Genomic DNA, 72,089 nt, shown 5'->3' with positions numbered 1-72,089 from the left:
ACAGGTTTTTCTCTTCTTCTTTCTTCCTCATTCTATTCTCAGACTTATTCTAAATTGGGTAGGTTGATTTTTTTTTATTTTTTTTTTTTTTGTAACAGGGTAAAGGATTTGTGGTTTATGAAAGGTTAAAGAGAGGCTCAGAGGGGCGACTAGCGGAAAATAATTCATAGGTTTGAATTTCTAGCTATATCGATCCAAAGAGGGCCTAAATTCTCGCTTAGGATATGGTTTAGTGATCAAGCAAGTGGACGTGTGATTTCTCTATCCGGATTTTACTTTTCCCTTGTGTCATTTCTCAAATGTTTCACTCTTATAAGGCTTTAGGCTATATTCTCACGGGATTTGTAGAATAAGTACTCTAGCCTAGATTTCAGAAACTTACTGCTAACAATCATAGATACTCATATAATATATTTATAGATAGATGCAAAGATTATTACCTACATATTAATTTAAGTTTCTAAAAATTATTCTAATGCAAAAGCTACGTGAGACTTCTAGATTGTTAAGAGCATAGAGAAAGAAAACAATACCAATATTCCTAAGTGTATAGCATAACTTATTTATTTATATTTTTGAATTTTTGAAATTTTAACTAGAAAACAAGTGCATATTATACATATCTATATCCTAATAGATGCCTTAATTACACGTGTTTCTATGCCCACCCCCAAACAAGAAGCATGCTTTGTCCTCAAAACATTTAAATAAATAGGGTAGAAAAATACCATGGAAACGCGTGAAATTCTGGAACATCTGCAAAACAAGGTTAAAACATACTAATATAAAAACTGACGCAACTCTATAAGAGTTCCACCCATTATGGGGTTAACAGAATTAAATTGCTTGGGACATAAGCAGACACTAAATGGAATTAAAAACTTACCTTATCTCCCGGACATACATATTATCTACCCAATAGCACCATGGGTCTTGTATTTCAACGGGCATGGCAAGTCCAAGAACAAATGCTAGCAAGAACCATAAGCGGTTCCCAACCTACGTGTGTGATCACCTCGCAAGACCAAGTACCATAAGTAATGCTTTGGAACAAATCTTCGAAAGACTATTCCGGTGTTATTGTAGGAGATGTCATCTCGAAACTACGCTCTGGAACAGCTGCAAATGACCCGGGAACAACCCGCAGAAAACTGGAAATTTCCTGGTCTACGGAAGTCGGTAGCGCCGCTTCCCACTTAAGCGCAGTCGCTCTACTTGGGTGCCCGGTCGCGCTCCCTAGAGTGCTTGATGGTTGAAAATTGAGACGAACAACGGGAAACGTGGGAGTGAAAGGTGAGTGATGGAAGTTAGGTGTAGTGTGGGTTGTGAGTGTAGAATGAATGAAGTTTATATAGGTTTTAAGTTGCTAAAACGAATCGGGAAGTTGCCAAAAAGCTTTTCCGGCCATTTCCGGAAATACTAAAATTTCCGAACCCGAAAACGGAAACAACTCATATTCTTGATTCTAAAACAACCCTAATATCTTTTAGGTTGAATTTAGGATCGAACCTACCTATTTTATCGAGATTTCATCCTACCATGATATTTATTCATAGATATGCTTATTCGGCAATATTCTCACCCTGACTCCGAAATAACTTCTAAAAAAAGGAGGTCATATAAAAATCATGCTGGACTACATAATACTACCCCCAAACAATTTGGGAAAGTGGGATCAACATTAAACAACCACGCACAATGAAAATAACCACATTATATTAATATTGTCATTCAAATAACATTTCACTACAAAAGTCAAAATTAACTACGGAATTTAACAACGTAACATCCTATCTACTAAATATAATAAAAAACAACATCAAAACAACAAACAAGAAGAAATCTAACTACTTTTCAAGAGAGCGAGGTGGGGGTAAGAATAGGAATTCGAGTGATCAAGAATGGAAAAACTAACACCCCACCCCCAAACAAATTTTTAACAGGTTTGTAAAAATTCGTTTTAAAACGTGAGTCTTTTAAAGTCAAATTCCCGAGACTTGCTAGATTACTATTTTTATAGCTTTAAACTTTTTTACTTTTTATGAATTAGGTTTAATATAAAGGAAAACAATAAGCAGTAAAGACATAATTCACACCATAGAGAAACATGACTCAAAAACCAAGAAAACATGCAAGAGTGGAAAACGTGAATTATGTGAAACGTGGACTTAGGATCCGGTACTTACAACCACACACTCCATAGGGAGGGCCCGGTTACCTAAATGGTGCATTCACCAATATATGGAAATAAAAGGAAATGCACCAAACACAAAAATTGAGTCGTTTATAGTCAGATACTTTCGAGACTTTATCTAAACATATGTATGAATATGCAGGTTTTATCATATATCAACAACCTAAATAGTTGTGGATCGTTCCATAAATAAATATCACAGAAAACATATCCAAACACAATCAAGCACCAAGATTTCCTAGGACGCAGCCTAGTGGAATGAAAGCGAAGTCGGATAGACCTATAACATAACCGAGCATGCACCTTATGTTTCATCTTTGAACGAGAGGGTGTCATAGTGAATAAGTGTGGAAAAGTGAATGGTTGTGGAAGATATGGTGGATTGAGATAAGTTTTAGAGGGAAAACATGGAAAAAATGAGGATGTGGGTTTAGCACAAAACTCATTCATGGTGTAGTTAGGGGACCTGCCTCAAGTCCGAAAATGAAGGTGTCAAGTGGTTTATCCTTGGGAAGTATTTGTTTACTAGGTGGATTTAAAAATCATAAAGCACAGGAGAAACTAAAGGATCAAGTGCAAACTCGAGGTTCCTTTGAAAATGTGGAGGGTGGGGAATATTGGTGATGGAAGGTGAATGATTCTCAGCTAGAGCTCTCAAGTCCATATCATCGAAATCTTGATATATGCAAGACATTCCTCAATAGGTGGGTCAAAAGGATCACCGGGATAGAGATTGAAAAATTCATCTTCCGTCATAGCATCAAGGGATGAATGGTTGTTGGCAAGGGGGACTCGCTTGAAGTGGTAAAGAAGCGGTGCAAAAGAGTTGCGAGGAATTCTTCTTCGATTTCGCCTACTACCGGGGAGTCCTTGTTAAAGTCGAATTTCGAAGAAAGGAATTTGTTAATCTGTTTCTCCGAAACATGTTTTGGAGTAATCTTGAGCTAAGCTCTCGATCATGCTAACCTCTCCATTTGTAGATGAATCGGGATCTTCGTGTGTCCTAGTTTTGAAAACATTTACCTCAACGTAAAAGATGGCCAAAGGACAAGGACATCGAACCATCACGGCAGTTTATGAGCCGCGTTGGCGTGTTAGCCAAGAAGGGACACCCTAAAATGATAGGTACAAAGTCGTTAGTGACTTCGTTATTAGGATAACGGTCGGCCGGGTAGTAAAAATTTTGGACTTTAACCAAAGACGTTTTCAACCACACCCTTAGGATACTTAATAGACCGATCGCCTAATTGCAATGTCATTTTAGTAGGTTTGCATCTCCTCTAGACCTATTTGTTTATACAAATAAAACAGGGAGTAAGTTAACACTAGCCCCCGTGTCTAGTAAGCCGTCGTCGTGTGAGAATCTCCTAAGGTGCATTGTATGCAAGAGGGGCGACCGTGGTCCTTGTACTTAACAATTCCATTATTTTCGGATAAAGTTGGGAACTGTTCAGTTAGAAAGGCGTCTTTAGGTATGTTGGTATTATGCCTAATAGTGCACAACTCCTTAAGAAACTTAGCGTGGTTAGGTAGCTTTTTTATAGCTTCGAGAAAAGGAAGGTTTATCGTTAGATTTTTGAAAACGTTCCTAATCTCCTCAAAGTTAGTATCCCTGGTTAGCATGGCTAATTTCTGAGGGAGCAGTGGTTTCGCTCTATATTTAGCGTATGGCTCGACTTGATGTGTAACCTTGGCTTTCTGTTTCTTAGGTTGTAGTTTAACTGGTACCTCTACAGTGGTAGGTTCTTCAGTTTCTATTTCGGTATCTAGTTCGATATCCGGTGTAGGGAGTACTAATGGGGTAACTATAGGCATAGTTACTTTGTTATCAACCACTCTTCCAGAACGGAGAGTGGTGATGGCATTTAGCTCACCTATGGTTGTAGTTTCCGTACTAGTATTACCGTTTACCTCAAAGGCTGTGTTTGCTGTTCTAGGGTTGGGTATCGCTTGGCCTGGAAACACTCCTTTTGGTTGGGCTTTCTCTTGGGCTAACTGTTGGTTTAAATTATTAACGGATTGTAGAATGTGTTGGTTAGATTGAGCCATGGTTTGCAAAAGTTGTTGGCTCACTTGTATGAAGGTGTCAAGACGATCTGGTTGTGTGGGTGTAGTAGTCACGGGTGGTGTGACTGGAACTATCTCGCGTTGATTATTTATGGGCGGATTGTGATAGTTATTATTTACCAGACCGATACCTCTATTAGCATTATAATTATTATAACTACATTGACCTTGTGCTTGACCTTGTCAAGGTTACGCTTGGTTGTTATAATTATTATAATTACCCTGATCCTGTCCTTGTTGTGGTGGAGCTTGGTTATAACTGTGCGTTGGCCTAACATATTGATTATTGTACCCTGTAGGTGTGACTTGTTGGTTATTTCTCCAACCGAAGTTGGGATTTTGTTTCCAAGGGGCGTTAGGTTCACTATTAATGGAACAAGAATGTTCATAGGCTATAGGACAGTGGGAGTCGGGATGCTCAGGACTCCAACAGAAACTACATGGATTTGAATTTACATTCATGACGGGGATAGGCTTTTGTTGTACAGAAATGGCCTCTACCTTTTTGTGAGGGATTCAATTAGAGTTTTAAGCTCGGGATCTGATTTAACCTCAAACATACCGGTAGCCTTAACTATTGAAGAAGAACTAGCGAGCGGAGTAATCGCCACTACCCCCCAATTATTATTACGCTTTAGTCCGATCTTCCAAAAATTTATATGCCTCACGAGACTCCTTTACTTAGGAAACTACCCCCATTCATTATGTCTAGGACTTCTTTATAGTGGTGTAGAAGTCCTTTGAAAAGGCACGAACTAACGTGTCTTTTGCTAGGTGATGGTGTGGACACTCTATAAGGAGATCGGTGAAGCGATTCCAAGCCTCAAAAATGATTCATGAGGATTCTCACGAAAAGAAGTGAATCTTGGAAAGGATTTCATCCGTCTTTAGGGGGGGTAAAATGTTCCATAAACAAATTGAACAAGTTTGGCCCACGAGTCCACGTAATTAGGCGCTTTGCGCGCTTAACCAAGACGTCCGCCTTTATCGCCTAAGGTGAAAGGGAATACCCCGGTTTAATTTGTTCCGCACCAACCGTAGGATGATGGAATGTTGTAAGGACTTGTTCAATCCTACGATGTGTTGATAAGGTTTTCATGGTCTAAACCATGGAAAACGGGTAACAAATTAAATATGTTTGGGGAATTCAAAATCCCCACCTGGTATGCTAGAACGATGCAAGATTTAGGGCTATCTCTCAAGGCTTTGTAAAAGTCGAGAGAGGAGTCTCTTTTCTTCAGCCATTATGTCGGTGTGGTGGGTTGGATAATAGCTAGAGGTGTAGTGATTGGTATACTCGATAGGCTTGTTTGTTTGTTGCGTTGACATTAATTACGTTCGGTGTTTTTCTCCCACCGGACCTTAATCTCATGCAAGTCTAAGTCTAAACACGACAACCCTCCAAACAATCTTGATATATTTGTATAAACCTCTAACCGAGATCACGAGGTATAGAAGAAAGGAATACCTGATTGCGTCCTTGCTTCGCTTATGAATAGCATCTTGTTTACGCGTGTTCAGTGTATATAACAAGTTAGAACACTGAAAAACTTAAAAAACCGAAGTTCGAAACAAACCTGTAGAAATCCGGAAAAATTTAGCTTAGAGGCTGGGCCTTTGAAGCCTTGAAGCCAAGCTCAGTGTAACTTCAAGTTACAGTGTTTTAGGGCGGGTCGCGCTCGATATGGGGGTGGGTCGTGATATATGCTTCTATAACACTACTTAGAGGTTTGAACTCTCTAAATTGATGCAAAAGCACTCAAGGTTCCTTACTCACGATCTTCGTTTCGTAGAGTTTGAATAAGGATTCGAACTAACCTAAAGTTTAGAACAACTACAAATTGGATGTTACAATTAAGGGAACTAAGGAGTAAGGTTATAATATTAAAGCTAGGATTTCCTTCCTACACAAACATTAAGAAAGACATTAAAGTTTGAAAACATGCACTTAATACCAAAATAGAGATTTGAAAGAAAAGGTGGAGAGTTAATCCTCCTTATGTGAAACTATCATTAGATGTTGATTTGAAAAAGGTTATTTGATCCTTCCTAGACTCATAGACAAGCCCCTAATGGAAGAAATGATTTGATCCCTAGCATGTATGGCTCACTTTAGAGCTCACACATGCTAGCAAGTGGAACTAAGCAATGACTTATCTCTAAGCTCATTGCTTTGATTCCTAACTAGATACTACACCAACTATCATTTTGGGATACGGTGTAGAGCTAGTTGTTCTTCCTAACAACCTACCAAACCAACAAAAATTGATTTACCCTCACATGAGTTGGATTAACTCCCCAAAAGGGAAGTTAGCTCATGATCCTTGGGACAAGGATTTATAAACTAAAAAAAACTCAAAAGAGAGAGAGAGAAAGGAAGAAGATAAACAATCAAACTCACTGATATATTTATTTTCTAGAAGAAAACAAGTGTTTCCTCCATTAAAACTATTACAAGCTTCTTACAAAAACTAAAAACTAACTCCTTTTTTTTTTTTTTTCACTAAGGAACTAAAATAATGCCATGTGAGGAAAATAAGTCAAGGGAGTAAATGGAGTGTCCCCCACCCTTGTCTAATTTTTTCTCCATTTGAGAGAAATCTCATTTCCTCCCACGTGAATCATCAAACCACATTAATTCATTTTTATCCACTACATTAAAACAAAGTGACACCTTGCCTTTTTTTCACTATTAACACCTAATCTAATTTATTACATGCAAGGTGTCAACTTTGCACCAATAATTTGTTATTTTTGTCTTGACATGCTCCATGATTGATGACTCATCCAATCTTGTGGCCCCACATAGTGGGTCCATATGCAGTCCAATGGCGGTCCGGTATTTTGGGCAGTTTTACAACTTCCCGCCTATGCGTAGAATTCATCGCCCTGATTGTCTGAGCAGCTCTCTTGTCGCATTCGGAGTCCTGGTTCGAGAGGTAGGAGCTTTGGAAGTTTGATGCTTCTTTGCGGATTTGGAAGAATTCATATATCGCCGTTCCTCGTGCTTTTATCGCAGGTTTAACCAATATTTCCATGTTTACCGCAAATACCGCAATGAGATGAAAACATATTTATTTCATGATTATTAAACACATATTTAACCAAATTTATATGTCTCAATGGGGTTTCATAATACACTTTTGGGTGCTTATCACACTACCCCAAACAGCGACTTTGCTTGTCCTCAAGCAAAGAAGAGACACTAAAATAGATAAGTGGCCAAAATGTGTAGTCCTAAACTAATTCTCGTTTAGCAGAGTGCGGTTGCATTGACCATATGCAACAAGGCCTTAAACCACTAGGAATTCCCTAGTGGGCGAAGTTATAGCCTCGTGAGAGTTTTCCGAAAAAGATACTCACAAACTTCATTTATACTACAATGACTCGGTGATGTAAACTTCGTTTCCTAAATTAATCTCAGATATCCATACATCTCCTTAGCAGGGAACGAGGATTGATTTCTTTGAAACTCAAGTTAATATGTATTCAATAATTAAAACATCTACATATGATTATTCATGCAGTGAACTTTTCATTGAAATATACTAGCAGGGTTGTTTATGGATCCCTTGGAGAGCGTACCTAAATGGGTTCTCGCAGGTATGTGTTGAAACACAAATTCACTCAAAAATTTTCCACTCAGGTTTTGTTAACTCCAGTGTGCAGTGGGCACACGTTTCCTCACATCTCAATGACAGTCAAAGGAGCCGATGTCGATCAATCACGTCTACTACTTATTATCACGCCACCCTACTCCCAATTGAGCTAGAGGTCTTTATTAGGTATTGTGGGGCTTAGGTGGATAGTGTACAAGAAAATGGAAATGGATAATCAAAATTTACGAGTATGAGAGAATAGGGACTTCATATATTTACACTAGAGAAATCCTTGTTTTCTTTCCTTCTTCTAACTGAGCTTTATAACCTTGTTCTTAAGCCTCTAATGGATTTATTATTATATCTTTTTTTTTTTTTTTTTTTAGATGGCTTAAAAATATGATTCTATTTTTCTTTCTTGAAGCAAGTAACTGACTTTTATTTGGGACAAGTCTTTCTCTTTATTCTTTCCACATTTCATCATATTTCTCATACTCATCACTTAGGTAGGTTCTTTTATTTGGTTTAATAAATGGGTAAGGAATTTTTGGTGAAAGTGAAAGGTTTGATGAACTGTTCAGTGGAGTGACTAGATGTAAAATTTGTAACAGGTAAGAATTTTTAGCTATGTCGATCCAAAGAAGGCCTAAATTCTCGCCTAGGGTTCGGGTGGTGATCAAGTAAGTAGACGCGTAATTTCTCTAATCGGAAAAACTACTCCTCTGTGTCATCACACACAAATCACTCATGTCAAGGTTTTTTGTTAGATTCTCACAGGATTTATACTTTAAGTAACTAACCGTTGGTTCCAGAAACTTACTGCCATGTACAATCGATGATACTCAGTACATGAATATTCATGAAAAGATGTATAAACTATTGCATGCGTATTATTTAAAGTTTCTTAAAACAAATCCTAATTCGGATACTAATGTGAGATTTCTAGACAATTTTCATCATTGAAAAGGAAACAAGACTTTGTCACTAAGTACAATTATTAATACGAAAATAAAAACTATATATAGGCTACAAGATGCCTAATTTTTGCTACAGGTTTAAAGCACCCCCAAACAGAATGATGCTTAGTCCTCGAAGGATCAATAATTAAAGAGAGAAAGTACCTGAGAACCGTGAGCAAAATTAGGGCTAGATTGCTGGAGCAGAGAGGTTGGAGATCATAATATATTATTCAAAAAGAACAAGAAAATATTCAATAGCACACTAAACATAGCACCACGATACATAGCACACACGAAATAATGAACCATAGCATACTAAACATGAAAAACAATAGCACACCAAACATAAGGTTTAGCTAGATATATGTACAATGGCAAACTCAAGTTTACCATCCAGCAGGACGTGAAGGTCTGGCGTCCTCTTTAAGGAAATGCATTTCCTTAGCATCGCCAATAGATAATAGTCTGCCAAATTTCTGCCCATTCTTTGTCTCCGATTCCCTCAAATTGGTCTTCATCTTTTCGTCCTTTGGGTAACATCGAACATGCCTCAGGTATCGAGCGGGACGCTTCCATTGACGAAACCTCAATGAGCGAATGATTCTGTTTGCTGGGCACATGGAATCTACCTTGACCCAGTCATGAAAAGTGGCTGCAAACTGTGGGAAATGTGTCTTCATGATTCGGCAAGCGGTGACTGGTAAAAGTATATACTGATCCCGAAAAGTGCGAGCTCGTTTCAGGCTAGAGATAACACAACCTAAAATGTTAAATAATGCATGACCCCGAAGCTAGTGCACTGAATACAACGCAAGCAGCCTCATTGGCGAGAGAAAAATGCCAATCTCCCATAATGTTTAGGAGTACAAATAACATTGCAGTCCCCATGTTCATGGTCATGCTTGCTAATGGAATGGTGATGTTAGCCATGGCACATGGCCATCTCCTTCTCGTTTGATCTCAAGACCATCACCATAAGAGTCGCTAAACGCTTGCCACCGAAAGGAACGGTAAGAATTATGATAGATGTAATCGCCAAGATGCAAAGCAGGTTAAGTGGTATGGAAGGTCCAAAGATAGGGCAAGTTGCTATTCAGAAAATATATGACTGTGTCACCAACTTCGGATTGTGAACCCGTCTAAGTAGAAACCATGCGCATGGTTGAATGCTGGTGTGTCTTCCATATTAGCATAAAAGTATGCAGCCAAACTCGGAGAATAAGTTTGGTCAGGTTGAAGAATTAGGGAAGACCACCCAATGTTTGTGATGTAATCATGGAAGAGATGGCCATAGGTATTGGAATCCATCATAGACTGAAAAGGATTGCTTTCGGGGAATGAGTTTGGGAGGTACCATGGATGATGAAGATGCAATGTTTGATGAAGATGCCATGGTGGATGAAGTAAAGAAATGGGTAACGATACCGGCAACTGGATGGAAAAATAAATATGTAAGAAAATAGACCCTCTTGTAGCACATGTTAAAATTATATTAGTCACAATGGAAATGATGACAATCCTATTAAGCATTGCATACAAAAGAAGACAAAAAGATAAGACAAAATACATAGTAAGACGGAAAAACGTAATAACATAGATGATTATATACTTATTGACTTAGTAATATCATGGATTCTTATATTGATCTTGGAGATGCATATTTTGCACCAAACTGTTTAGGTCTACTATTTGTTGGCCGAGCTGCATCTGAATGTCCCTCCCCTACGGGCGTGAGAGAGTACGCTTTTGATTTTCCATTAGGAGAGCGTGATTTTGCAAGGATTGAGAATGATTTTCCAAGATCTTCTCCTGTTCAACATCATGCGTTGCTTGACGATCTTGGAAATCATGAAGAGTTGTGATGTTGATATTCTGACGAGCGTGTAGTTCCCTCAAACCCTGATGAAGAAGTTTAATGCCTTCCATGGGATTAATAATATTCAGCATGGCATTTTCATCAAATAAATGGTCAGAATTTGAGCTTGGGGTGTTCTGCTCATCTATCAGAGTATCAGGGGTCCAAAAACCAACGGAGTAGTCTGTTTGAAGTACCTTTATATATGCTCTTTGAAGGGGTGTCTCTGGAGAAATTATTGGATAACCCCAACGCATCATAATCTGCGTTACCAAAGTGGGTAGAGGTGCTAACCTTCTTGTTTTCTTCGTGATTACGTTCCAGAGGTGTTGGATCAGACAAAAGTCATCTCTTTGAGTTTGCAAAATCCAAAGTAGGTGAAGTTTAGGCTTTGTAACTTCTGATTGGTGTGATGTACCTACCACATTATGTCCCAACCAGTGGAGCACAACGCGTTGATTCTATTTCAAAGAGCGTTGAAGAACCATGTGATGTGTATTTTCGACGTCGCCATGAGATACGGTAGCTCTCAGTAAAGTTTTTCCGGAATCGAATGATAACTCTTGAACAAGGGACTCCTGTGTTTTTATTGGGATTTTAAGTATGTCGGAGATCATTTCCTTATTCAATTCCAATCATTGTCCATAGGCATTGAAGTAGAATTTTCCATTTTCATATCCGCTAAATTGGTAGAACATCAAAACCAATTCTTGGGAATAACCAGCTGCTGAATGATGATATAGAGGGCCCATCCATGACGACGATGATTTCGTGTCAAAATAAGGAGAAAACCGCCCTCTTCGAAAGTTTTCAGGTAGTCTTTCTCTGCCGTTATTTTTCTTGGTTAAGCCATTACTGAGGGAAGGATAGTGAAAATTGTATGAATAAGAATGGCTAAAAAAGAAGAGATTTATAGCCAATCTATGAGGCTAGACCAATCTGGAGTCCAAGTATAGTTAATGACCCATGTGATTATGAACAAAGATCATAGGGGATCCACATTAAGTCTTTGTCATGTCAGATATCCAAATACAATTAATGAGATGGTTTAATGTTAGAAAATACGGAGGAAAGTTTCACAGGGTAGTTAGACTTACACGTAATTTCAGAAATGATGATCATAACTCAGTAATAGAATATGGATAGAATAATCGAGTTGCATGTGTGACAAGTGTTATGTGTACCTTGTAGCGTCTTGCGATTTTCTCCTCGACACCATGTGTATCCATTAATTATTTTGATGAGTTTTGGATGGCCTATCTTTGTTATGGTTTGTTTATTTATTTACTTATTATTATTTTTATTATTATTTTTATTATTTTATTATTATTATTATTATGTATTATTATTATGTATTTTTTTTATTATTTTTTTATTTTATTTTATTTTTTTTTTTTTTAGAGGAAAAGACAACTAATATACACAAATATTTAATACGGAACTTCTCCATTTAATAATGTAACCCGCATAAAATGTGTGAGAATTATTTAACACACCATACTAATATACAAAATGAAAATCAGAAAAAAGAAAAACGGTTACATAGATCTAGATGTTCTGGATCATGTTATGCATGAGTGACAAGAGAATAATGATAAACACTGTTATCACGATTAATGTGATAGCTCATTCGCGTTGCTCCTTTTCCCATCGGTCTATTTGATTCATTATGTTCAAGGAATTGAAAATTTGTGAAGAAGAATTTGTGAAGAGTGAGAGAACGGAATGAGTGAAAGTGGAAAGGAGAGTTGCATTTATAAGTAGATTTCTGACCGTTGGGCATCTGACCGTTGGCATCTGACCATTTGGATCAGGTCGTTGGGCTTTGTACCCGGATTTTTGATTTTTGGGTCGGGTCAAAATTTTGGCCCAGGCATAAATGAATTACAGAAATTCCCCTTATGTTCCGAAATGTTCTGAAATTTCAAACGTGGAAATTTGATTCGTTTCAACTCCAAATTGAACGGATGAGATATCAAAACGATCAGCATTAAAAATGCCATCCACTAGAATATGAAAAAATCACATTCAAACATTTTTTTTTTGTTTTTATTTATTTACACTTTTATATACAAATGTACAAGTCGAGAAGAATGTGTCAACAACACCGGAAATCCAAATAAAACAACACATCACAACAGCTTAACTCAGGCAACTTTCATGTAGGCTCTGGGCGAACCCAATCCAGCCAGACTGTGGCTTATCCTTTATGTTTTGGGGGCCTAGGGTTCAGGACAATACCATCCTTGACCAATGTGCAATGGTCTAATAATAATATTACCCTTAGTACATATGGTATAGCCTCAAACCGCCCCAAAACAATCACATAGAAAACTGATCGGGGTTGGCCTGGTGGAATACATTGCCCGTACGAACTAGGAAATTCCGATGGTGCATATCACGACTCTCTTTGGGCACCATTCTGGGTGCTAAAAAAAATGAGTATATACATGTTGAGTCTTTTACGCCGATCCTCAAGACGCGAATGTGAGTCTTTTAACGCCGATCCTCAAGACGATTGTGAGTCTTTTAACGCCGATCAAGAGGCAAGACGATTCTTTTAACGTCGTGGGATTCCCAACGGACGAATAACGGGGACGACGACGGTTTATCCCGGCCGAGCTGGTGTCGGACAATAATATACCTTATACCGCTCATCTCGGATAGAAGATCAAGACACGACGAAAAAGAGTTTGACAGTTCATACACCACCCCATCCCTTTCGCCCGTCGCTTTCGAGCAAAAGTACTACGACCATTTCCAATTCGAGATGGGTGAGATTTACACCAAATGATGAGTTGGAGTTCGCGAGGAAAAGAATAGAAAAGGGAAGAAAAAGAAGGATTTGAAATTTTTGGTACCCATTGTTTTCCAGAAGGCACGTTTGCTCGATTATCAGAAGACATTTATACTCAGTTCTGAAGTAGAGTTTTTGTATACTAAGGTTCCGGCGCTTGCAACCACACACTCTAGGGATTTTTAGAAAAGAAAATAGAAGAGGGCCCGGCTACCCTAATGGCATACTTTTCCTGTTTAAATACATGGAAAGAAGTACACCAGCGAATCTATTAGTCTGTGTAGATCGGATCATTAAGTAGAGTCTCTTCGACATCTGGAGAGCGCAACTCATGATAATGTTTAAGGCGCTGGCCATTTACTTGAAATTCACTACCACCATTTACGTTTTTCACAGAGATAGCCCCATAAGGGATGACAGCAGAGACAGTGAAAGGATCAGACCATCGAGTTTTTAATTTTCCTGGAAAAATGTGTAATCTTGAGTTGTACATCAAAACTTTTTGACCGACTTTGAACTCTTTTCTCAATATGTGCTTGTCATGCACTCTTTTCATATTGGCTTTATAGGATTTCGAGATCATAGGCATCAATCGAATTCCCTCAAGCTCATTTAATTGCAATTTTCTCTTTTCGCCGCCATTATTGTTTATAATTGGTGGCTTTTGATGGCCCATGAGCAGCACGGTGCTCAAGTTCAACCGCAAATGACAAGGTTTTCCAAAACGAGGCGATACTGAGACATCCCTATAGGTGTCTTAAAAGTCGCTCTCAGATGCCCACAAGGTATCGATAATCGTAGAGACCGATCTTTCCTAGATGGATTGACAGTTTTTTCCAAAATGGATTTGATTTCTCGATTAGAGACTTCTACTTGACCACTGGTTTGAGGATGATACGGAGTTGCCACCTTGTGCGTGACTCCATATTTCTTTACTAATGATTCAAAAATTTTATTGCAGAAATGTTTTCCCCCATCACTAATTATAGCTTTTGGAACACCAAATCGAGAGAAAATATTTTCTTTTACGAACAAAACGACCGTTTTATGATCGTTAGCACGACATGCCAATGCCTCAATCCATTTTGACACATAGTCAACTGCTACAAGTATGTATAGGAAGCCATGAGAATTTGGAAATGGACCCATGAAGTCGATGCCCCATACATCAAAGATTTCCACAATTAGAATGGGATTTAAGGGCATCATATTGCGTTGAGTAATGCGACCTAACTACTGGCAGCGATTGCATGCTTTGCAATGCTCATGTGCATCTCTAAACAGTGTTGGCCAATAAAAACCACATTGTAGAACCTTGGCCGCAGTTTTCTTACCACTAAAATGACCACCACAAGATTGTTCATAGCAAAAGGATAACATATCGTTGTGTTCCCAGTCGGGAATGCAACGGCGGATTAGTTGGTCTGAACAATACTTGAAGAGGTAGGGATCATCCCAGAAATAGAATTTCACAGTGGATAAGAACTTTTTCCGGTCATTACGAGACCAAGATAAAGGGACTTCCTCGGTAACTAAGTAGTTTACTATGTCGGCGTACGAAAGGGACGAAAAAATAGAGTACAAGTGTTCATCCGGAAAGGAATCACAGATAGGTTCAGTATCAGTATCAACATCACTGACAAGTCTTGATAAATGGTCTGCAACCACATTTTCGCTACCTTTTTTATCTCTAATTTCGAGAGTAAACTCTTGCAAAAGGAGAATCCATCGGATCAACCTTTGTTTTGCATCTTTTTTCGCTAATAGATAACGGCGAAGTGCGATGGTCGAAGTAGACAATAGTTGGAGAACCCACTAGGTAAGGACGAAACTTATCTAACCCATATACATTGGCGAGAAACTCTTTCTCAGTGGTGGTATAGTTACGTTGAGCTTCATTAAGGGTTTTACTCGCATAGTAAATGACAACTGGCTTATCTTCTCGGCGTTGCCCTAGTACAGCTCCTATAGCATAGTCGCCACGCTCCGCCACACATTAATTCAAAAGGTTTAGACCAATCAGGTGGTTGAATTATGGGAGCGGTAGTTAATGCGGTTTTTAATATCTCAAAGGCTTGTTTGCAACTGAAACTGAAATCAAAAACGGCATCTTTAAGCAAGAGATTGGTTAAAGGTCTAGCAACCTTCGAGAAATCTTGAATAAATCTCCTATAGAAACCTGCGTGTCCTAAGAATGCGCAAATGTCTCGAACTGTTTTTGGTATAGGAAGTGAAGCAATTTTTTCTATCTTAGCTTTGTCGACTTCGATTCCGTCCTTTGAAACAATGTGTCCTAAAACTATTCCTTTAGTAACCATGAAATGGCATTTTTCCCAATTAAGAACAAGGTTTTTCTCTTCACAACGTGTAAAGACCTTTTCAAGATTTGATAGACAGCTATCGAAAGAATCTCCATAAATTGAGAAGTCATCCATGAATACTTCCGTAAACCGCTCAACCATATCACTGAAAATATGAAGCATGCAACGGAAAGTACCGGTGCATTTGCAAAGTCCAAAAGGCATTCGCCTATATGCAAATGTACCAAATGGACAGTGAACGCGTTGTCTTTTTCTTGATCGCCAGGTCTATGACTATCTGAAAATAACCTGAATAACCATCAAGAAAGCGAATAATAGGCATGACCGGCTAAACGCGTTCGAGCATCCGATTGATGAATGGAAGTGGAAAGTGATCCTTACGGTGACGGCATTAAGTTTGCGATAGTCAATGCATATTCGCCATTTTACATGATACGGCGAAATGCATTCATCTTTATCGATTCGCACAACCGTAATGCCGATTTCTTTGGAACCACGTGTACAGGGACTCACTCAAACACTATCGAGATAGGGTAAATAATACCCGCATCTAGTAATTTTAACACTTCCTCTGGACCACATCTTTCATTGTAGGGTTTAGGCGACGCTGGTTCACGCGACGTCTTAGCATTTTCTTCCGTGTATCGATGGGTGCACACATTAGGTTCAATGCCTTTAATGTCATCGAGGGACCATCCAATAGCGAACGATGTTGTTGAATGACATTAATTAAACGCGTGCTTCCCGATCGTCGATCAATTGTGAAGAAATAATAACCGGGTGACGACCATCGCATCAAAGTCAGACGTATTTTAATTCGAAAGGAAGAGGTTTTAAATCGGGGGGGAGGAGTGGGTATTAAAGATTCTTGAGGGAGGTCATCATCCATGCAAGAAAACAGATTGATGATCATCCAAGTTACTTGACATCACCGTTTGTAGGGTCAAATAATGGTAATCGACTCTAATAACTCATTTACTTCTTGTGTATAATCATCGCCCCTCAAACTCGAGATTAAGCTAAAGGAAAGAAATTAGTACACCTCATCTTCGTGAAAAGAGTTTTTGAAATACTCTTTTCGCGAATGTTTGTCAACCCTGTTGACTTCACCATCAATGTCAGGCTCTGGAAGTTGTTTCATCAACTTGAACACATTCACCTCGATCGAAAGATTTTCGAAGGACATGGTCATGGAACCATCTCTACAGTTAATAAGACCATTAGCAGTGGCGAGGAACGGACGTCCTAAAATGATAGGAATCGAATCACATGCCACTTCTGTATCCAAAATAACAAAGTCTACAGGATAGAAGAAATCTTGGACTTTTACCAGGACATTTTCCACAATTCCTTTTGGATACTTTATGGAACGATCTGCTAACTGTAGAGTCATGGTGGTAGGTTTGAGCTCATGAAGACCTAGTTGTTTAAATAAATAATATGGAAGTAAGTTCACACTAGCTCCTAGGTCTAATAAAAGCGCAAAGAGCCGAATTTGTCACCTAAGGTGCATGGAACCGTTGGTCTACCGGGGTCCTTGTATTTTACTATACCATTGTGTTCGATGATGGAGGAAACCGCTCGAAGAGGAACGCTTTGTTGAGGAACATTAGTTCTCCTTTTTGTGGTGCACATATCTTTCGAAAATTTTGCATGTTTTGGTAATAATTTTAAGGCATCGAAAAAGGTAAGTTGATTGTTAAATTTTGAAAAGTCTTGAATTTCATCAAAATTCTCATCAGGTTTATTCTTTGCCAAAGCGTCAGGAAACGGTGCCTTAGGGCGAATTTGGCAAAGGGTCTGCGCTTTGCTTGTTTCCTACATTCGAGGTGTTGACTTTGTTGAATCTGGGGAATCTTCCGTAGGTTCATTATTAGAAATAGATTCCTTGGAACCCTCTTTTTTTTGGTTGGTTGATCATCCGCATCACGTGATCGATTGTCTACGTTTTCCGGATCGTAGAGTAGTGATTGCATGTACCTCACCTTGGTTGGGGGTGCTTGTACCCGGGGGCATTGGTGAGTTCAAAGGTCGCGGTTTGGTTTAGGGTTTGGAACTGCTTGTGTAGGAAACACGCCTTTATGACTCTTTTCTTGCGCCAATTGCTGAAGTGATTGTTGGATAGACGTTAAAATTTGAGACTGTTGGTTCATGTAAGCCAAGAAAGTCTCATTTGTCCTATCCGTAATGGTTGGCGCAGTTGTGCAAAGCAGTAGTAGTTCTCGATTATTGCTTAGAAGTTGTTGATTATAGTTGGGATTTGGATTAGCTGGAACAAGGCTGCGGTTGGTTTGATAATTAGCATTGGAATTATTTGGAAATTGACCTTGTTGGTATTGTTGATTATTTCCTTGGCGGTATGGAATAAAATTGTTGGTAGAGCTTAAAATTGGATTAAGCGAAACCGGAGGAGCCCCCATTTGTTGGTTATTTTGGCCGCGAAATTCGGATGTTGTCTCCACGGTGCATTAGGAATGTTGAATGCACATGCCTCCTCCGATTGTTGAGTAAGGGAAGCATATAACAAGGGACAATATGCATCGGGATGGTCGACTAAGACAAAGGGACACAAGGGCGGTGTCAACGTTCATGACCGGTTTTGGTAGTTGATCGTTTACTTGAACCGCAAGGGCATCTACTTTTTAGTTAGGGATTCTATCAAATTTTTTATTTCGTGGATCGGGTTTTACCTCAAAAATAGATGTGGCCTTTGTAACATTGTCCTTTGATGACCGAGACGACTTCGGTGTTACCCCAAAGTGTACCTTTTTTTTCGCTTGTTTTCAAGAAAAGTATAAAGCTTCTGTAGCTCCTTTGTCCATGAAGCAACCGCCGTTCATTATATCAAGAGTTTCTTTTTGATGATCAGAAAGACCATTAAAGAATGAACGAACAAGGATAGCTTTGTCCAGTTGGTGATGAGGACATTCTAACAGAAGATCACTAAAACGACTCCATGCTTCTGTAAAGGATTCATGAGGATTTTGACGAAAGAATTGAATTTTCTGAAGCATTTCAATGGTTTTCTTCTGAGTGTAAAATTGAAGCATAAAAGCTTGAACTAGTTTATTCCATGTGTCTATGGACTGTGGTTGTTGTCCTGCTACCCAGATTGACGCTTTTTCCGCTAAAGTGAATGGAAACAGTCGAAGCAAGAGTTGTTCCTTAGAGACTGTTGGATGGTGAAATGTTGTTGCCACTTGTTGAAGCCGACGAAGATGATTGTAAGGTTTTTCGTGCTCCAAACCATGATATATAGGTAACAAACTGAAAACGTTTGGTGGGATACAAAAATCACCGACAATGTCCTCAAGTTTGATCACGGGAAGAAGGTCCTTCCCCGTAATGCGATATATAGAAATCCGAGAGGGGCTTCTCTGCTGCTGGAGGATCGTCGGCCATAATTACAGAAGTTGATGGAGACGAAGGATTGTGATGAAGGTAATTAGCAGTAGAAGAACAATTTTTAGGTGAAAACTTACGCAATTGCTTATCGTATTTTTTTCGACGATAGGTATGTTCAATTTCTTTAGTGGAACCAGACCTTAATCTCATGCAAGCGTAAAATTAGATCTAACTTACAGAAGGAATTTAGTAGGACTCGAATTTTATTATTACCTTAAGCATTAGAGTTTAACAACATATGCCTAAGCTGCTGCTAACGTAGCAATGAAGCTAGGAATACGTGTGCATAAACCAACAGCCAGGTCACAAGAGAGATATGAGGGAGGCTTTCCGTGCAAGCACGGTTCTAATTAAGTAACCTCAATCTTTCAAGTTTCCTAGAAACCATTGGAATATGATTTAAGATTTATGGAATTAAAATTTATGCAAAGGCGGTATTAATTTTTTTTTTTTTTTTTTTTTTTTTTTTAGAGATTTTTGCAAGGGTTAAAATACAAACATGCAAATACGATCTACTCATACAATACTAGGTGCAGTAGCATGTGAAGATACTCTACTCATAATGATAGCTATCACTGAATAGGCAAGCTTGTGTCATCGATAAATATTTCCATGCGTGCATGGGCAAATATACATCAAGAATATCATATATGTACGCTAATTTGTAAATCAATATTACGTAAACGATATCAACAAAGATAACAAATTTAATTTGAATCACTCATACGTATCTAAATATATTAGCATACGAATATAGTATACATACGCAGAATAGACGACAAAACTAAACATGCAAAGTATTATACCTAAACTAAAATACGACTCTTGTATTGTATAATAAATCGATTTCGACAATACTCATTGAGATTGCGAATGTCCTATAGAGAGCAGCTTTACCCCGTAGGGTTTAAAAACAACTTACCCAACTCAGATTTTAACCCTCGTTGGAATGTTCTCCTCTTTCTTGACAAAATCGACTTATTAAACAACACCATTTTCTAAAATAATGATTTTGGAGGGGAAAACAGTTGATTTTGACCTCGAAAATGACCTCCATCGAGCAAAGTTGGGTGGAGGCAGCGTGCGCGCCGTCGAGATCTTTCCGAATTGAGCTCACACGCGTGATTCAGAGAACCGTATCCAAAGTTATGGCCAAAATACCAAAACACATCCTAATTACTATGTATAACTCATAAGTTATAGATGCTAACATGCAAGTAATCACTCATTCGGTAATATATATGCTAAACATGTGACTTAGATATAGATATATAGATAACCATGCAAAACAGTTCCATTTGTATGTATATATACATTAATATGTAATTCATGACCGCTTAACCGCATATATATATTCACAGCATATTCACATGATTCATGCATAATTCTAGGCTAATACGTAAATAATAATCCATAAATTTTTCCTAATACTATATACATGCCATACATGTAGAAAAAACATAAAAAAAAATTACAATAATACTAAAAATTTGGAACCTGTAGCTTCCCGCTTTTTCGCCCTTGAACTGAAACAAATGTTTCAATTAAATTCGATCGCGATTAATCCCAAAGGATTATTGAATTTTTCAGGTATAGGGCGGATATTTTAGGCTGCGCCGCTTGCTTTTCGATCTGAGTATACCGCAGCGTGTCGGTTAATTGAGAATGATTTTAATTTTGTACAAAGACTCTTATAATCGCTGAATTGTTGTTTCCCCGTCCTAACTTTTGGTACCTGGAAGTGGAACGAAAAATTTGTGAGATTACAGGTCTATTTCGAGGGAAAAATATGAATTTTAATAAAAAAAAAAAAAAAAAACGTAAACGAACGAAAAGGAAATGAAGGAAGAGAATGCGGGTTCCCCCTTGATGCAACTTCCGATTTGTAGCACAAGTTCTATGGCTTTAGAACAGCAGCGGCGCCATTTGATATATGCTTCTATAACACTACTTAGAGGTTTGAACTCTCTAAATTGATGCAAAAGCACTCAAGGTTCCTTACTCACGATCTTCGTTTCGTAGAGTTTGAATAAGGATTCGAACTAACCTAAAGTTTAGAACAACTACAAATTGGATGTTACAATTAAGGGAACTAAGGAGTAAGGTTATAATATTAAAGCTAGGATTTCCTTCCTACACAAACATTAAGAAAGACATTAAAGTTTGAAAACATGCACTTAATACCAAAATAGAGATTTGAAAGAAAAGGTGGAGAGTTAATCCTCCTCATGTGAAACTATCATTAGATGTTGATTTGAAAAAGGTTATTTGATCCTTCCTAGACTCATAGACAAACCCCTAATGGAAGAAAAGATTTGATCCCTAGCATGTATGCCTCACTTAAGAGCTCACACATGCTAGCAAGTGGAACTAAACAATGACTTATCTCTAAGCTCATTGCTTTGATTCCTAACTAGACACTACACCAACTATCATTTTGGGATAGGGTGTAGAGCTAGTTGTTCTTCCTAACAACCTACCAAACCAACAAAAATTGATTTACCCTCACATGAGTTGGATTAACTCCCCAAAAGGGAAGTTAGCTCATGATCCTTGGGACAAGGATTTATAAACTAAAAAAAACTCAAAAGAGAGAGAGAGAAAGGAAGAAGATAAACAATCAAACTCACTGATATATTTATTTTCTAGAAGAAAACAAGTGTTTCCTCCATTAAAACTATTACAAGCTTCTTACAAAAAAAAAAAAAACTAACTTCGATTTTTTTTTTCACTAAGGAACTAAAATAATGCCATGTGAGGAAAATAAGTCAAGGGAATAAATGGAGTGTCCCCACCCTTGTCTAATTTCTTCTCCATTTGAGAGAAAATCTCATTTCCTCCCACGAATCATCAAACCACATTAATTCATTTTTATCCACCACATTAAAACAAAGTGACACCTTGCCTTTTTTCACTATTAACACCTAATCTAATTTATTACATGCAAGGTGTCAACTTTGCACCAATAATTTGTTATTTTTGTCTTGACATGCTCCATGATTGATGACTCATCCAATCTTGTGGCCCCGCGATAGTGGGTCCATATGCATCGATGGCGGTCCGGTATTTTGGGCGGTTTACAACTTCCCTTTATGGGTAGAATTCATCATACGATTGTCCGAAAGCAGCTCTCTTGTCGCATTCGGAGTCCTGGTTCGAGAGGTAGGTGCTTTGGAAGTTTGATGGTTCTGTGCGGATTTGGAAGAATTCATATATACGCCGTTCCTCGTGCTTTATCACAGGTTTAACCAATATTTCCATGTTTACTGCAAATACCTGCAACAGTATGAAAACATATTTATTTCATGATTATTAAACACATAATTAACCAAATTTATATGTCTCAATGGGGTTTCATAATACACTTTTGGGTGCTTATCAGGTCACGCTCAAGGTTTCAGGCGTTTGGGCGCAGGTGCGCTCGCTTTGGGCGCGGTCGCGCTCCGTGTAATTTTTCGCGGAACTTTTCAATACTGAAACGGACAACCACAGTATGAATCAAACAAGGGTGGGTGGGTTTAATCGGACTTAAAAATGACTAATTATACTATGAAAACAATGCTAAAGTGAAACTAAGATGGCAGCGGCGCCATTTGATAAGAGATAAAAATGATAGTTTACCTACGAAATGAACGATGAAACTCAAAACGTAAGTAGACTAAAACTTATTACTTGTCTATTTTTATCAAAGTTCTACTCTCTTTCTATTGAACAGATATAGTGGAGTAGGAAGTTCATTCCACTCCTAGTTCTCTAGCATGAAATGATTTCATAGTTAACTAATCGCTCTTAAGTCTAATGAGAGTTTTACGAGGGGGAATTATACTACGATGCAACTACCCACAAGATACAAACTATAATTGATTCAACTACGGAAATACTACGTTGATTCTATAATAAGGAATTAGGGGGGATTGATTCCACCTTAACTCAACTTAACTTCACTAACGACGAATTTAAGTAATCGAATCCGAATTGAATCGCTACGCTAACACAATTGGTTCTTCCTAATCCCTAATTACACATGACATTTCTACCAATTCATAACTAGTATGTGAGCGATTAAACCCATTCTCATGGCCGAATTAATCGTTTCTAGAATGGAATAGAAATTACGACAACTCTACGATAATAATCGAATCAAGCTTTCATCAAGGCTTCTCAACCCCTCTAATGGAGGTTTAGCCGAGAATCATTCATAATCATTTCCATATGAATCTAAACTAAACATAATATCAAGATTCGAAATTTACTAATCTAAATTAAATAATAATTAAAATCTAATTAACAACTAAGAAATGGTAACCGACAATAATTAAAACTAGATCTAATAGATTGAAATAACAAAAATCGAAATGACAAGAATAATAACTATTTTATTTATCTAATGAATGATATTCAATGATTCAAGAAATTAATCTAAACAAGAAATGAAATTCTAAAACTAAGTTCTAAAACTCATTAATGGAGGCTAACTAATCTAATTCTAATCTAGGTCTAACTATCTCCCATTAACAAAGAGCTAAGCTTTTGTTTTTATACTTTCAGATCCAAAAATCGTGCATGGGCTTGGAGCCATGTTTTGGGCCAGAGAATCAGGCCCAAAACCCAATTTCTTTAGTCCAAAATGGGCTCTTCAGCTGCAGTTGGCTTCGATAGATGTTTTGTCCACTTCTTCTCCTCTGATTTGGTCAAGGCTTAGACCATTGGAAAGCTCTTTCCGAGCCGGTCGTTTTGACATAAGGTAGGCCCAATTCCGAGGTCTGAGTTCAAAGATATGGTCTTCGGAAGTTCTGCTGACTTTGTGTGTTGTTTCTGCCCGCGTTGACTTTGACTTTTCAGCTTTGACCGGGCTTTAGAAAGGCTTTGTCTTCTTGAATTTTGGCCTTTAATCACAGAACTCCTTAGCAACCAACCATTGCTCCTTATCTCGCTAAAGTGGCACATTTCTGCACATAATAGACTTTGAAGCCTGAAATGCATAAAAACACGTAATCAGTATTAACTCTTACTTATTATTCACATAATTGGTCTAAAAGTATTATTATTAAGGGGTTAAAAATACAGTTTTGGGCTCTTATCAATAAGCTCAAAAGAAAACTAGCTCAAATAGAACCAGGAGAAAAAGTTAATTTGGGCATAATTGACAACCCAAAATTTGTCTATGTAGAGGTTGATTTAGACCCCAAGCTCAAAGAGCAACTTGTCAAGTTTCTATCTCTCAGTAAAGATGTTTTTGCTAGGTCGTATATTGATATGCCAGGAATCGACCCTCAGGTCGCTTGCCACAAGTTAAATGTAAATCCAACTATCAAGCTTACCAAACAACGACCTAGGAAATTAGCACTCAAGTTTCAAAAGATCATCAATGAAGAGATAGAAAAGCTCAAAAATGTTAGATTCATCAGAAAAGTCGAGTACTCGACCCTGGCTAGCCAACATAGTAGCCATTCCAAAGAAGAACAGTCAGGTACAACTTTGCATAGACTTCACCAACGTCAACAAGCACTGCCCAAAGGACAGCTTCCTCCTACCAAGGATCGACATACTGGTAGATCAAACTTGCATCCACAAGCTTTTGTCATTTATGGACGCATACAGTGGGTACAACCAAATACCGCTTGTAGAAGAAGATCAGGAAAAGACGTCCTTCATAACCGAGCAAGGTACGTTCTGCTACAACGTCCTACCATTCGGCTTGAAGAACACAGGTGTGACCTACCAAAGACTGGTCACCAAAATGTTCAAAGACTTGCTAGAAGACACAATGGAAGTCTATATAGACGACATGGTGGTCAAAAGTGAAAAGGCGGGCGATCACATCTCCCACCTGCAAGAAGCTTTTGAATGACTTCGCCAAAGCAAGATGAAGCTCAACCCAGCCAAATGCATATTCAAAGTAGCATCAGGGAAATTCTTAGGTTACCTCATTTCACAAAGACGCATTGAAGCAAACCCATAACATATACGAGCTCTCCTTGAAATGCCAGAACCAACTACAAAGCAACAAATCCACAAGTTATCTGGCATGGTTTCAGCCCTCAACAAGTTCATCTCAAGAGCATCTGACAAGTGCAGACCATTCCAGCAAATACTCAAAAAGGGAGCAACTTTCACTTGGACAGACGAGTGCCATAAAGCCTTCAACGACCTGAAAGCTTATTTATCAGCTCCACCCGTCCTGTTTAAGCCATAAGAAGGAGAAACACTGGGGCTGTACCTTGTAACTATCGACTTCATAATCAGCTCAGTTCTCTTTCGCGAACATGATAGAGTTGAAAAGCCGGTCTACTTCACCAGCAAGAGACGTTGGCAGATTTAGAAAAGCACTACTCTCCGATGGAGAAAATAATGCTTTCATTACTCTACTCAGCTCGGAAGTTCCGACCTTACTTCCAATCTCACAGCATCAAGGTCATCACAGATACACCCATCAAATAGGTATTCAGTTCCAACAATAAAACAGCCCGCATGGCCAAATGGGCTAAAGAACTCGGAGAACATCACATCGAGTTCGTTCCTAGAACGTCTCAAAAAGGTCAAGTCGTTCTGATTTCTTAGCAGATTTTCTCGTCGAAGATATCAACTGGGAGCCTGAGCCAGTCACTTCACTCCATAAACAAGCCACCCCAGACACATGGCACCTCTACGTAGACGGAGCATGCAACAACAATGGAAGTAGACTGGGGGCTGTGTTAACTTCACCAGAAGGAAGCCAGCTACAAAAATCAATCAAGATCGATTTTGCAACGTCCAACAATGAAGCGGAATACGAAGCATTGATCACAAGACTTTGCATGGCACAGCAGCTATAAGTCCCAAAGCTTAAGGCTTACAGCGACTCCCAGCTAATCGTCAAGCAGATCACCAAAGAATATGTCACAAATGGAGCAAACCTGGCAAAGTACGCTCAGGTCGTGAATGACCTCATCAGATTGTTCAAAACGTTCTTATTGGAGCACATTCCCAGGAAAGATAACATACATGCAGACAATCTAGCTTTCTCAGCTTCAAAGACACAAGAGGTCTACCCCACCACAGTCTACATTGACATCCTAGAAAAACCCGCTTACCAGAAAGAAAATGTCAACAGCCTCACTGATTTGCAACCCTCATCTGCAGAAAAGATCAGTCAATCTTGGATAAGCCCATTTCTCAAGTTCATCTTACATGGTGAACTCCCATCATAAACAAAGAATACTCGTGCAATACAATTCCGATCCCCAAGATACACAGTAATCAACTGACAATTATTTCGTAAATCCGTAGGAGGGCCCCACCTAAGGTGCATAACTATACGCGAAGGCCAGCTCATTTTCGACAAAATCCACAAAGGTGAATGCGGCAACCATGCAAGCGCACGATCTCTAGCACATAAAGCAATAGCCCAAGGATATTATTGGCCAGGCATGCATATAGAGGCAAAAAGGTACGCTCTTAAATGCCTCCAATGTTAAATATTTGGTCACAACCACCTAAGTCTAGCTAGGGAATTGATCAACGTAGCCAGCCCATGGCCTTTCCACATGTGGGGGCTAGACATCATAGGACCGTTCATCCCACAAAAGAAAACAGGTCTCAAATCGTCCCTAGCTGCCATCGACATTTTACCAAAAATGGGTTGAAGCAATCCTACTAGTCCAAGTCAACGGTCAACATCATCAACTTCATATTGAAGCAATCCTACTAGTCCAAGTCAACGAAGTCAACATCATCAACTTCATATGGACCAATATCATCACAAGATTTGGTCTACCCCACACCCTTGTCATAGACAACAGAACCCAATTTGTGGGCACACAAGTCAAGGCTTTTCTACAAAAATAGTGCATCACTCAAGCATTTTCTACACCTAGTATAACACCCCGTGTTTTATTCTTTTATTTTTATCCTAATAATAATAATAATTAAACTAGATAAAATGAATAGATATAGATAACTATCAGATACGGATAAAAGCCCGTAGATAAATAGATAAGTGTTGTCCTTGTTTTTCAGGGATGTTTTCTCACGTAGAGTTTTTGGAAAAAAAAAACACATCGAGGGTTTTAGAAAAAAATGAGAGTTTTACTGAAGGAAGGAAAGGAAGGTTTTTCCTGGTAGCTGGTGGATAATCGGAGCGCGCTAAAGGTGAGTAGATATTTTGCAATTTCACCGGATTTATAGTTTACGTATATCGGTGTATACTGTCTAATGTTTTTATACTGCTCATTGTCTTGTTTTATTCTATGTCATGTCGCCGAATACAGTTTAAAACTCTAGAGAAACTTCATTTGATATAGAACCGACTTTTGTAGATCTAGTTTGAGGAAGAGTTGATTAACCGTTAGAGTTTTTGGTTTTATGATACTCTCCATTTTCGGTTTGTTGGTTGAACCAGTAACAAACTCGGGGCCTTCGAGGCCAAATTAATGGGCGGCGTTGTGATTGATTTGGTTTGTTTCTATGGGGCGATTTTATTAGTTGATGGGCCAAAATCTAATTTTTTACGCCCCTTTTGGTCGAACCATTACCTTCGTCATGAGCCTTGAGCCATTCTACCTTTTTAAATACTAGAGTTGACTTTTGACTAGGGTTGACTTTGACCAGCTTAACCCAATTTGACCTTTTTGATTTGGGCTATTTAATTAATTAATTTATTTATTTTAAAAATTATACGGACACGGATTGGACTCCAAAAATACATGAATCAAGATACTACTTCGGGCTTGGTTTTGGGCCGAATGTGTCGAATGTGTGAATGGTTTGGACTTGGGTTTTAAGCCTTGACCCAAGTATATAAAACACATTGTTCTAGAGAATAGGGTTTTGAAGATAATAAAATATAAAAAATGGAGGATTTAGTTAGAAAACGAAGTGGAATTAAATGGAAGTCTTAAGAGAAATGAAACTACCAATCTTCCAAGTTGTGCATGCTTAAGTTATGGGAAAAATATAAAGGATTGGTTGGAAAATTAAAGTATGATAATGTTTATATGGGTTAGTCTAAAATTCCATTTCGGGCTTTGTTTTGGCAACATGGGTGTGTTCTTAAGGGAACATAGGTGGAAAATGGAACCGTTTAAGGATTCTTGCCCGGAGCAACGTTTAGTTTTTCTTTTTTAGATTCTTATTAGAAGGATGTAATAACGTAGTTTACATTTTAGTATGCTATATTCTTAGAATGTTATATTGATGATTTTTGATGGAAGATAGACTTGTATAAAAGTAATAAAGAGAATTTTTGGAGATTGATTTGTCGTTAAGATTGTTTATATGGGGTTTTAGGTTTTGATTTGTGTTTTATATATATAGGGGTTTTAAACAATTGAACCAAGGATGTTTGATATTTAAAAAATATTCGGATTTAAAATCCCTGATTGTGGTGAATGGGTGAAACTGGTTTGGCTTGTTGTTTTGTGTGTACTTTTATTTTGTTTTAACGGGTTAATTTCTTATGAAATTTATAATCGGCATTTATGGTTGTTTTCCTAACGTTATTTTTAAATAAGTATTGACTAAAGAAGAAATGGTTAAAAATTTCAACTTATTGATTATCCAAGTAAAGAAACCAATAAAGGTTGGATTTGTTATGTATATCGTTGGTGTTTGATCCAATATACATAACATCTCTCTGTATGCATCGTTGGAGTTTGATCCAGTGTGTACATGTACATCGTTGGAGTGTGATCCAGTGTGCATACCACACATCGTTGGTGTTTGATCCTATGTGATGGTAGAGAGTTAGTATGCATCATTGGTGTGTGAACCAGTGTATACTTGCATATCGTTGGTTTGTGAGCCAGTGTGCATGCCTCACATTGTAGGTGTTTGATCCTATGTGATGGTGGACATAGTGTAGGCCGTTGATAATATGAATCAGTCTATACGCTTTATGTTTTTATTTTTCAACATGTGGTGTTTGTGAGACAATCGAGAAAATGTTGATATATGTGTAAACACTAAGGTGGTGGCCGATAAAACATATGAGTTTTAAACAAATAGTTTTGATAGGGAAGATCGTTAAAAAGGAAATTATAATATGTATTTTTTTTACGCCTTGGATTAGTTGGGAAATACTAAGAGTGGAACTAACTGCCTCGGTGTGAGAGGAACTACATTGCCTTCTTAGTATGATTTAACTTGAAGAATATGGGTTTTGCTAAATTGTGAAATAATGGGTTTACCTAAGTGTTAGCAATTGAAGAAATTAATTACGTTTATTCTTTTGAGCTGTGTATGCTAGCGTATATACGTATTTCTTGGGTTCAATACGTATATAGACACACTTTCAAAGTATGTGATTTGCATATTAGTATGTCTATCTATATGATATTGTATATGTGTATTCCTTTTAAGGTGTGTATACTTGCGTATACACGTATGTCTTATTTTTATATTGGTTGACGTATTGTTGTTTGGTTAATCTACACTCTACCTTGAATCTCGGGACGAGATCCTTTTAAGGTGTGTATATTATAACACCCCGTGTTTTATTCTTTTATTTTTATCCTAATAATAATAATAATTAAACTAGATAAAATGAATAGATATAGATAACTATCAGATACGGATAAAAGCCCGTAGATAAATAGATAAGTGTTGTCCTTGTTTTTCGGGGATGTTTTCTCACGTAGAGTTTTTGGGAAAAAAAAAAAAACAGCGAGGGTTTTAGAAAAAAATGAGAGTTTTACTGAAGGAAGGAAAGGAAGGTTTTTCCTGGTAGCTGGTGGATAATCGGAGCGCGCTAAAGGTGAGTAGCTATTTTGCTATTTCACCGGATTTATAGTTTACGTATATCGGTGTATACTGTCTAATGTTTTTATACTGCTCATTGTCTTGTTTTTATTCTATGTCGTGTCGTCGAGTTGTTAAAACTCTAGAGAAACTTCGGATTTGATATAGAACCGCCAAACCAGACATTCGCGGATATGTCTTTGTTGAACCGTCGGCTTCGGAAGCCGTTAATGGCGGCGTGAGCACGAGGCGTCCTGTAATGCCCGTATTTTTTAAATACGTTTTTTCTATTTAATTAATTAATTTAATTATTTATTTTAAAAATTCAGGCCGGATTGGACTCGGGATACATGGGCTTGGTTTTGGGCCGAAGTCGGTGTTGGGCTTGGGTTTCGACCCAAGTATATAAAACACATTGTTCTCTAGAATAGGGTTTTGAAGATAATAAAATATAAAAAATGGAGGCAGAGAAAGAAGCTGGTTTGCTGGAGAGGTGGAGCACGACGATTCGGGCTAGGAAAATTCGTCGAGCTGTTAGTTAAGGTGAGTAGCTATTTTGCTATATCACCGGATTTTCTGATTTTTAATATCGGGTTGTATAGGTTTCTGTTTTTATATATTGGTAAAACTGTCGGTATTAAAACGGATTTAAAATCTGTTGAAACTCGGAATTTGGCTGACGAAGCTTTATGGCCGTTAAGGGAGTTAAACTCCAACTTATTGAAATCGTCCTATTTCTCTGTTTATCTGTTGCACTTTTCTTTACTGTGGCTCAGTATTTGTTGATTTGTAGTATTGAAGTTTGGTTATTGTCATTGAAATGGGTGGTTGAACTGTTATACAGTTTTAGATGGGTGTTAAATTGATGTGGTGGTTTTGTATTGTGGTGTGATGTTGGGGACGTCAAGAGGGAGATTTAGAGCGTCTTTGGAGCTTGAGAAGCTTTAATGGCGAACGCGTCCATTACTTGGGCTACTGAAGGTTTGGGTTTATTTGGTTGTGTTTGAACTGTGTTTTGTATGGTGGGTTGATGGGATGATGTGTGGTGGTAGTGGGGGACGGTTGGGGTCACATCGATTTAAGCTTGTAACAAGCTTTAATGGAGGCCGACTTTTTGTAGATCTAGTTTGAGGAAGAGGTTGATTAACCGAGATTAGAGTTTTGGTTTTATGAAAGTGGTGGGGGTTTGTACCCTCCCATTTTCGGTTTGTTGAATTGGTGGTTGTGTGGAGGTTTGTGGTGGCGGATTTTTGGTGGTGGAGGAGACCGAAGAAGAAGATGAACAAGAACAAGTCGATTTGGGCTTGGGCCTTAGCTGTTTGTTTGGGCTTTAGTTCTATTTTGGTTTGGGCCAAATTCTTTTATTTAGTCTTTGGGCCCGGTTTTAGTTGTGATTGGTTGGGCCTTATTTGGTTTGTTTCTATGGGCCGATTTTATTAGTTGATGGGCCAAAAATCTAATTTTTGTTATGGGGCAGCTCATCTTAGTTTTCTTTGGGCCGGTTTCAGTTAGATTTTGGGTCCGAACCATTACCTTCGTCATGAGCCTTGAGCCATGCACCTTTGACTTTGACCATGATGAGTTGACTTTGACCATAGTTGACTTTGACTAGAGTTGACTTTTGACTAGGGTTGACTTTGACCAGTTAACCCAATTTGACCTTTTAACTCGGATTATGATTTGGGCTATTCGGATAGGTCTAGGGCTATTAGCATGCTTGGCTTTAGGCTAAGACCTTTCTATATATAATGCATGTATGTATTAACCGCTATGTGATTGTGCAAGATTTTATGATATATAAGCGTTATGACACTTAGACATCAATCTAATTAATAACGCCAGAAACCAAAAATACATGAATCAAGATACTACTTCGTTCGAAATAATACATGCAATCAAGTTCAATAATCGTAAACAAAATTACCCCTCTTTTAGAACTCTCCGCCCTAAAATTTCATAATTGAGTTTTATGACTGTTGATGTCATATGTTAGGTGGGCATTTATTGAATGTGTCATAAATGGCCCGTTAAGCGTTATATAGGGTATTCATTGAATATTCATTGAATGTGCCATGAATGACCAAATTGTTTGGACTACCCTACTACCCTGAGAGGAACTAAGGTATTAGCCCTTGGGTTAGTTGTATTCCTTGAGTGTCTGAGAATGTAATGTTGGGTATTCCTTGAATGTGGCGGGAATGACCTAAGGTACATAGGTTGTGAAATATGTGTATAAGAAAAGTAATTGATTAATTAATAAGAGAAATTAATTTGATTGTGCGAGTGTGCTTGGGTTTACTTTTGAATACCTATAGGATATCGACAAATGTTAGAAGTTCTAACTTTCTTTTGTAGGAGGGTAGGACTTAATAACATTTTGTGCAGGGACGCGGTCATACCCTTATACAGCAGTGGATATCGGTAAGTTTTAATTAAATGATTTAGTTATTAAAACGAGTGATTTGAATGAGTGAAAATAAATGGAAGTCTTGCTTGGGAAGAAGCTATGCCGGTTGAAATGACGGAACTACCTGTCTTCCAAGTTGTGCATGCTTAAGTTATGGGAAAAATATAAAGTGATTGGTTGGAAAATTAAAGTATGATAATGTTTATATGTGGTTAGTCTACTCATACCAGCAAATTCCATTTTGCTGACCCATGTTTGCTTTGTTTTGGCAACATGGGTGTGTTCTTGGGAACATAGGTGGAAGGCAGTGGAACCGCGGCGTGTGATTGGGATTCTTGCCTGGAGCAGTCCGTTAGTTTTCTTTTAGGTCTGATTCTTATTGGAAGGATGTAATAACGTAGTTTACATTTTTAGTATGACGAGAATACGATGATGAGGACCTGTTATTCTTAGAATGTTATATTGATGATTTTTGATGGAAGATAGACTTGTATAAAGTAATAAAGAGAATTTTTGGAGATTGAATTTGTGGTTAAGATTGTTTATGATGTGGGTTTTAGGTTTTGATTTGTGTTGTATCCACCCCGTCATAGCCTGGGTTTTTAGACAATTGAACCAAGTGATGTTTGAGATATTTATATTTCAAATATTCATTTTTTTAATTGTTTAGAAATTCGGGCTGTGACACCTAGATATGCACAAAGCAATGGCCAAGCAGAGGCCACAAACAAGGCAATCAAAGAAAACCTCCAGAAGAAGTTGGAAAGCAAAAAAAGCCAATGGCCAGAGCAACTCGAGAATATACTATGGGCATACAGAACAACAGCCAGAGCCAGCACCAATGAGTCTCCATGCACACTTTGCTTCGGAACAGAAGCAGTAATACCATCAGAACTCACATTCACAACCAAACATTCTGACATAGTCGAGTCAGGAGTCAATGACAGCATCTTGGCAAAAGAAGTTGATCTCCTAGAAGAACGAAGAGAAATAGCCGCAATATCCCTAGCTCGGTACCACCAAACAATCTAACAATCTTACAACAAGAAAGTCGTCCCAAGATCTTTTCAAGCTGGGGACCTAGTTCTCAAAAAGACACTAGCTCCAGCCAAACTTGACCTAACATGGGAAGGCCCCTGCATTGTTGACAAAGTCGTTAGAAATGGCTCATACTAGATCAAAACTCAGCTCGGTGATATTTTTCCCCGACCTTGGAATACAGCTCTCCTAAAGCGATTTTATCAATAAGTTTTTCTTTTGTGCTCTCCAAATACATTAGTCGATATAAGTAAAGTTTCATTAACATTTCAAGTATTGATGTCATTTTTTGCATTACATAATACAATGCATCTCATTGCGCAACCTGGCCTATGTCAGCACAATGTCAGGTTGTACATCAAAGGCAGAGTCTACAACGACTCAACAACAACCACACAGTGGTTATATTTCAATCAATTCAAACAAGGTCCCCCAAAAGGACCCTAAATCAACTTAACACCAACACCAGGGTTAAGTATGATTCAACTGTATTTGCCACTCAAAGGCCAATTATCAGACAAATACAATCCAGGAGACCCCCAAAAGGACCCCAAGTCAACTTACGACCTCACAAATGGGTTAAGTTAGACTCAAATATAATGGCCACTCAAAGGCTAATTATATCAATCAGAAGTTCCCCCAAAAGGAACGAATCAGGGCGTACACCTAGGGACAAGGCGAAGCCTAGGTACCAACCACGCAAATATATCAAGTCGTAAGCAAACACTTTACGACCTATAACAAATCAGACGACCTAGCAAAGTCAAGCAATTCATCAGTACGACTATGATTCAACACAGGTCGTCCAGCAACAAATCAAAAACAACAGAGCAATCACATGCATGCTTCAAACAAAATTTCAACAAGTAAGTAATTTAAGTATTGCTAATTACATATAATTTCGGTTAGATACATGAGGCCCCCAGGTTATCCCAGGAAAACGACCTCAGTATCCCCATCATAAAAATATAAAGTGTATCAGTATCCGTATCAACTCGAGCAAAAAGAGAATATTGTTCAAACACTTCAACCACATCACAAACATCAATCAAACAAGAAGAGGCTCAAACAACACGTGTTACTTGATCAACATTCAAAAGCTCTAAGGACCCACCCTCTTCACCCACCGAGCCACTAGCTAGATCAGCAACAACTTCAGAAACATTAGAGACAGCAACAACAGGAGGCATGATAAGAGCCCAAAACTGTAGTTTTAACCCCTTAGCAGTCATACTTTTAGACCAATTATGTGAGTAATAAGTAAGAGTTAATACTGATTACGTGTTTTTATGTATTTTCGCTTCAAAGTCAATTATGTGCGGGGAATGTGCCACTTTGATGAGATAAAGGAGCAATGGTTGGTTACTAAGGAGTTCGGTGATTAAAGGCCAAGATTCAAGAAGACAAAGCCTTTGTAAAGCCTGGTCAAAAGATGAAAAGTCAAAGTCCACGCAGCAAAAAACGATTGCACAAAGTCAACAGAACTTCCGAAGACCATATCTTTAGACTCAGACCTCAGAATTGGGCCTACCTTATGTCAAAACGACCGGCTCGGAAAGAGCTTTCCAATGGTCCAAGCCTTAACCCAATCAGAGGAGCAGAAGTGGACGAAAAGTCTGTTGAAGCGAACTACAGCTAAAGAGGCCTTTTTGGACTGAAAGAATTGGGTTTTGGGCCTGATTCTCTGGCCCAAAACATGGCTCCAAGCCCATGCACGATTTTTGGATCTGGATGTATAAAAACAAAAGCTTAGCTCTTTGTTAATGGTAGCTAGTTAGACCTAAATTAATATATAAAATTCTAGATCTGTTTTAATTAATTAATTAAGTTTTAGTTCCATTACAATTCTTGTTTTAGATTAAATTCTTGAATGATTGTTCTTGATTGATTAGATAAATAAAATAGTTATTATTCAATTTCATTCTTGTCATTTCCATTCTAGATCTAATTTAAATTCTTGTTCTTATTCCATTCCAGCCATTAAATTAGATTCATTATTGTTTAATTAAGTAATTCTCAATTTCTTACATTATGTTTAGTTTAGATTCAATGGAAAATGTTAGTTTGATGAATCAAGGCTAAAACCTCCATTAAAGGGGTTGATGAAGCCTTGATGAAAACTTAGTGGTTAGTATAGAATTGGTTGTAGAATCTATTCCACTCTAGAAGGTCGTGTTTCGCCATGAGAATGGGTGGACGACCTCACATGCTAGTTAGTATCCGGTAGAAATGCCATGAACACTAGGGATTAGACTTCGAAATTCTTGCGCGGAAAACGTAAGAATCGAGATCACGACAATCTATACTAGGTTATTAAGTTGGATTCGAGGTGGATTCAATTCCCCTCTAATTTATTTATCTAGATTCAAACAATCGTATTTCCGTAGCTTCGTAGATTAACTTTAGTTTATATTTTATCTTGTTATTTATTATATCTTAGGATATTTAAATTAACGCGTCTTGTTAGCATAACATTTCAGTAAAAGCTCTTATTGACTTAAGACTGATTTCTTAGACTTAGAAGACAATCCATGCTAGGGAACTAGGAGTGGAAACGAACTTCCTACTCCACTTAGTGCAATTAAGCATCGAGTAGAAGCTTTGATAATTGAGATAGTAAAAGATTAGTTTTAGTTTACTTACGGATTGAATTCATCGTTCATTTCGTAGGTAAACTATTCATTTTAACGGTTATCAAATGGCGCCGCTGCCATCTTAGTTGCACTTTAGCATTGTTTTCCTTGTAGAAGTAGTCATTTTTAAGTCCCATTAAACCCACCCACCCTTGTTTGTTTCATACTGTGGTTGCCCATTTCAGCGTTGACAAATTCGAGAAAATACGGAGGCGGCCCCGCATAGAAGGAGAGTCGACCCGCGCTAAGTTACCGGAATTTAAATTACCACCGAAGCGCCGCCATACCATACCAAAGCGACCAGCTCAAACACTTGTAATTAAATTTACACCGAGCGACCGCCCCATTTGGAGCGCGACCCGCGCTAAAACACTGTAATTTGACAATTACTCGGAGCGCGACCAGCTTCTATCTCGGCCGAGCCGAACACGTGTTAAATTTTTCGGTTTCGGCGGTTTTGATTCAAACTTTGATCTTTCATATTTTTTTTGGTGTTCTAATCTCTTATATACACCTAACACGCATACACAAGACGCTATTCATAAGCGAAAGCAAGGACGCTTATCGGGTATTCCTTTCTTCCATACCTCGCATTTCCAGTTAGAGGTTTTCTACTAGTATATCAGAATTGTTTGGAGTGTTGCATGTTTAGTTAAGCTCAACTTAGTCTTGCATGAGATTAAGGTCTGGTCGAACAAAAACAACAAACGTAATTACACGACAACAAACAAGTCTATCTAGTATTTCACACACACCACCTCTAGCTACTATTTCACACACACCACCTGACATAATGGGGGAAGAAAGAGAGACTCCCCTCTCCGACTTCTACAAAGCCTTGAGCGATAGCCCTAAATCGTGCATCGTTCTAGCAGACCCAGTGGGGGATTTTTGAATCCCCCCAAACATATTTAATTTGTTACCCGTTTTCATGGGTTAGACCATGAAAAACCTTATCGGCATACGCGTAGGGATTGAACAAGTCCTTACAACATTCCATCATCCTACGGTAGGTGCGGAACAAATTAAACCGAGGGTATTCCCTTTCACATTAGCCGATAAAGCGTCTTTGGTTAACTGCCCAAGCCTAATAATTCGTGGACTCGTGGGCTAAACTTGTTCAAATTTGTTTATGGAACATTTTACCCACCCCTAAAGACGGATGAGATGCTTTCAAAGATTCATTTTTTTCCGCGAGAATCCTCATGAATCATTTTCTCGAGGCATGGAATCGTTTCACCGATCTCCTTATAGAGTGTCCACATCATAACTTAGCGAAAGACACGTTAGTTCGTGCCTTTTTCAAAGGTCTTCTACACCACCATAAAGAAGTCCTTGACATAATGAATGGGGGTAGTTTCCTAAGTAAAGGAGCCTCGGAGGCTTACAAATTTTTAGAAGACCAAACTAAACGGAATAATAATTGGGGGGGTAGTGACGATATCCCCCGCTCAGCTAGTTCTTCTTCAACAGTCAAGGCCGCCAGTATGTTTGAGAAGAAAACCGATCCAGAACTTAAAAATCTAATCGAATCTCTAACTAAAAAAGTAGAGGCTATTTCTGCTCAACAAAAGCCTATCCCCGTCATGAATGTAAACTCCAACCCATGTAATTTCTATTTGAGTCCAGAGCACCCTGACGATTATTGTCCTCTAGCTTATGAACAACAACCACCAGAACAAGATAATGTTTACTCTATTAATAACTATCCTATTCCTAACGCCTTTGAGACAACATCCCAACTTCAGGTTGGAGAAATAATCAACAAGTAACACCTCCAGGGTACAATATTCAAAACGTTAGGCAAGCAAACAATTATAACCAAGCTCCACCTAGGCAAGGACAAGGTCAAGGGAATTATAATAATTATAACAACCAAAGCGCAACCACGACAAGGTCAAGCACAAGGTCAGAATAATTATAATAATTATAATACCAATAGAGGTATCGTTCCGGTTAATAATAATAACTATCACAACCCACCCATAAATAATCAACGAGAGATAGTTCCAAATGCGCACCACCCGTGACTACTACACCTACACAACCGGATCGTGTCGACGCTTTTATACAAGTTACCCAACAACTTTTCCGGACAATGACTCAATCAAACCAACAGATTTTACAATCCATAAATCGGGGCATACAACAGTTAGCCCAAGCGAAGCCCAACCAAAAGGCGTGTTTCCGGGATGGCGATACCAAACCCTAAAACGGCAAACACACCTTTGAGGTAAACGGTAATTCTAGTAACGGAAACTACAATCGTAGGTGACCTAAATGCCATCACCACTCTCGTTACGGAAGAGTGGTTGATAACAAAGTAACTTCGCTTATAGTTACCCCATCAAGATACTCCTACACCGGATATCGAACTAGATACCACAATAGAAATCGAGGAGCCTACCACGGTAGAGGTACCGGTTAAATCACAACCAAAGAAACCAAAAGCCAAGGTTACACAGCAAGAGCCATATCGCGAAAATATAGAAGCGAAACCACCGCTCCCTCAAAAATTAGCCATGCTAACCGGGATACAAACTTTGAGGAAATTAGGAACGCGTTTTCAAGAATCTAACGATAAACCTTCCTTTTCTCGAAGCTATTAAAAAGCTACCTAACCACGCTAAGTTTCTTAAAGAGTTGTGCACTACTAGGCGAAGAGACCAACATACCTAAAGACGCCTTTTAACCGAATCAGTTCCCCACTTTATCCTAAAAATAATGGAATTGTTAAGTACAAGGACCCCGGTCGATCCCATCAGAAAATGCACCTTAGGAGATTCCCACACGACGAATCGCCTTTATTAGACACGGGGCGAAGTGTTAACTTACTCCCCGTATTACTTGTATAAACAAATAGGTCTACGGAAATGCAACCTACAAAAATAACGCGTGCAATTAGCGGACAGTCAATTAAGTATCCTAAAGGTGTAGTGGAAAACGTGCTTGTTAAGGTTCGTGGATTTCTACTATCCTCCTGCTGATTTTGTTATCCTCGATACGTAAGTCGCTAATGACTCAGACCGATCATTTTAGGGCGCCCGCTTCTTGGCAACCGCCAATGGGCTTATAAATTGTCGCGATGGAAAGATGTCCTTATCTTTTGGCCATCTTTTTCGTCGAGGTAAAATGTTTTAAAATGATGAAACAGTTACCGATTCGCCTCGTAGATGGGGAGGTTAGCATGATCGAGAGTTTAGCTCAAGATTATTTTAACAACACGTTTCACGAAAACAATATGTACAAATTCCTTTCTTTTGGAACTTCAGATTTTGTAAATGACTCCTACTTAGAGGAAGTCAACACCATCCCGAGTCCACACCAATTGTAGACCCGTCGGTTGCTCCATATATCGATTACGAAGACTTGCTACCTAAGCAAGTCTTCATTACGCAAAGATAAGGACACTTATGAAACATCAATGGACATTCCGTCCACACCGATTAAAACCTTAAACCTTCCCCCCGAGTTAAAATATATTCAACTTGATCCGGATGGTAGTCACCCGATAATTATATCTTCTCTGTTAACTAAGGATGAAGAGACATGTTTAATAAGGGTGATTAGGGAACATCGGTTTCGCGATTGGTTGGTCCCTAGCCGACATTAAGGAATTGACCCTAATGTTTGCACTCATCGTATCCATTTGGAGGATAACGCGAAGACTTCTCGAAACCTCGTCGCTTGAACCCCGCCATGAAAGAGGTGGTTAGGGAAGAAGTCTTTGCGATTACTCGATCTTGGTATTATATACCCAATCTCCGATAGCGAATGGGTAAGTCCCATTCATGTAGTTCCTAAGAAATCGGGGAGTTACCATGGTACGTAACGGGAAGGGTGACTATGTTGTCACTCAAGGTCCTATGAAATGGAGAATCTGTATTGATTCTGACGATTAAATGCTATGACAAGAAAGGATCACTTTCCCTTACCATTTATAGATCGGATGCTAGAACGCGTCTAGGTTGGTCATGCTTTTATTGTTTTCCGGATGGCTACTCCGCTATTTTCAGATTATTATTGATATTGATGACCAAGAAAAGACAACCTTCACATGTCCCTTCGAACATATGCCTATAAACGAATGCCTTTTGGCCTTTGTAATGCCCCCGTGTACCTTCCAAACATGTATGCTTCATATATTTAGTGACATGATAGAGCTTTATGGAAGTGTTCATGGATGATTTTTCTATCTATGGAGACTCCTTTACTGAGAATGCTTGTCTAACCTGTCTAAGGTCTTGACACGGTGTGAAGAAAAGAGCCTCGCTTTTAAATTGGGAAAAGTGTCATTTCATGGTCAAAAAGGGCATAGTACTAGGTCATATTGTATCTAGTGATGGCATCGAAGTAGATAAAGCCAAACTAGATAAGATAGCGAATTCTACCTAAACCACGGACTGTCCGGTGAGATTAGATCCTTTCTAGGCCATGCAGGGGGTTTTATAGGCGTTTCATTAAAGATTTTTCAAAAATAGCTAGGCCTTTAACTAACCTGCTTTTGAAGGATGCAATCTTTGATTTTAATTTTAACGTAAACAGGCTTTTGAAACCTTAAAAGCATAACCACCCACGCACCTATTATACAGACCTCCTCGATTGGTCTAAACCTTTCGAACTCATGTGTGATGCTAGTGACTATGCGGTTGGTCTTTGTCTTGGGACGAAACTAGATAATAAGTCCACTGTTATTTATTATGCTAGTAAAACATTAAACGACGCTCAATGGAATTATACAACTACTGAAAAAGAATTCTTAGCTGTCATTTATGCTTTAGATAAATTTCGTCCTTATTTGGTTGGTTCTAAAACTTTAGTTTACACGGACCATGCAGCCATTTAGGTACCTTCTTGCAAAGAATGATGCTAAGCAGAGATTAATCCAATGGATTCTTCTCCGCAAAGAGTTCACATTAGAAATAAAGGACAAAAGAGGGGTCGAAAACGTAGTTGCCGACCACTTATCTAGACTTACAAATGGCGATAGTAGTGATTACGAGTCCATACCGGACTCTTTTCCTCGATGAGCATTTGTATGCTATTTTTTCATCACCATGGTATCGCGGACATCGTGAAATTATTTAGCGGCTGATGTTATGCCTTATAATTGGACAAGAAATGAACGTAAGAAGTTCTTGGCCGAGTCAAGTTATACTTCTTTGGGATGAGCCCTACCTTTTTAAGTATTGTGCGGATCAGATTATTCGTCGTTGCATTCCCCAGTGGGAATATAATGAAGTTCTATCGTTCTGCCATGACAAAGAGTGTGGTGGCCACTTTAGTGGAATGAAAACAGCCGCTAAAGTTCTTCAATGTGGATTTTATTGGCCTACCCTTTTTAAGGATGCCCAAGTGCATTGCAAGACGTGTATTCGTTGCCAACAACTTGGGCGAATCACGAAGCGTAATATGATGCCATTAAATCCAATCTTGATAGTAGAAATTTTTTATGTTTGGGGTATTGATTTCATGGGCCCTTTCCCTGTTTCCCACGGTTATATTTATATTCTAGTTGCCGTGGACTACGTGTCTAAATGGATAGAGGCCCTAGCTTGCCGTAGCAATGACCATAAGACCGTGGTATTTTTTATTAAAGAATATATTTTAAATGGGTTTGGCATTCCTAAAGCCATCATTAGTGATGGTGGAACACATTTTGCAACAGAGTTGTTGCATCCCTAGTGAAAAAGTATGGAGTTACACACAAAGTAGCAACTCCTTATCATCCACAAACTAGCGGCCAAGTAGAAGTTTCTAATAGGGAAATCAAAAAGATTTTAGAAACAACAAGTAAACCCCCCGATAGGAAAGATCGGTCGAGCGTCTATCGGATGCCTTATGGGCGTATAGAACTGCTTTCAAAACTCCTATAGGTATGTCTCCCTTTAGACTTGTATTTGGGAAACCATGTCATTTGCCCGTTGAATTAGAGCACCGCGGCTCGTGGGCTATAAAAAAGCCTTAACTTCAATATTGATGAGGCGGTGTCAAACGCATGAAGTTACAATTAAATGAGCTTGAAGAAATCCGTGGCGATTCTTACGATCTCGAAGGATTATAAAGCTAACATGAAACGTGTTCATGATAAGCATATCTTGGCGCAAAGAGTTTGTGGTCGGACAAAAGGTTTTGCTTTACAACTCCCATCTACATATTTTCCCGGTGGAAACTAAAACCCGTTGGTCCGGTCCTTTTAAGTTCTCAAGTCACCCCTTACGGGGCAATTACCTTGGTAAATCCCAAGGACAACAGTACCTTTCAAGTTAACGGTCAACGATTAAAACATTTTCACGAACTTCTGTCCCCTGATATAGAGGAAGTCCTTTTACAGGACCCTATATATGAGGAATGACCCTTGTCATTGGTGTACTTCCTTTCACTTCCATTTAATGGTAAGTGCACCATTAAGGTAACCGGGCCCTCCCTATGGAGTGTGTGGCTGTAAGTACCGGATCCTAAGTCCACGGTTCACATATTTCCCATTTTCCACTCTTGCATGTTTTCTCGGATTTTTGAGTCATGTTTCTCTATGGTGTGAATTATGTCTTTATTTGCTTAATGTTTTTGCTTATTAAAAATAATAATAATAATAATAATAATAATAATAATAATAATAATAATAATTGTTTTCATTTTTAGATATAGATATATATCTAAACCCATAGAACTAGCAATCCAACAAGTCTTGGGAATCGACTTTAAATCCACCCATGTTAAAACAAATTTTGTGTTTAAAAATTTGTTTGGGGTCAAGAACTCAGTCTTTCCATCCGGATTGCTCGAACTTTCTATTTGTGTTGCTTAGGTCCATTAGTATAGTTCATTGGGGTTGACGTCATCTAATTTAGTGTTCATTTGTTCGCATAACTTACGTCATGCACGCACTTCGAGGCATTTTCCACTATCTTATATGTCACCCACGGTCGGAATAGAGTAGTTTATGGATCATTGGATTGGAAATTCTCTCCTGATCATTTCCATATCTCATTCGCAAAAATCGGACCGATAACGAAGCGGGAAATTTAGTTTGAAGTTGCGCTAAAAATCGACGAAAGTCGAAAAATCGAATTGGGCTTTGGGCCAACTCGCGCTCACCTACAGCGCGCCCGCGCCCATCATCCAAAACAGAATCGCGACTTCATCTTCTCCAACCGCCTTTCACTAATTCAAATTAAACCCTAGCAACCAAAAATAAAAAATAAATAAATAAAGAAATAAAAATAAAAATAGAATACATCAAAATAGAAAGACCACCCACGCCCTTTGTGAAACACCAACACAATCTCCAACCGTTTCCACCAAGAAAACACCCACCAATTCAAGTTTTCAAACCTGCCACCGTAACCACCACCGCCACCACCATTGTTTCTCGTTGTTTTTATCAAACTTCGCCTCCCCCAGGCTACAAAACCATTAGTTATCTAAGAAACTTCAATGGTGCTACTGACGAAAGAATGTTGCCGAGCACGCGTTTGAGGCCGACCATTTCGCACCATTTTACGGCGCCAATATGATTAAGAGGGATTGGAACAGAATTGTGGTATTCGACGGATGAGTTCTATCACTATGATTTGGTAGAACAGTTTTATAAGAAACGAAATTGGAGGGAAATAGGATTTTCATTAGGATAGCGAGGAACGAGGAGGAAATAACGGCACAGTTGTTGGTCGAGCTATTAGGAATCACGCAGAACCAACCTAGATACGACCATTCGGGAATCCCAAGATACTGCAGTTTCTGTTTTGATGAAAGATACGGTCATAGAGGGTGAATACAATACGATATCTCATTCGCGTTAAGCGGGGCGACCACGAGAACCAATCAACCGGGTCAGAGCTTCGGTGGATTGGTAGGAACGCCCTCGGGAAAGACAAAGTCGGCGACATCGGACTTCGTAATGCGCACGTTCTCTGGATTTTGCAAACGAATAAGTGTAATTTCTGCATCCTCGATTTAATTTTGAATGTGATTAGAGGAGTGGGAAAGAGCATGGCGCCTCTTCCCGTATTGATCACTAAGATTATGCTCTCATTTAGAGTTGTCGCTAAATCTGCTCCTATTAAGATCAAATTGCATTCTAATGCAAGTATTTATAAGGAATGCATCCAAGAGACTTGGCCGTTGTCTGCAGAGAATGAAGTTGAGTCGCGATAATGAAGGGAAGATATGACATGGTTGGTTGAGGATAATTTCGATAGTCATACTTCTAATTTAGAACGAATGATAATCTTTTAAACCGGTTTTGCGATGCGATTATCGTATCTGTGAAGATATCCGACATAGACAAATTGTACTTCCGAAATAAGCAAAGCGAACTTTCGGGCGAGAGTTGAAATGCTCGAAAGGGGTCGAAGATATCTTGTCTAACTTGGAGACTATCCACCGTAATCACCAAGCCCGATTATCACGATTACTCAAGATCGAGATGGAAGCACGGCATTTTGTTCAGGGATAGAGATGCTACTGACGCGCATGCCACTTTCGTGGATGAGTCCGTCTCGGTGAAGTCGAGAGAGAGGCATGGCGTCGTCACGCGGGCCGATGGCTCAAGCCATTCTTCACCACGAACCGATCTCCATCCCAGGGACCATCTTCTTCACACCCTAGGTGTTCACCATCGGTTGTCCCTCGTATTTCATTTTTTTATTGTTTTTTGTTAGTGGAATTTTATTTCAGTAGTTAGATTGGAATATTAAGTTGTTTGTTTTCGATTGCTTGGATTTCATATTATTTTAATATAATTTATTTTGATCATCTTTCGTAAAGTTGTCTTGGAGTCAAAGTTGAAAATTAGGCCGATATCGGCATATCTATGATTTTTGTAGTGGTAGCATGATATGTAGTAGAGTTTAGAAGTTACTATTCTAAACCAAGTTTAAAAGATACCGGGGTTGTTAGGAAATCAAAACTATGGTTAGTTTCGTTTTCGGGTTTGGCGGTTTTCTATTTCCGAAATTGCCTTAAAACAATTTGGCAACTTGCCGATTCGTTTTGGAAACCCGGCCTATTTAAACTTCCATCAATCTACACTCACAACCCATACTACACCCCACAATCATCTCTCACCTTTCACTCCAAGCTTTTTCTGCTTGTTTTCTTGTAAACATCAAGTTTACGCGCTTACGAAGCCGCCCCTTTTCGATGAAGCGGCGCTGCGCCTATACACTTCCATAAAAAAATTTTGTCAGAGCGCGCCCGCGCCCAAGCAGAGCGCGACTCGCCCTAAAACACTGTAAATCGAAAAATCTCATAGCGCCCGCCCTGCAGCAGCCGAGCGTGACCAGCTCGAAACATCATAATTCCAAAACCTAAGAGCGCGGACTTCGCGCCCTATCTGGCCAGCGCCAGCGCCGCCTCCTTCCCGTAAGCACAGGAAATTCCAATTTTCTTAGGTTTCTTCCAGGTTTTCACAGCTGTTCTACAGAGTAGTTTTGAGATGACACCTCCTATAGTGATTCCTGAACAGTCATTTGAAGACTTGATGGGAACCGATACCTATGGAGCATCGTTCCACGAGCGGATCGTGCAGTTAGGATGGCGGCATCTTCTGGTGAGTGATGACGATTCTTTTTCACCTAAGCTAACTGAATTCTTCTATAATAATATTACTTTTTATTGTACCCAAGAAGGAGAACAAAATTTTTCCTTTGCTATTTATGGCACGACTATGAAATTCAGTAAGCAATTGATAGCTTTGGTTTCGGGGTTGCCATTACCTGACCCTATGCACACGTGGGGATATATGACAGATAACTCATACCTATATGAATATGCCTATTTCCATGAGTATTATGGGGAGGGTGTTTAAATATCATGGACCAAGACCAATATAACATCGCATACGAGTAGCTATCGCTGAATGTAGGCACAACCATGTTGTTCATCATGATGAACATTCTAGGGAATGGCGGTTTACTCTTGCGCGATAATATCGGTGGTGGCGTTTTCCTTGCTTTAGGGGGGGCGTCGTCGGTATGACATTCCCCGAGTTTTAGTTGCTACTCACGAGCGAGGCCATACCTTGAGGCATAAGTACCTTCTTATGCCTGCCTTGGTTTGCCGCGTTATCGCGGCGGCTTGCCTACCCATATTCTGTTACCGCGATTACCGCAGTTGGGAAAGGGTCGAAACCGTGAGACCCACCAATCGTGTGGTAAGATCATTCCGAGCCATGACTTGGCGGGATGGCGGAGTGCAACCACATTTGGTTGCCCCTTACACCCCATCGCACCAAAGTAACACTAGAGGTTAGCACTAGTTGATGATACACGGGAAGGAGTGGCAAGTTGTTATGGCATGGCGGGATCGCGAAAAGAACCTCATATAGAAGAGGAGGATGACGAAAATGCTTTGGGGTGCGGGTAAGTTTTTAGTTAAGTTAGTGTCTGCTTATGTCCCAAGCAATTTAATTACATTAACCCCATAATGGGTGGAACTCTTATAGAGTTCGCGTCGGTTTTTTATTACTATATTTGTATGTTTTAACTTTGTTTTGCGATGTTCCCGAATTTCACGCCAACTCAATGGTATTTTTCCTACCCTCTTTATTTAAATGCTTTGAGGACAAAGCATGCTTCTTGTTTGGGGGGGGCATAGAAACACGTGTAATTAAGGCATCTGTTAGGATATAGATATGTATAATATGCACTTGTTTCCTAGTTAAAATGCCAAAAATTCAAAAATATAAATAAAAAAGTATGCTATACACTTAGGAATATTGGTATTGTTTTCTTTCTCTATACTCTTAACAATTTAGAAGTCTCACATAGCTTTTGCATTAGAATAATTGTTAGAAACTTAGGTTAATATGTAGGTAATAATCTTTGCATCTATCTATAAATATATTACATGAGTATCTATGATTGTTAGCGATAAGTTCTCAAATCTAGGCTAGAGTACTTATTCTACAAATCCTGTGAGAATATAGCCTAAAGCCGATATATGAGCCGAAACATTTGAGAAATGACACAAGGGAGAAGTAAAATCCGGATAGAGAAATCACACGTCCACTTGCTTGATCACTATGCCATATCCTAAGCGAGAATTTAGGCCCTCTTTGGATCGATATAGCCAGAAATTCAAACCTATGAATTATTTTCCGCTAGTTAAGCCCCTCCTCGAGCCTTCCTTTAGCCTTCCATAAACCACAATTCCTTTACCCCATTACAAAACAAAAAAAAAAAATAAAAAAAATAAAAATAAATCAACCTACCCATTTTAGAATAAGTCCGAGAATAGAATGAGGAAGAAAGAAAAGAGAAAAACCTATGTAAACAAAAATTAGTTAGTTGCTTCAAGAAATAAAGAAAAGAAGTTTCCATCCAAAGAAAAAAAAAAAAAAATAGAAATAAATCAAAACTCCAAAAAATAGAATAAAAGGGAGTCAAAAGCCAAAGAAAAGAAAAAGAAAAATATGGCTAAGGATGGAAACAAAGTATAGAAGCAAAAAGAAAATAACAAGGTTTTCTAAGTTACATAATATGAAGACTCTATTATCTCGGACTTGTCCTTTTGTATATCCATTTCCTTCCTTCTTAAACCATCTCTAATCCCCGCAACACCTAATAAAGACCTCTAGCTCAATTAGGAATAGGTTAGTGTGATAGTAAGTGGCGGATGTGTTTGATCGACTCTCGGCTTCCTTGTTGTCATTGAGATTGTAAGGTAAAGTGTGCCCACCGCATTACCTGAGCAAATAACTTGAGTGGAAAAATCAGTGGTTTTGTCTTGACATTTATGTGAGGACCTACTTAAGGACGCTATTCCGAGTTTTCAGAAACGGACCTGCTATTACATTTTATAGTATTACTCATTGTTATATGTTTATTTTAGATGATTGATTGTTATGCATATATTAGCTTAGGGTTCTGACTGGGTTATTCTTATGTATTTGCTAGTGAGATGTATAGATAGTTGAGACATGAAGGAGAAAACAATAGTTTTATTTCTTAGTCGTTGTAGTATAGATGAAGTTTGTGAGTACCTTCACTGGAAAACTCTCACGAGGCTATAACTTCGTCCACTAGGGAATTCCTAGTGGTTTAAGGCCTTGTTGCATATGGTCAATGCAAATCGCGACTCAAATGACGCAGAGTAGATAGAACTCTATTTTTGGTCACTTATGCTAATTTCTCATATTTGCTTGAGGACAAGCAAAATCCTGTTTGGGGTGGTTGATAAGAGCCCAAAACTGTAGTTTTAACCCCTTAGCAGTCATACTTTTAGACCAATTATGTGAGTAATAAGTAAGAGTTAATCTTGATTCACGTTTTTATGTATTCCGTGCTTCAAAGTCAATTATAATGCGAGGAATGTGCCACTTTGATGAGATAAAGGAGCAATGGTTCGTTACTAAGGAGTTCGGTGATTAAAGGCCAAGATTCAAGAAGACAAAGCCTTTGTAAAGCCTGGTCAAAAGATGAAAAGTCAAAGTCCACGCAGGCGAAACAATTAGACAAAGTCAACAGAACTTCCGAAGACCATATCTTTAGACTCAGACCTCGAATTGGGCCTACCTTATGTCAAAACGACCGACTCGGAAAGAGCTTTCCAATGGTCCAAGCCTTGACCCAATCAGAGGAGCAAAAGTGGACGAAAAGTCTGTTGAAGCGAACTGCAGCTGAAGAGTCCTTTTTGGACTGAAAGAATTGGGTTTTGGGCCTGATTCTCTGGCCCAAAACATGGCTCCAAGCCCATGCACGATTTTTGGATCTGGATGTATAAAAACAAAAGCTTAGCTCTTTGTTAATGGTAGCTAGTTAGACCTAAATTAATATATAGAATTCTAGATCTGTTTTAATTAATTAATTAAGTTTTAGTTCCATTACAATTCTTGTTTTAGATTAAATTCTTGAATGATTGTTCTTGATTGATTAGATAAATAAAATAGTTATTATTCAATTTAGTTCTTGTCATTTCCATTCTAGATCTAATTTAAATTCTTGTTCTTATTCCATTCCACCATTAAATTAGATTCATTATTGTTTAATTAAGTAATTCTCAATTTCTTACATTATGTTTAGTTTAGATTCAATGGAAAATGTTAGTTTGATGAATCAAGGCTAAAACCTCCATTAGAGGGGTTGATGAAGCCTTGATGAAAACTTAGTGGTTAGTATAGAATTGGTTGTAGAATCTATTCCACTCTAGAAGGTCGTGTTTCGCCATGAGAATGGGTGGACGACCTCACATGCTAGTTAGTATCCGGTAGAAATGCCATGAACACTAGGGATTAGACTCGAAATTCTTGCCGTGAAAACATAAGAATCGAGATACGACAATCTATACTAGGTTATTAAGTTGGATTCGAGGTGGATTCAATTCCCCTCTAATTTATTTATCTAGATTCAAACAATCGTATTTCCGTAGCTTCGTAGATTAACTTTAGTTTATATTTTATCTTGTTATTTATTATATCTTAGGATATTTAAATTAACGCGTCTTGTTAGCATAACATTTCGTAAAGCTCTCATTGACTTAAGACTGATTTCTTAGACTTAGAAGACAATCCATGCTAGGGAACTAGGAGTGGAACGAACTTCCTACTCCACTTAGTGCAATTAGCGTAGGTAGAAAGCTTTGATAATTGAGATAGTAAAAGATTAGTTTTAGTTTACTTACGGATTGAATTCATCGTTCATTTCGTAGGTAAACTATTCATTTTAACGGTTATCAAGGCACAACTAGAGGAACCGCTGAAGTAGAACCTAGGTCGGTTGGTAGGTCAGATCATCCACCAGTATCTACACCAGTATCTTTAATAGACACTGTTGCTCCCCACTTTCAACTGCCATCTTCAGGAGCTCATACCTACGATCTAGCTCCAGATAATCATCTACTAGAACGTAGGTATCTCCACTCTCCACCAAATCAACCAGGTTATTATATTCAATTTCAGCTCGTTCAGCAACGGACTGCAACTTCTTGCACTCGGCAGCCCATTACTGGACCTCCAACTTTGCAAAGTCAATAGAGGGTTGCAAGATAGCTACTTTCCCACCCAACTCTTGTACCTGGGCCCTCAGCCCTGCAACCTCAGTTCTCTCCACTTGTTGCTCGGCCACCAGCATGCTGCAAGTTTGCCTGTTGGCATCCAACTTCTTCTTGTAATGATTAGAAATAGAAGCCATCTCCTTCAGCTTCATGTACATTGCCAGAGCCTAACAAACAAGATAACAAATATAGATATCATATTGGATCAAAATCGACAAAGCCCAAAAGAAGAAAGCTTATAACGAAAGAACACTCACATAACACAAAGACCGGTCCATCTCCAGCAAGTTCACTTCCAGACCCTTATTATCCAGCTTACGCCTATCCCCATCAAGCGCAATACTCTCCAGCAATGGCCCACCAACCAAACTCCTTCCTCAAAGCTGCATAGCAATCCTTCGACTTAGGCTTCCTCACATCCACCGTCTCCAACGATGAAGACGATGAAGCCTTATCACCACTACACACCCTTTCCTCAACTTCTTCATCACTTATCGTTCTCTCTCTCTCCATTCATCAACTTCCACCTCATCACTCAAGCTATCACTGGTAGCAGACATTACGAGATCTAAAAATAACGAAAGAGAAAGTTTGCAAGATCAAAAGACACACCTGATACCGAAGAAGGAAAAAGTTTTTTTGTTTCTCTCTTTTCTTTTTTTCTTTCGCTCTGGGTTTTTCTCTTTGTCTAGAATGAGAACTGAGCAACCGAAATCCCAAAGTCAAAAAACCCCTCAACTGCCCTAAACCTCGAGAACACAAAAACATTTTGTGTTCCCAAAACCTAAATCATTACTCGCCTACAAATCACCGTAATTTTGGGCCCACGAATCTAGCCCAAACAGTTCCCGCACATTTCCCAAAACCTAAATTCAAAACAAAACAGCTGTTAGACACATGTTTCCAAATCTTTACTTTTTAACCGTTCTTTCTCCACGCAACAGCTGTCCAAATAACGAATAAAAAATAAAGGAGGTTGTGTAAGTACCCTCTGTTCCACACTACAGTACACGTGTCCACATAACAGGTCGTCCTCTTTCATAACCGAGCAAGGTCGTCCAACACCCATCAGAGCATACCCAACGACCCAATACCCAGGTCGTCCAAAGCATCAGTTACAGCCATTTATGGAGAATATCAACTAGCGCAATCTCAAACTCAATCAACAACACAATCAAGGAAACATTAACTTTGTAATAGCATATTAATGGTGAATCATCAAGATAGCACACAAGGTGGATCTACACTTCATAATAGTCCAAAGAAAATATGGAAAGTCAACTCACACGTCTATAAATAGAGAGAGATGAACTACGTAAAGCTTAATTCAAGTTTAGCCTGAGAAACTTGATACATAGGCAACTCTTATCCCAAGAAGAGTGCAGTCATTCCCAATTCTCCATATCATCAGGTCATTGTCCAGTAAACATGACATCTATAGATATTTTAGAGAAAATGGATTGAGTCATAACTCAATTCTTTCATTTGATTGGCACAGTGATCCTACTTTATAATGTGATGAGAGGTAGATTCCTTTGCAGTTGCAAACTTCAACTATGTCAAACGAATCCACCAAATGCTGTTGAGCTTTTCACCTGAATGTTAGGGTGTAAACGAAACAACCCCAAAAATAAATAGGATCTTGGAAGCAATGTTACACGAGAATTTAAATGAATGCAACAAAATTATGACAACAACAAGAATTTGCAAGGTTCGGCAAATTTGCCTACGTCCTCAAGAGCACACCAATTTCTCTTATTAAAGATGATAAGCCCTTACAAAGCTCTCTGTCTCTCACTCTCTAAGTTTTGGTTTCCTTAATGAAACCAAAACACAAAATCACTCAAGACTACTGATTCTTTCTCTCTAAATCGTGTATAAAAGAATGAATCAAAGCACTCATTTATAGGCCTCTAATTCCCCTCTGCAATAGTTGCAATAGTTGCAAATAGTTGCAAACTATTTTGAATCCACAATTTAAGGCTTGTTGTCTCCATGCTTTTTGTGATTTACATTTACAAAGAGTCTCCTTTGTTGACAAGCTTAATTTGGCGGTGGTCACTCATTCACTTTGAATTGAGTTGCTGCTTTAATTGACTTATCAATCAGGCTTCACACTTACCTATCACTGAAGAGATTCAAAATTTCGGCATTTACTAAGGTGACAAAAAAAACAGGCACTAATGGCCATTATCGTCGTTTGTTGGCAACAACTGCTCTTTTGGAGCTCGAACAATTTGCTAAAGAATGTGTTGCGGTTATGCGAAGCGTTAGCTCTCAAATAATCTAAAATAATCGATAAAAGTCGATCTTTAACCAAGAACCGATCAAATAAATTGAATAAACTAGAAGTGCTTATTACAAACCTTTCAGATACCTTAAACAAGCTTCCCAAAACATAAACAACTAACCTTGCGGTGACCTAAAACTGATAGAAAAACAAAAGGCTTGACTACTTAAGGCCCAAAAGGCGTGTACCCTCACGAACAACACAAATCAAGAGCGTGCGCACCCCCTTTATTCCCTATCAGAATGGCAGGTTTTCTGCACGAGGATAACATGATTTCCAATTACATTTGCACCAACACCATCCAGAGGGACTTGATCTGAAACACCATGTATTCACCGACAGAAGCTAAGTATCGCAAATGACAAACCAATGCATAGCGCAACACGGAAGAGCCTCAAACTGAGCAGTAAGAGGGTTGGAGATATGAAGTTCGGGGGCTCATATTTTCCGTTTTTTGGCTTGTGAAGATTAGAAATGAAGTTGCGGGTTTCACAATAATACAATATATAATTGGCTAACTTCTCGAGTTCTTGTTCACTCGATCTCTCAGTTAGTTCTGTTTCGACTCTGAAGCGCAATCTTAACGAATTAGAGGGTCTAGTATGTACAAGGTAGCTAAATGGATTGATCTAGAATTACCTCAGTTCACACTACTAATAATAATGAAATCACAAGCAAAGAACTAATCCGATCGACTATCAGTCCTTAATTTCAAATATGCTTTTGTTATAACCTAAAGGAAGTTTTAGCTCACTACAGACAGAAGTAGGAGAATGCTAAGCAGATGAAGGTCTAATTTTCTTCTTTAGTTCACTTTCTTTATCCCCACATGAACTAATACCGAAACGACTTGAGATACTTCCTTCATCCCCACATGAACAAATAACGAAACCACTTGAGATTTGTACAGCAGTGAACTATACAAACAAGACGAAGTGTTTCACACTAGTGTATATATGGCCAGCTCTAAGGTCGAGAGTCCATTGAAAATCCTCTGATCTTGTTTCCTGTAGTTCACTTTCAATCCTTTCAAAGTTCCAAATGAGGGATTTATACACAAATACTTGGAAATCATAGTAATCAATACAAACAAAATGTACACACAAGCAATAATGTAAGGCTTAAAGTCTGAAACAGGGAACGAATAAGCACGCCAAAATTTCAGGCATATGAAGATCACAGTGCCAACCACACATCTGAGATCAATTTGCTCTCAAAACCAAACGCTTAAGCCATTTGCTTCATCAAGAAAAAGAATCAATTACATACCACTCTCCGCAGATCACCAAAATTCAAGTCCTAAAAAGTGTACAAATAATTTGAAGATCTCACATACCATTGACTTCAAAACCTTGAGAACTATACGTTCTGCCAAGTGCACCGATATAAAACCAAGAAATCGACAAAAGATATCACTGACTCAATAACAAAATAAGTAATATAAAAATCTTGCTTCAATTTGATTTTGCAATGTGAAGTAACAGCAACGGTGTGGAAACACTTGATTTTAGTACAGTATCTTGTGGTATCAAGGATTATGTAAAGCTAACTTCAAATCTAAAGTAAATAGTGTGTAAAACTCAAAGCAACTTATCTTACACCGATCTCCAATAAGAAAATCCAATTATGATAGCAAAAACGACTTAACTATAATTGTTTTTCATCTAATTCCTCAAAGCGGTTGCGTCTTAGTATTTTTCTTCTGCTTCTGCAGCAGCCGCCGCCAAAAAACTTGCAGCCAGTATTTTATGTTCTTCAGCATTTATTAGAATATGTCTTATATGTAAAGTCTCACGTTTCTATAAGTGTGGGCATACATATCTAGTAGTTTCTATTATCATATTTTAGGTTAGTATAAATATGTAACTCTGGGTAGAGAACAATAACTCTCCCACAACTCTCTCAAACTCTATCAATCAATCAATCTCTATTATTCTCCATTGTTCTTCTTCTTGGTTTCTCTCAATATATCAATGCCACAACTCTCCTAGCATCACCACTAACATGCAATTTAACATGGTATCAGAGCGTCAGGTTCATCAATTAAAGTTTAGTAGTATGCTATGAGAAGAATCCCTCACCAATAATCAAAAACAAAATCAAATTTTTTTTCAATTTTCAGTATTCTATTTCAATTCAAGTTTCAATCTTTCTCACAAGAAGAAATTTTTCTATCTCGATTCAAGTTTCAATCTTTCTCTGGATGGATTATTTCTATTCACCGGTACTTTTCCTGTACTGTTCATCGTTCCTGTTCACGGTACTATTCATCATCCTGTTCGTGATACTATTCTTCGCCCTGTTCATGGAGCTATTCATTGTCTTGTTCATAGAGAGAGATCCGAAGTTCAAGGTTCCGCAATGTACTGCATTACTACAGTGTTGGGGCTGAAAGAGGGATTGAAGAGTACAAAGACCCAGTGTCGATCTACTCACTTAAGAAAAAGGTCAATTACACGTCACCTAGCATCAAATCATCTATCTAACAAGAGAGGAAAGTTTTATGACCAACAGCTGGGATTTCACTCAGTGGGTATAAATTGAGGGCCACTGTTCTGCCACGTGGATTAGGAATAATTAAAAGTATTAATTGTTAAAACCCTTCGGAGTGCAAACCCCTTGGTTCTCAATTTCGCCATTATGGTAGTTACTTCTCCCCAGCGGTGGATTAGTCTCTCTCTCTCTCTCTCTCTCTCTCTCTCTCTCTCTCTATATATCTATCTATATATCTATCTATATATATATATATATATATATATATATATATGAGCTTTCATTCTACTTCACTCAAGTTTTGTGGGTGAGAGCTCTCTTGAAGAAAACTCTCCTAATACAAAGAAAAAGATGCATGGATAATTGTCAATCAAATTATTCTAAATTCCTCTGCATAAGTTTTCCCACAAAATTCTCCTTCAATTGTGATATTTCACATATCATGTTCGATTCTCTGGATTATTATTTATACCTTTTAATTTTCTTTTCCTCGCATATTGTTATATAAATGAAAATTCTACTTCACTCAAGTTTTGTGGGTGAGCAACTCCATTGAAGAAAACTGAAAGCCTAATACAAAGAAAAAAGATGCATGGATAATTGTCAATCAAATTATTCTAAATTCCTGTTACGCATGCATAAGTTTTCCCACAAAATTCTCCTTCAATTGTGATATTTCACATACTCATGTTCGATTCTGCGATTATTATTTATACCTTTTAATTTTCTTTCCTGCATATTGTTATATAAATCGCTCTCACTGCTTGATTCAGGCCTGATTGCATCACTGGGTGTTAATCTGTATCAATATGTTGGTTTTCCTCTTTCACACATCGGCTTTTCTTATTTTTGGTGTTCCACTATATTTTTGTAGAACTTTTGAGAACTCGAGTATTTCAAACTTTTGGGAATTGGTGCGGGCTTGAGCATTTTTCATGAAGATTTGTGCGCTTAATCAATTGGCATGGACATAACTAATGCATGCTAAATTTGCAATGAATAGACGAGTACCAAAGCCATAACACCATGAACGGTGAAGGGAAGCGAGACAAATTTCAATAGCAAGTTTACACAAATAAAAAATAGCACTGGAAAGCGAACGTTTTACGTCAAAATTGGTAAGCTTCAACATCTTAAACTTTAATTTATGATTGCTTTTTCTTAGGAACCTTATTAGTCCTAGGATGCTTTGAATTAAATGATTTCGCGAAGTTTTATTTGGGAGGGGGTAACGTGGCGTTTGAACTTTGGTCTAATTTCTTTGTTGATTCCATTTTTCAATTGTTTATTAAAAATTCTTTAATAGTTGTTCGGAAGGAGAGAATGGTTCTCAATATTTATTCAATTCAAAAGGGTCTGGCTTTCAGGTCCTCCTGTAATGTCCTAGACCATATAGCTCTTCAATTTAGTGATTGGGCTCCCATTTTGTTTTAAGGGACATACCTATTACAGACAAATGCCATTTTAAAAAAATGCATCATTTTTATTTAATTTGTTTGATGTTGAGTCTGTGATTTGGTTGGGTCATATATTATTCAGTCACCTTTTTCCTGAACATAATTTGGATATGACACACGAGGACCTCCTAGCAATGAGTTGAACCTTATAGGACTTAGTTGCGTAGAGTTGAGATGAATGTATGCATTAATGGTGTCTTAAATGGATTGGGAGTAACTAGGCCCAGTGTACACATAGTTGAATTATGGAATAGTCATTTTGAACTATAGATTCATTTGCTAGGCTTTTACAAAAGGTTTTGTATTGTATTAAATTTAAAATTGCAACTTATTTAGAACTTAGGATTGTATGTCTTGTTAAAACCCTTTGGAGTGCAAACCCCTTGGTTCTCAGTTTCGCCATTATGGCAGTTACTTCTCCCCAGCGGTGGATTAGTTTCTCTCTGTTTTTCATCTTCCCCAATATTGAACTTTATCTCTCTCTCTCTCTCTGAGCTTTCATTCTACTTCACTCAAGTTTTGTGGGTGAGCAACTCCATTGAAGAAAACTGAAAGCCTAATACAAAGAAAAAAAGATGCATGGATAATTGTCAATCAAATTATTCTAAATTCCTGTTACGCATGCGAGAGAATTGGTTACCTTTTTTGACTTGCTTCAAATTTTTATTGCGCTTTTGTTTCATTGAAGTTGAATGGTCTTCCATAAGTAGCTTGCATGTAATGCCATGAGCATTGTGATTAGAATTTAAGTTGATTAACCCACTAATGATGATACAGGGTGAGCAAATCATGTGAATTCTGCAGTCATTAGTTATTTATGTTGCTTTATGAATACCTTATATTGGAATATGTTTGTTCTCTTTTAATTAAGTTTCCTATTGCTGGATGACTTTTGTTGAAGCTAATTAATCAAATTGTCTCATCCTTCAATTATTTTGATAATGTTGACATTTGTTGTAATTATTAGTTGGTCATTTCAGGGAGGAGATTACTTGTTTATGATGCCTTGACACAAATGTGTAGTTGCTCACATAAATCGTGGCGCTGGAAGAGGGGGTCAACAAGCTAAGAAGTTGGGTTTGGATCTTCAAGGGTTTGGATAGAGCTATGTACACTCTCATTAACCATGCCCAATGGTAGTCGAGGAGTGGTTTAATCATTCATAACTGTAAAGATGAACTATTGTCAATCCATATTACACACTGAACAAGGTTTTGCTCATAATTGTGGCAATACTTCTTTTTTGTAGATTCTAAATTTATTTTCATTTGGTACCTACTGAAGAAACTTTTCAGCTTTACTAAACACAGATACTACTATTTTCAATATTTCCAATTTTAGTTTTCTTGGTTTGTATGGTTTCACAGTGGGTATACTAAACGATGCTGGGTTTTGAAGTCGTTGCAATTACATGCAATGTGCTTCGGACTAAAGTATATTCTCAAGCGGGTATGCATGGATGCAAGTCCTTCAGTTCAAATGAATGCATCGGGCCTTGAAACAAATAAGCATCATATCCTAATTTAAATAGAACACAATCACCAGAAAAGTAAAACGAATTGTTTTCTTACACGAAACTTAGCCAATGATAGTACAGAAAAAACTTTTATACTTATAGAAACTTCAAAGGACTCTAAGCTTTGATAGCACAAAGCTATGGTCAAAGACATAAGCGTGCGCGATTGATGTCTATTGTGTTGGTGGACAAGCAAAAAAGTTTGTTTCCAAACAAGCAGGTTTGATGTTCATGCGCTTCATTATAGTGTTAATTTACATATTCATTTTTTTTTTCTTCTGATCTTTAAACCATGGGTTATGAGTAAAGGAAATTAATTTTAAAGATTGCAGTAATATTTATTTATTTGTTCTTGACATTAGGCCAAATCAAGAAACATCAAGAACATTTCGTTCCGAAGACACAAAAATACCTATGTTCCATAGAAATGCAAATCAAAACAATATATGCTATGATATTCTTCTTGATTTATCAAGTACGACTTCAACTCGATGATCACTTGCCAACAACTTAGTTTCAAGAGTAATTTTTCAATTGTTATGTTATCCAATTACCTATGTTTTCCTTACTAAAAATATTATACGGTATTTACCTATTTTCAAATGCTTTCAATGAATTAGTGACAGAAAATTTTAAAAGAAAACTACTCTTCAATCTTCATCACTAAATAAGTTGTTTTTATTAGCGCATTACTCTTCTCAGATTGCCTACTTCTCAATCTCCTTTTCCAATATAATAAATGATTTGATAGGATTTTTACATTGGTGTTGGTTGAGTGACTGGTATTGTTAGTTTTGAATTTTTAAGGTTGCAAGTCATAGCTCGAGTATATTATATCTAACAAGGATTTTGGACAATTTCTAACTTAATAGTAAGTTCATGCATTAAACATTGTAGTTCATTTTTGTTGAATATTTGTTTGGTGAAGCAGCATTGTAGTAATATTAGTTACCAAAGAAAGTGAAGGTATGGTGAAACTTTAGGAATATTATTATTGATGGTCAATTCATATGTTTTTCATTTGTAAATTTCCAACATAGTTATTCGCAAAATGTATTATTTTTCGATACTATAGGGGAATTTCCTATTCTTCGACACTCCTATTTTCATTGAGCTGCCTACTTATCAATTTTTATTTTTTGGCTCTATAGGGGAATTTCCTATTCTTCGACACTCCTATTTTCATCGAGCTGCCCACTTATAAATGTTTTTTTCCCATCACAATAAATAGTAAATGCATGTGAAATTTTAAATCACATTATTTATAATATTTCTTTATGAAATCCGTGCCTTCGGCATTAACTAGTTTTAAACATAACACATTCAAGTGATTTCAGGATTTCATGTAATTTGAAGTGAACCTAGTTAAAACCAAGGAACCAAATCACTAACAAAAAAGGAATTAACTCAATCATTCAACTAGCCAACCCAGTAACACATGACAGAAAGAATGTAAACTAAACAGCATTTGTATTTGATTTTCACCATCATCAACTTTGACGTTCAACTTTGTCATCTACAGGATTCGAGATCCTTTAAAAGTATTGCTGTGCAAAATATGCAGAAACCATAAAAAACCGAACAACTAAACAACAAACCATCAACAAAACCTATAACCACCCAATCCTCCGAACAAATTCAGTCCACGTTCACCTGAACAACATTCTTCGCCTCAACCTTTGGAACAGTCACCTTTAGCACACCATTCTTCATCTCAGCCTTAATCTGATCAAGCTTGAAACGATTAGCAGGGAACTCAGCCTTGGCAGTGTAATAATTTCCACTCACTTCTTCGTCATCTTCATCGGCTTCTTCAGGCCCTTCCCCTTTGATGATCAGAACATTAGCCTCCACGGAGACTTTCACATCTTCCTTGCCAAGTCCTGGCATGTCCATCCTAAACTTGAGCGCATTGTTGTCATCCTTTGAGCTCCAGGGCCTCCTTTCTCGAGATCCAGACAGATATGGGTGATCAACGAGCTCGTCCATGAGGTCAAGAACTTGATTGATGCTATTTGAGGCAGAGGAAGGATCAAAACCGTCTGCATTGTGTTCCACAGAAGGAGATTTAATTAAAAATGAGTGTAAATGAAGCGCTCCCATCCCATAGTCCCATGTACCCGCCACAACCATAACAAGATCAACAAATAGGACATTACCTCAAAATTACAACCAAAAAGAAAACAAGTACTTGTGTGTTAAGCAATCCCAATAAACCAGAAGCATAACAACATGAATGACGGACAACCAGACAATCCATGAAACTTAGGAACACGGAAACAGTGATACTTCTCAAAATAAATAAAAAAACCCTTACTCAGAAACACCACAAAAATGAAATAAGAAGCAACCGGAGTGAATTAACTTGATATAAAAATCAGCATACTGTTGCATCAAAATCCATTATCTCAGAGGCAGAGATACAAAATATGATGCAAACTTAAATACCAAAACCATAACAAGATAAAAAATAATAGGCCATGACCAAAGACACAACCCACAAACCATAACCCAAGATCAAAAGTAATATGCAATGACCAAAAACACAACCCAGATAATCAATATGAAAACCAAAACACAAAACCGCATCTGAGGCCAGAAAAAGAAAACCACACTCAAAACCCCCAAAACAAAGACATTGTATACGATGCAAAACCCCACATTCCCAGAAGGCCAGAACCATAACAAGACATAGAAACACATAAATCTCATACTACGTAGAAATAAACAAGAATAAAAACACATCATCACATTTAACATTCATCAAACATTAAACCCAACAAAACCCCCAACATTCCACATAACCATAAAACACAGATTTAACCATCATACACACAATAAAACATCAAAAACAAACCACCACCACCCCCCTCATCACAAACACCATAAACAACAAAAAATAATGAGCATTTGAGCTAAATGTAGTAAAGAAATACTACCTGACAAGAGAGATGGTGAAGAGCGACGACGACGGCGATCATCAACACAGACAACCTCAAGAAAACTTTCATCATCATCGTCATCAGTAGTAGTACTGCCCTCATAACCTCTCACAGACTTGTTGCTAAAGAAGCGAAGTGTACTTGGCCTAGTTGCAAATGTCGGTCGAGACAAAATAGCAGCAGGAGATCTTAGCTTTTGAAGAGCACCCAAACTACTAGTCATTCTCTTGAGAAAAATGGATGAAGCCATTTTTTTGTTTAGTGGAAATGTCAGGGTTTAAGAGTGAGTGTTGGTGTGGAGGAGGAACAGTGGCTTTTTATATAGGAAAGTAGTTTAGAAGGTTCTAGATTCTGGTATTAGCAGTTACTAATCTTTTACTTTTGTTTGATTAAGTTAGTTACCACTACCGAATTACTTTTTCAGTAAAATAGTAAAACTGGAGTATTACTGGACCACTTCTGAACACACGATGACACGACCATAACAAAACTCATGACCACTAAGACTCAGTCAAGATACATAGCTTTAGAATTACAGGTTCAATTTTTTAATTGGATTTTTTTTATCAATTCATGCGTCCTAAAAGACTTAAGATTAACAAAAATATTTGAGATAGGTTTTGTCACTTTCGCTTATTAGTAAAGATTTATGCGATTTAATATTGATTTTTCCGTTAAGCTTAAATGTAAAGATTGCTCAAGATTGTAAAGATGGCAATGAGCACATATACATGATGCCTCCATGTTTCTTCTTCTTAACAAGGATACATATACCATAGTGCCTTTATTTTTAACAATAAAATGTTGTGATAATACGTGAAAATTTCTGAGTTACATGCATTTTAACAAAAGACTAAAATCGTCACATCCTTAGATTATAAGCTGAATACCCTTCATATAATTCCTGCTTTTTTCTGTGTGTAGTCTAATTAAAACACTCCGTAACTGTTGCTATCTAAAGGATAACGTACACCAATACCTTTAGTGAGCATTTTGATCATTGTGAAGTCACATTTAAGGGTTCCTTTAGAAAACCCTTCACATATTTCTCATTTTGATTGATGATGAAATATACAAACATTTCCTTTGCTTCAAGATTTCACGACCTGATTCAATTCCAAGCAAATATTTTTAGAAAATTCTTTGCCCTTCACAATTTCTTGCAGACCATATACACAATATAAAACCATTGAGTATTCTAAGGGATGTCTATGATTAAGATGCCCAGCACACTTGGTAGTGCCATTACATATAAGTAGTGTGTTATATCAGTTATATGATATAGCATCTTGAAGCTGAGCAAACACTTTTGCTACTGCTTTATGCCCTTCCGTTGCTAGGGTCAACTTCACGATGACAAAGCACCACGGATTTCCTTTAGGCTTCGAAACAGTAGTCCATTCAAATTGAGCATTGTCGTGATCTGCCACAGCATCTCTAGCATTCTCACTCAGTTCACCCCCCGTAAATGCTCAAGAGAATTTGGGCACTACCTCGATCATCAGTTATAGTAATCCGATGTAGGCTATTCCCACCAGAATCCTGTGCTATATTAAGAGTAGCCGTACCATTAGTATCATATGTTTCCTCACTGTCTTGCAAAGGATCAAAGGCATTAACAACTGCAACAGTTGCATTGATGGGGAAACCAACACCCAAGTCTGCAATAATGCCTACAGCCTCAACCGGAATACTTGCATCAATTGCCTCTATAACTTCACGAATAGGTTGTGTAAGGGAGTAATATTCTCATTGAGGAATATTAAGCACGCATTGAGCATAAGCAGAGTGTGTAACGAACTCATATCATTGGCCTCCAAGATCAATTCGTAAGCAGCTCGCTTCATGTAGGTGGTACACTTCAGCTCGATCCAGAGTACCTCCAGTCGAAGAGACGACCTCAAGCAGAACGCTTCGAGTGATTACACCATCCCTTATCCAAATGTAATCATCACCGGAGCCATACATGTACTTCCAATCACCGTGATAAATGAACTACTACACCCACTCCCAATCATCACGCCATTCCTACCAAAACCCACCTAACACTCATTCTCAATCTCCACCCTACATATGTACATGTCAGTACACGTGTTTTGTGGATCTACACCTCCCCATGTCTATAAATACCACCTACATGAACTATGTGAGACCTGATTCTTCTCTCCCCTAGAATCAAGAGAAAATACGTAGGCAGTTCGCTTAACAGCGAACTCGGTCTTTCCTAAATCCAATCCCATTCTCCTTCCTCCCTTGTATGTAGGAAAACTAAAACGCACTTTTACATTGGCGCCGTCTGTGGTCTCGATCTCTTGAGAAACCACTTAACAAATCCTTAAACCAAAAAGAAAAAACACTCAATCCCATGAAGCATGGCAAGCCTCGAAGCTCAAATCCAAAGTTTGGCAAGTCAGCTAGGAACGATGAATGAGCAAATCATGCTGCTCAAGCAGGAGAATGTCACTCTCCGCACGCAAGTAGACACGCAGAATCCACCCGCTACCTTAGCAGAGGACGGCATCAACGAGGTTAATCAACAGATTAACAAATTGTCACAAAGAATCGACCAAAGTGCAGTCAAGAAAGACGCTTCCCAAATCATTCAAAAGATGATGAAGACATACCGGGCGTCTCCGTTCGCTGCTGAGGTACTTAGTAAAGCTTCTCCTCCAGATTTCATTCAACCTCGTTTTCCAATGTATGATGGTAGCACGTGTCCTGGTCAACACGTAGTTCACTATATTCAAAGCCTGGCACTATATAGTGCACCAGAGTTCGATCACCTTCACTGTCATTTATTTCCTGCCAGTCTCAAAGATGGCGCACTCGATTGGTTTTTTTCACTCGAGCCAGACTCAATAAAGACCTTCAAGCAGCTCACCAATTCGTTTGCTAGTTAGTACGTCCATATAATAGGCGTAAAAAGGCTGATCCTGATTCGCTGTTCTATCTCTCACGTGGCGAAGACGAAACAATTTGTGAATTTCTAGGTCAGTTCAAAGCCGAACTACTATGCATGGAAACAGGTCTGAAAGAGTCCTTCGCCACCCTGGCATTCTCCAACGCCACCGTAATGCATAACCGCACTTTCGTCGGTTCGGCGATGAAAGAACGCCTCGAGACTTTATCTGAGCTATACGCTCGAGTCGACAAGTACATTAAGTTGCAGGAAGGCCTGAAGCGCCAAGGCCTACCAGAAGAAGAAGAGGTCGCAACAATATCAGACGACCCCGACAGCAAGAACGGAAGTCGGGAAACAGAATGAATAATGACCAGGAGTTCGCTGTTCTCACACGATCTCCCAATTACATACTGGAGAAGATCAAGAAAGCTACCTATTACCGACCTATTGTACGACAACCAGAAGATCAATCAGGCAGCCCTTATTGTGCCTTTCACCGAGCCAAATGTCAAGAGACCGATGCGTGCTGGGGGAAAAAGTATTACCTTCAGGACCTCATCGAAGCAGGACATATCAAGCAGTACACCAACATCGCTGATGGCAATCTGCGCTATAAGCTCATGGCTAGCAGAGGACGACCAAGAGATCACTCCCGCCACGAGCGTCATCAGCATTCGTCAGATCGAGACAATGACAGAACCATTCACATGATAATGTTTCCAGATGATTCAGTAACATCGTATAGAGAGAAAAGACGGCGTGTTGGCGCCCTTCAAGAAGTTTACCATTTTTCTTCCTAGGCGCTTTTGCCCCACGCATTCAGGTCCGCGATTCGGTGATACACTTTTACGGAGGCCGACCTCAACAAGGTTTGCCTCCCACACAATGACGCACTTGTAGTCCACGTCAAAATCAGTGACTGGACAATCAAGTGCGTTTTGATAGATCCCAGTAGTTCATGTGACATTCTGTTCTACCATACTATTCAAGAGATGAATTTGCCCAAGTCAGTCTTCATAGACCCCATCGCTCCTCTCTACGGGTTCAACGGCTCCAAAGCTGACCCAATCGGTGACATCATACTCCCAGCTTTTGTGGGATCTAAAGAGGACAAAGTCAGCTTCAATACGCGCTTCAGCATTCTAGACATCAAGTTGTTCTACAACGCCATCCTAAGACGGCGTTGGATTCATCAAATGCAAGTTATACCATCAACATTGCATCAAGTTCTCCGCTTCCCAGGTCCTAGGGGAATGATGGAGCTTCGAAGCAATCAGCTCGAGGCCTATCATTGTAACCAAATCCTTTCAGCGAATAAGACCGCCAACCTACCTATCAACACGAGGAACGAGCCCACTAACTACATAATGGCCAAAGACTTGGTCGCTGAGGTCAGAGCCAAAGCACCAACACAGAACGCTGGGGGCTCCAGCAAGAAGGTCTATTCATCTGTTCAGACCCCAGAAGTCACTCCAATAGTTGTTGCTCCACCAGTCAGAAACCTAGAGGTCACTCCAATAGTCGTTACTCCACCAGTCAGGACCCCAGAGGTCACTCCAGTAGTTGTTGCTCCACCAGCCACGACCCTAGAGGTCGCTCCGTCATTTGTTGCTCCGCTCGTCAGGACCCTAGAGGTCGCACCATCATGCATTACACAACCAGCATTGATTCCAGAGGTCACTCCAGCCCCTGTTGTCATGACCACAGAGGCCACTTCACCGCTGTTGTCGTCGCCACAGAGGTTGCTCCAATCCCAACTACCACATACACCATCCCTCCGAATGGCAAAGCGTCACCAGAAATCAATCCCTTGGAAGACGCATCATCGTCAAAGGCAGCAGCTCAACCTACAAACAGAGAGTAAGTGAACCTAGGAACAAAAGATGACCCTAAGTTCGTATACGTAAGGGCTTACTTAGACCCTATAATCAAGGCTAAACTTGTAAACTTTTTAGCAATGAATAAAGATGTTTTCGCTTGGTCGTATATCGATGTACCGGGTATAGATCCTAATGTTGCATGTCATAGACTAAATGTAAATCCTAATGCTAGGCCAGTTCGTCAGCGACCTAGACGGTTATCTTTGAGATTTCAAAAAGCAATCAATGATGAGGTCGACAAACTCAAGCAAGTTGGGTTCATCAGAAAAGTTGATTACCCAGATTGGATCGCCAACATAGTAGCCGTTCCAAAAAAGAATGGCACAGTTCGTCTTTGCGTTGACTGCACCAATGTTAACCAAGAAACACCTAAAGATAGCTTCCCTTTGCTTAGAATTGACCGACTTGTGGACCAGACCTGTGGCCATGAGATCCTGTCATTTATGGATGCATACAGTGGATACAATCAAATCCCACTCGCTGAAGAAGACCAGGAGAAAACATTATTCATCACTGAACAAGGAATTTACTACTATAACGTCCTCCCGTTCGGCCTCAAGAACGCTGGAGCGACTTATCAATGGCTGGTCACTGACATGTTCTAAGATATGTTAGGGGATACCATGGAAGTCTATATCGACGACATGGTCGTCAAGAGCAAGAAAGCGAGTGACCACCTCTCTCATCTTGAGAAAGTGTTCCCCAGGTTATGCCAGACTCGAATGAAGCTGAATCCCGAAAAGTGTCTTTTTGGAGCGTCCTCAGGGAAGTTTCTAGGGTACCAAGTATCACAAAGAGGGATCGAAGCTAACCCAGACCAAATTAGAGCGTTCTTGGACAAACCCAGACCATAACTCACATCTTAGCTGAGCTGCTGAGTCTACTCAGGAAATCTAACTCAGCTAACCACCATTCATCATCACATTGGCACCCCAGACCAATACGGGGCACCAAGTCGTTTAGTGTGTTAACAAACAAAAACAAGAAAAGTGAACTGCCCAGGTTACCCCAGGAAACCAGCTCTATTGTATCACAACTTACAAACATCAAAATCAACAAACTACTCTCACAACTCGCCAGCTCCAGGTAGAACAACCAAATTTTCAACCGCCAACGAGTCCTCAACCTCGGCATCCCTCTCCTCGACCACAATCGACACACCATCCACATCTAAGTTCACAAACACATCTGACATAACAACTTCGGTTCGGGGTTCAACGACCTCTTACGCAATGACCGCAGAAGTAAGAGCATCACATGTGTCTCCCTGTATCGGTACCACTGAGGTACTGGGAGCCCCATGTTCATGCTCCTCTTTCAAAGATTTATAATCGGTTTCCAGCTCAATGAAATCAGCATCCAGATCATCATATGCTTTAGTAGCATCTTGCGCAACTCCCTTGCAGTGTATGGCATAGTCATTCAACCTACCAATTTCTACAGTAGCAGCATTAACGTTCTCCTCAGCAGCCTGTAGTTTCAGCTTCAGTTCTTCCACCTCACTATCCTTTAGCAGCTTCGCCAACTTAAGCTCCTGGTGCTCTTTCTTCACCTCATCTAGCTCACGGCGATCTATGCCATATGCATCCTGAACCCCCTTCAACTCGTCTTTCAGCTTCACCACGGTCTCTCTGTCTGGTGGTGGTGGAGTACCCGTTCCATACGCGTCAGGTTATCAGCCAGCCCCTTGGCATCCAGCTCCTTATGGTTGCCATCCAGAGCTATATGTTCAAGAAAGCACGCTGATACCTTACTCAATCTGAAGCTAACATCAGTTCACTTCACAATCCGCTGCACCCCCTGCTCATCCAAGTACACCATTTGTGACTCCAAGTCCTCAGTAGTCATAGTCGACTTCCCACTAGCCTTACTTAGACCTTTCGCCTTAGCCAGCGGGGTAGGCTCTCGAAGCACAGGGGACGAGCTCTGCCTGACCCCAAAAGTTGCCAAGTCCATAACTGGTTCCGGCCTCGAGCGGTGCTCTGCGAGTGGGTACTGTACGCCCAACTTCGACCACCACCCCCCCTTTGGAACTCTCCCCAAGCACACGCTTCGCAGCCTTTGTAGCGTCCTGCTCAAACGCGTCTGCTTTCCTTTTCACTGAGCTGCTCCGCGCACGAGGGTTGAAAACCACCCTCTCCAACTCCACAGGCGCGTCAATCAACCCCCCTTCAGGTTGCCAACCCGACCCACTAGCCCCCGAGGCACCAGCACCTCCTGAGGGTCGCATGGAACCAGCGCGACCTCGGTTCCTATCTTCTCTGGTTACCAAATTGCTTGTTCGTTTCTCCATCACTTTTTCACTAGCTTGACCCCGAGCCCTTTTCTTTTGATCTCTCATTTTCTCCCTGATAGCTGGACCTCCTTTTCCCACAAAGAAATGAGCTACTTTAGGTAGTTTCGCTTGTTTCTGAGCCCGAATCAACCTTGCAAACCTCTCTCTCCTGCTGATTAGTTCGTGTCTTTACAACGAACTCTGCAAGCATAACAAAAGCACAAGTCAGTTAAAATAACCGTAATCCAACCATCAAAACAACATGAGCAAGACACTCCCACCCACCGGAGATATTGCAAATCCTAGTTTGCAACCTACTTCCGCTAGCGCAGTAGTTGCCAACTAACAGCAACGACCTCTTTTTCCAAGCCTCGTTGCTTACACCATCCATCACACTGGAACGCTTCGTCATAGTTTGCAAGCTAAAATTGAAATTATGAGATCGCTTTACAACGAAGTGCTCAGTAATATCAGATACCCCTATATGGTATTCACCACTAGCATTCAGTAGATCGAACACCTTGAACAGCTGCCAAGTGTTACCAACAAACTGACAAGGGGATTTCCAACAGTGAGCTAAAAAGTCATAGACCAGCTTCGAGAACAGTATTTGCATATGTGCTCTCAGCTGACCCTCACAGATTATTACCCCACCGTTCGACGGGTTGTATTCCTCACTCCGCACATTTTCACTCAACCCTGGTTCGTATATCTCCAGGTCGAGTACATCTATCCCATAAGTTGCCCTCAGTTCGGGGAACACACTCGTCGCATGTCGATCCACTGTCCTAGGGGGCAACCCACTCGAGGACGACCCCTCATCACGACTTGACGTGCTAGCCACAGCACCCATAGAACCAGATCGTATACTACCCTCATCTTCCCTAACTTCATCCTCACCATAATCAAAATGACTTTCAAGACTCACCAACTCTTCGTTGTCATCCTCATATTCACCACAACTTAAAGATACTTCTTGAACCCCTTCCGATCGCGTATCATCAGAGTCAGACATTTTTGCGTTTTCTTCTTATCAAGTACACAAACCTAAACAACAAAACCTGACACTGACCTACTTATTAGACACGCAACACTTGCACAAGCAGAAAGAAAACTGAAAATGGAAAAGCAGCGGTAGCGAAAGCACTCACCTGAGAAACCCTAGCCTGCGGTTTTGCAAAAGAAGAAAACAAAAAATAGTTTTTCAGTTCTCCCAAATTTGATTTTGTGCAACCGCCCGTTCAGTTCCCAAGACGTTATGATTATAACCTACACCCTAGCCCGCACACGTGTCTCAAGGACCTGTCTTTTCAAGATTCTGGAAAATGCAGCAACACGTTTCCTCGCCAACTACTATGATTCTGTCACGTGCCAACCACATGCCAATTTCCACCTCACATCAAGTCGTTATACACCACGAATCGACCATTACGGTGCAACAGTCAGATCCGTTCAAACCAACCCGCTCTTCCACTCATGCTCAACACGTATTACCGTTTTCTCTCAATAGATCACTTCAATGTACAACACAATCTACTGAGAGGGGGCTGTGTAAGGGAGTAATATTCTCATTGAGGAATATTAAGCACACATTGAGCATAAGCAGAGTATGTAACGAACTCATATCATTGGCCTCCAAGATCGATTCGTAAGCAGCTCGCTTCATGTAGGTGGTACACTTCAGCTCAATCCAGAGTACCTCCAGTCGAAGAGACGACCTCAAGCAGAACGCTTCGAGTGATTATACCATCCCTTATCCAAATGTAATCATCACCGGAGCCATACCTGTACTTCCAATCACCGTGATATATGAACTACTACACCCATTCCCAATCATCACACCATTCCTACCAAAACCCACCTAACACTCATTCTCAATCTCCACCCTACATATGTACATGTCAGTACACATGTTTTGTGGATCTACACCTCCCCATGTCTATAAATACCACCTACATTAACTACGTGAGACCTGATTCTTCTCTCCCCCTAGAATCAAGAGAAGATACGTAGGCAATTCGCTGAACAACGAACTCGGTATTTTCTAAATCCAATCCCATTCTCCTTCCTCCATTGTATGTAAAGGAAAATTAAAACGCACCTTTACATGTTCCAGCAGTACAAGAGTACCACTATGCACCTCTATTACCATGTTCTGGCCCCAAGTCATACCCGTTTCATTCACCATCTATGCTAGCGGAAATGCAGAATATCAGCTGCATTGTTGATCTCTCCGTCAACATTTGTAGTTTTCCAAGTGCATTTTATCAGAGCCACCTTACTAGCACACTTAGCTGTAGTGCGACCAAATCTGTTGCGTGGACACACATATGTAATAGACGCCACTCTCCCATTACCAATATCAAACTTACGAGGCAAAGGGAGTTTTGACTGCACAGAAATCTCAGCACACATTAGCATAGTTGAGCCTCTTTTTCCTTGAAGTAGCCTGATCTAGAAATAGGTTTGACGCAGGTGGCAACCTGACCTTCAACAGGGATAGTAAAGAAGCAGCAAAAATAGGAAAATAATTCTTCATCAACCACTTCTTTGAGGACAACAAGGTTAACTATATAGAAGATATAAATCATTATTTTACCTCTTTTCCTCTTTCCTCTAATGTTCCATAGTCTCTGACTCTCTCTGTCATTCCTCTGAGTTGCTGTGAACTTTAAATCATTTTTTTCTCTTAAAATTATTCAGAAGTGCATGAAAAAGAGCACTATATCAGGTTAGAGGCATGAAATGAAAAAAAATAAAACAAGCATATATTATTTTGAAGCCACATTTGAAGGAAATTAGTAGAAATTATTACAACACTAAGAATTCCACTACTTTTTTTCAAGAAAAAATTATGATTCCTTTTATACCCCCTGGAACAAAGAGCAATTTATGTATAGAAAACAGACTATTTACCTAGAGAGAGTAACAAGTAAACAACTATTTCTAGTGTAATAGGCTGCAGTAGTTGCACCAACTAACAAAAGCAGCAGCAAGAACAAATTAATAAGCGAATCATGGAAAAGAAACTATTCAGTAATGTTATTTATGCTAGGAGATACATATGGTGGTTAGCTTGTTAGATTAAAGGGATTGAGTGTGTAGAAGAAGAAGAAGAAAGGATGGAGGAACAAGAAGAAGGTAGGGTTTAGAGTATATTTACCCTAACCTACAATACATATATTTATACTAGAGATGGAATAACCTAAATAGCAACAAGCTAAATAAGGTACGGTCTCACACTTATAAAATGTGTGAGACCGACACTACATACTTCAACACCCCCCCCCCCCCTTCAAGCTGGAGCATAGATATTGCTCATGCCCAGCTTGTTACCAATATAACTCAAAACTAGATGAATCACTGGTTTGGTGAAAATATCAGCTAACTGATCTCGAGAAGCCACATAAGGAGTACTTATCTCCTTTGTTTCAACCTTATGTCTGACATAATGACAATCTACCTCTATGTGCTTAGTTCTCTCATGAAATACTGGATTAGAAGCGATATGAATGGCTGCCTGATTGTCATAATGAAGAGGGATCGGTAGCTGTACCTCGAAACCTAACTCATGTAGTAGATTACGAATCCACATTAACTCACCAGTCCCTTGAGCCATAGCTCTATACTCATCCTCTGCACTAGACTTTGACACAACTGTTTGCTTTTTACTCTTCCATGTTACCAAATTTCCACAAAGGAAAGTACAATACCTAGTGGTGGAACGTCTATCTGAAACTGATCCTGCATAATCAGCATTTGAATATCCAACAACATCAAAATTTCCATTAGAACGATAGACTAATCCACGACCAGGAGAACCTTTCAAATACCTCAGAATACGAATAACTGCCTGGTAGTGAGGAATCCATGGTGCATGCTGATAAGAGCCCAAAACTGTAGTTTTAACCCTGTAACAGTCATACTTTTAGACCAATTATGTGAGTAATAATTAAGAGTTAATCCTGATTACGTGTTTTATATCGTTCGGGCTTCAAAGTTAATTATGTGCAGAAATGTGCCACTTTGATGAGATAAAGGAGCAATGGTTGGTTGCTAAGGAGTTATGTGATTAAAGGCCAAGATTCAAGAAGACAAAGCCTTTCTAAAGCCCGGTCAAAGCTGAAAAGTCAAAGTCAACGTGGGTAGAAACAGCACACAAAGTCAGCAGAACTTTCGAAGGCCGTATCTTTGGACTCAGACCTCGGAATTGGGTCTACGTTATGTCAAAACAACCGGCTCGGAAAGAGCTTTCCAATGGTCCAAGCCTTGGCCCAATAAGAGGAGAAAAAGTGGACGAAAAGTCTATCGAAGCCAACTGCAGCTGAAGAGGCCTTTTTGGACTGAA

The 72,089-nt window shown here is 39.0% G+C and overlaps 1 protein-coding gene across 1 annotated transcript; it reads right to left on the bottom strand.

Annotated features, from left to right (window-relative positions):
- Positions 1–59,193: 59,193 nt before the first annotated feature.
- LOC147494639 (heat shock 22 kDa protein, mitochondrial-like) lies at positions 59,194–60,978 on the bottom strand. Its single transcript, XM_086566020.1, has 2 exons — positions 60,682–60,978; positions 59,194–59,784 (listed from the first exon to the last, which is right to left on the bottom strand). Exons 1-2 carry the CDS (start codon positions 60,932–60,934, stop codon positions 59,381–59,383), a joined length of 657 nt encoding a protein of 218 aa, XP_086422146.1. The 5' UTR covers positions 60,935–60,978; the 3' UTR covers positions 59,194–59,380.
- Between the last annotated feature and the right edge of the window lie 11,111 nt (positions 60,979–72,089).

The sequence above is a fragment of the Coptis chinensis genome, chromosome 6 (assembly GCF_015680905.1).
Source record: "Coptis chinensis isolate HL-2020 chromosome 6, ASM1568090v1, whole genome shotgun sequence".
In the NCBI taxonomy this organism is placed as follows: domain Eukaryota; kingdom Viridiplantae; phylum Streptophyta; class Magnoliopsida; order Ranunculales; family Ranunculaceae; genus Coptis; species Coptis chinensis.
This window is presented reverse-complemented; position numbering and strand designations above follow the sequence as displayed.

Bases quoted from the DNA above. Each gene is read 5' to 3' on its own strand.
- LOC147494639 (XM_086566020.1), bottom strand. From the start codon at position 60,934: ATGGCTTCATCCATTTTTCTCAAGAGAATGACTAGTAGTTTGGGTGCT. The intron at 59,785-60,681 runs GTAGTATTTCTT...AACACAATGCAG, and splicing joins TTCACCATCTCTCTTGTCAG to ACGGTTTTGATCCTTCCTCT.